This window comes from Fundulus heteroclitus, chromosome 22, assembly GCF_011125445.2.
Source record: "Fundulus heteroclitus isolate FHET01 chromosome 22, MU-UCD_Fhet_4.1, whole genome shotgun sequence".
In the NCBI taxonomy this organism is placed as follows: Eukaryota; Metazoa; Chordata; class Actinopteri; order Cyprinodontiformes; family Fundulidae; genus Fundulus; species Fundulus heteroclitus.
Genome location: NC_046382.1, coordinates 15,542,655 through 15,614,464, shown reverse-complemented (window position 1 = coordinate 15,614,464; position 71,810 = coordinate 15,542,655). Strand labels below are relative to the sequence as shown.

General features: G+C 43.0%; 3 protein-coding genes across 3 annotated transcripts; 1 reads left to right on the top strand and 2 right to left on the bottom strand.

Annotated features, from left to right (window-relative positions):
• Positions 1-51,422: 51,422 nt before the first annotated feature.
• Positions 51,423-54,033, bottom strand: irf2bp2a (interferon regulatory factor 2 binding protein 2a). The gene is made up of 2 exons (XM_012853557.3): positions 52,754-54,033; positions 51,423-52,630 (listed from the first exon to the last, which is right to left on the bottom strand). Exons 1-2 carry the CDS (start codon positions 53,601-53,603, stop codon positions 51,915-51,917), a joined length of 1,566 nt encoding a protein of 521 aa, XP_012709011.2. The 5' UTR covers positions 53,604-54,033; the 3' UTR covers positions 51,423-51,914.
• Positions 54,034-63,775: 9,742 nt separating this feature from the next.
• On the top strand, positions 63,776-66,419 carry LOC118557059. The gene is made up of 2 exons (XM_036126040.1): positions 63,776-64,590; positions 65,849-66,419. The coding sequence occupies exons 1-2, from the start codon at positions 63,997-63,999 to the stop codon at positions 66,173-66,175; spliced, it is 921 nt and encodes a 306-aa protein (XP_035981933.1). The 5' UTR covers positions 63,776-63,996; the 3' UTR covers positions 66,176-66,419.
• Positions 66,420-67,334: 915 nt separating this feature from the next.
• On the bottom strand, positions 67,335-69,831 carry LOC118557058. Its single transcript, XM_036126035.1, has 3 exons — positions 69,263-69,831; positions 68,898-69,011; positions 67,335-68,512 (listed from the first exon to the last, which is right to left on the bottom strand). The coding sequence occupies exons 1-3, from the start codon at positions 69,803-69,805 to the stop codon at positions 67,427-67,429; spliced, it is 1,743 nt and encodes a 580-aa protein (XP_035981928.1). The 5' UTR covers positions 69,806-69,831; the 3' UTR covers positions 67,335-67,426.
• Between the last annotated feature and the right edge of the window lie 1,979 nt (positions 69,832-71,810).

Genomic DNA, 71,810 nt, shown 5'->3' with positions numbered 1-71,810 from the left:
GGCTGCTTGGCTCGATGAGCGGCTGGCAGTGTGTATGTGGGGAGGATCGTGTTGTGTGGACCGGGCCTGAGTGCCAAGGGACTGTCAAGGAGACTGGGACAGAGGGGGTTGTTGGGTTATTACATGGCCTCCGGGGTGCTTATTTAAACCAAAGTCCTGTCTGGAATATTGCACTCAAACACTGTTATTGTACTTCAGCTGCATGAGAAACAAAGGCAGGGAGACAAAATAAGGAGGGAGAGGAGACGGGGAGAAAAGCAGGTGAAGGAGCGAAGCAGAAAAACAGAGAAAATGAGAACGAGACGAAAGCAAAGAGGCCTGCGCGTTGTCATAAGTCCTTTGAAGGACATTGGACAGAGTGCAGAAGAAAGAGGAACTGTGCAGGGATAATCCATTTTTAGGCAACAGATGACAAAGAATCACATGCTATACAGAGTTCAAACTGAAACCAGCATCTTAAATAGATTTTCAACCCAAAGACGCTGCCTTTTATCTAAGTTTGTACTTTGCTGCATGACAGGGGGAAAAAAAGAAAAAAGAAAGGTCGTTATTCTGACACAGCACAAAGAGCAAATATGGGCTCGTTTAAAAGCCGAAGATAAATCGGTTTCAGAAATATGTGTTAAGGGCAAGTTATGCAGAGCCGGGGATTTGTGTGGAGAGAGAAGAAAACTCAAAAGAGACTCTGTGGCATCTCGCTCTGCTTGGGTAGCACTGTTTGCTTGTGTTGAGACAGCTCCTAGGAAAGGAATGTGTGGCCTACATTCCCACTTCAGCCCCTGCCTCCTCCAACATCAACACTCGCTGTCAGCAGGAACACGTTTAGGAGGCCGCACACTGAAAATAATCAGGGAAGGAAATGCTGGAAGCGCGCCGTTTGGATTTACTGCCCACTTTCAGCTGGAGACAGCGGTTGTGCTGCGCCGTGACGCTGAGTTAAGTTGTCAAGTCTCAAACCTCCCGGCTACATTTTTAAAGAAACTGGGTAGGGGTATAGGGACGTGAGGAACTTCATTGAGACAGACAGAGCTTCTGCATGGTGTAGCATGAGTTTAGTAATGTTACATGCATACGTATGTACATTTATTGAAATATCCATGGTGAATCAGATGGCGATCAAAATGGGTTGCAACAAATCCTTAAGGCTGCATATCTTCCTACGCCACTGAAACCCAAAGAAGACACACAGTACTGTGGTAGGGGCATAGCACAAGAAATGGACCAAAGATGGTGCACCACTGAGGATCCTACCTCCAAAACCAGCATACTTTTCTTTCTTTTTCTTTTCTTCTGCTTTATTTTTTTAATGAATTTTATGTACTGCTCTACGTATGTGTTTCGCACAGGAAGCTCATTGGTGGTGGCTTAATAACGTTTCAATCTGGTCTTATTGATTGGAGCTGTTTTAAAATGGTAGAAACCGACTTTGGGCTCGATCCCTCTCAGATTAGCTGTTAGCACCAGATTCTGGGAGTAATTAATCTGGACTAGCCTGTTGGTAAACATATCAAAAGTATTACAGCATCTAAAGTGAACTCCATATTGTCGCTTATGACAATGCCTTCATTTTCTAATAGCAGTTTCTTCCCGATGCTTTACATTTTCGATTATTAGTCAGCGTTTCACACAGGAAGATTGGTGGTGGCGCACAGCCTCCGACCTCAATTTCAGTGTAAATAATCATTGGCTTCTTTATAACCGCCTGTTGCAACTGTGACGACGGTTTAAATGTTAATAAAGTTGCATCTGTATAAAGCACGAGGACGTTTTTGAGATCACAGCTGTTGTTAAGACCAAAGCAGTAGAAGCCAGCTTTGCTCTTGCACCCTGAAAGACTAGCTGTTAGTAACCTGAGCAGCTAATCTGGATTTGCACTAAATGAAGACGTCACGAGAGCCGTCTCCTGCAGGTAAGATATTAACTCCTTAAACGGGCTTTTACCAGAACCTCACTGCAAAAATTCACACTTATCCCTTTCGGGGAAAAGACGAGGCGGGGGGAGGAGGGGTCAGCGCTGCATTCAGATGAAATTAAATGGAGTCTAAAAGTGCTGACTCATTGTGTTCAGCCCGTTTATTACCTGCTCTGTCACCCAGGCTTTATGGGATGGGCTGCCAGGGGGAGGCTGGGGTTGTGTGGGGGCTGGGGATGCAGGCAGCCCTCATTTACAGGAACACTTCTGGAGGCAATAACGCTGCAGTCAACCAGCCAGCATGCCAGACAGCCAGCTCCATGGCTCACCTGCGCTCTGCTAAAGTACCCTTCAGGAAACCCCACCTCCACCCTAGCAAAGCCTTCACACACACACACACATACACATGCACACCCCCGGCCCCTCTCATTTTTTCTGGCTTAACAGGAGGAAGCCTGATTTTGCTGCTAATGAGACATCAAGGGAAGCTGGGAATCCGGAGCCCTAAGTCCGCTGGAGAAGACTCTTTGTCTGCGTGAAAGGAACCGTGTGCACCGTCTTATGTTGGAGTAACCAACGCATTCATCTTGCATAGAAGCAGAAACGCGATTAATGTGAGCCAGAACAGTGACTGCAGCCAAACCTGCATTCACCGCCGCCCTCAGTCACATTCTCTCACCGTCAGACGTGTAAGATATTAATCACCGGCATCACTGCTGACGCTCACTAAAGGTGTCAAAGCTGTTCGCAGGGTGGAAACAAAGGCGGTGCATCTCTGTCCTGGGAAGCGCAGGAGTCATGTATCAGGATCACAGACCTTTTTTTTTTTTTGCACATTTTGACTTAACGTCACGCCAGAATAGTGGATTTGAGATTACACCAGCCCTTAGCATTTGACATTTAGATGCTAGACAAACGGACATAATTTGAGTGGTTACACCATGTGCATAATGTATGGCTGTGGGCAGCCCCGGACCACTCGTTGGCTGTGGGAAGCGCTTATTGCTGCTGATCAGACGAAATGGACTCCAGCACTGTGTCAGGCTCCAGTTTGTCTCAAATGGTCTGAGCAATCAGAGCATCCAGCCAACAAATGGATGCATTCTCTCTGTCTTGGCGCTCCTTCTCCATCTCCCTCATTACTCCCATTACTCTGCAGCTTGCGGGTTATCTAATGCTCTCCCCACGGCTCACGGTTTGGCTGGGGATTAGACTCATTTTTCCAAGGGCATTTTATAAACAACCCTGTGTGCCTCCCTTCTCCCCGGGCCGAGCTGATTTAGAAGCCGAATTTATGACCTCGGTGGCCTCACTCCCGTCGCAATACATTATTCAAATTCATTCTCTCACGCAGCACAGAGGGCAATTATTTGAATATCCGCGAGGAGTACAGCTGGAACGTCACAGCTTGTCTGCAACGGCAAAGACGGAGAAATTGCCTCACTCCGGCGGATCAAGGTTGCAGGTAACAAAACACTTTAATTTATGACACAGCTTGATACGTCGGTGAAGTCATTGATTCCCTTTGTGTCAGATGTTGGCAGGATTCAGGAAATTTAATTTCAATTCTGCCTCAACGAGATTTTATTTTATTTTTTTTCCCCCTCCCTTTTTTTTTTTACAGCATTAATTGAGCACTTGGCTGGCTGCGCCTCTTGTAAAATGGATTTTTCCCTGAATCAACAGAAACGGCCCTCGAAATTTCTGCACGGTGCCACGGTTCTGCAAATTATTTTCAAGGGTCTCTTTAGAACGTGCGGCAGCAAAAGAGAAGTTGGTCGAAACACAACTCTTGTGCAATGCTTGAGGAGTGGAGAGAGAGAGAGAGAGAGAGAGAGAGAGAGAGAGAGAGAGAGAGAGAGAGAGAGAAAACAAGGGCCTGCTTTACTTCTGTGGTAAGTTTTTTGAAGCTGCCCCACTTTCAGTAGTGAACAGATGCAGTGTCCTCATTTCTTGTAGAGCGAAGCGCTTCTCTGTCACACACCTACCTCATGATGTAAGTGTTAATCACACCACAACAACACATGCACTCGCACCATTCACAGACTCCACTGCAACGTCACATCGAGACCAACCATAAGTCACGCTGCATTACACACTCCCTTTCCTGCAAGAAGACTCACAAAAACACTCTGAGCTCTAAATGTGAGTTGAGAGCAAGATAAAGTGCTGCAGGCCTGTTCTTTCAGGACTTGGCCTCAACGTCTCCAACTTTATTCCAGTTGCCTCAGAGATGTTGAGTCGCATTCAAAAATGCAGAAAGTTTTAGTTGCATCTGCAAAGAAGCTAATTTAGATCGGGCTTACGCTGCGTGTTTGCAGCAGCGGTTTTTGACATCTGACTCACCACCCAGGGCACGATTCAACCACGAGGCGGCACGAGGACCCCTGGGAAAAAGATGGCCATCAAATGTGCAGATGAGATTGAAGTTGGAATGTGATTCGCTGATTCCCATTCGATGGTAAATTAAGGGACGCTTTCACAGATTTTATGGAGGCTCCGTTTCATTTGATCAGCTGTAGTTCAACGTCTAAAATATTCAGTGATCAAGACACATTTATGTTTGGGTGTGAAAACATTAGAAAAGAGCATTTTCAATGTGTTTTTTTTGTGTGTTTTTTTACCAGAATCCCTTATGTACATGTTTATATGTGTGTAAATGTGTGTGTATATATGCATATGTACATGTATGGTTATATAAATATGTTTGGGTGTGAAAACATTAGAAAAGAGCATTTTCAATGTTTTTTTTTTTTTTTTACCAGAACCCCTTATGCACATGGTTATATGTGTGTAAATGTGTGTGTATATATATGCATATGTACATGTATGGTTATATAAATATGTATATACACATTTATGAAGAGTATTTCATCTTCCGTGGCAATACGCTCTGCACAACCCAAACCTGAAATAATGCACGTGTAAATATTTGTCACATTGTTCTTCCGCAAAAAGTTGTATAGTTCTTATCTATTATTTGATTTTTTTTAAAAACTTTCATTTGTTTTGTTCATTCCATACATTTACTTATATCAACTCTATGTTTATCTATGTGTAAGCACGTTATCACCAGAGCAAATTCCTTGTGCATGTAAAATATTATTTGGCAATGAAGCTCATTCTGATTCTGGTTGTGATGTAAAAATTGGTACATAAAGATGCTGAAACCTACACTACACTGTTTACACAAGTTACACAATTTGGATGAATCGTGTAGTTTGGAGGCCGAGGAGGCGCCACTTATACAGAGGCTATTAGTCTGAGGTTTGTTTATCAGTTTATCATGAAGCCAATGTAGACAAAAAAACCACAATGCATGTCGTAGAACACAGACTCTGGGCTAAGAGGCCACATCTCAGATTTAAACTGGCAGCCTCCTGGCTGTCTTTTGTGCTGAAAAGTAAAACCTCACTGAGATTTCTAAAGCATGGCAAGAATAGATTATGTTCAAAACCTTTCTTCCAAAGCAAAACCTGTTTCTTATCTAACTCTCTGCATTGACTTTATCTATAAAATGTTTTTCATACAGGTCCAAATAGGAAGCATCAGGTCCTGTTGCTCAGATTAAGTATATATGTGATTTTGTTACATGTACTTGGAGCATTTTGGAATGTAGAGTTTAAAATTTGAAGCAAGCTAATGTGAAAGGATGTAGAAAGTGTCCCTTTTGTAAATAGTCTATAGTTACTTGACCAGCTTGGTCAAATAATTATTAGCTCAGTTCATGAGAAGGTAGGTTTGAACCCCCTGCATGCCCCTCACTCCAAATATTTGGTATGTTGAGGTGACTGGATCTTCATCAGCGCAGACAGAGCTTCTGCATAGCATAGCCTGACATTCAGGGATGTTTTTATCAGGTTGCTGCAACATGTATTTATCATTTACATACAAATTGCAGCACCAGTGCCAATGTGTGGCATATATAAGTTGCCACAGTCAGACAACAATAATTTACATGAACAAAACATCGGTGTCAGCCTGGCTAGGTTGAAAATCGTATTCTATATGTTAATGCATCATATTTGAGGGAGGATGATGCTGAAACACAATTTACTTCACATGTCTCAGTATGCAAGATTTGTAGATGTGCAATAGTGTGACTTAGGTATTATACAAGGAGGCAGCTTTTAATTGGATCCCTTAACTGAACTCTTGTCTCATCTTATGTGTAGTTCCTTTAATTTCTGTAATGCCTCGTTCACTGCACATCAATAAGGAAACGGGTAAGTTTGAATCCAGAATCACAGCCATTTATGACCAGTACATAATTTCTGTACTTCAGTAAAAAGAATTGTAAATATATATCTATATAAAGGGAACCAACAGTTTTGAATCCAAACCAACGTTTTGGTTTGTTTCAGATATATTCGACAATCTTCTAAAAGCGAGCTGGATTCAACCCATAAATCAGATGTTGCACCATAGTCTTCACTGAGGTTTTTACTGCCGCTGTTTCACTGCTTTGCTTGACGTCACTATGCATACAAAGGGCTCAAAGGTCAAGTTTAATAACAAGAAGTGATAAACTGTCACTGCTCAGTGGTTCTTCATTGAACTCAGACATTTCTTTTTTCATGTTAATTGTTTGAGTGTCTGTATTTGTTCAAGCGTCGGATAATGTTTCCAGCAAATGCGCCTCGGAAAATCTCATGAGGCTGTATCCAGTTCCTGTCACTGATAGCATGGAAGCAGCTGCAGAGATTACAAAACCCCACTGAAATACTTATAGCAGGATGAGGACAGGTAAGAACCTGTTTGCCGCCTTTCCCACACGTAGTTTTTTTTTATTTTTTTCTGTTCCTTCTGGGTGTGTCTTTGGAGGGAACTGAAAACCACTATGACGCAACAGCATTTCTATTCATGACAGCACACGGTGGGAGGGTACGGCTTCGAATGCTTCCACCATCATAAATAAATCAAGCGATGGCAAAAAAAAAAAAAAAAGGGAAGACTTTTCTTTCTCTATTTAAAAGAACGAGGCCTATGTTCATCGCTGCGGAGCATTCAGGCATAATTTCCACTAGTGTGAAAATGATGCCTGACTGACAATGGAGCTAATTGATGAGGATTATCCAGCAGAAAAAGGAGGAAGCCTCGTGACGTGACTCATCACGGCCATCTGTGCAACTGCACTGTATTCGTACGGCTACGCCTCTGAGAGCAGAAAAAAAAACAAAAACTTCCTCTTTGGCAGAAAGCCCCAGAGAAGAAGAAGAAGAAAAAAAAATAAAAACCACCTCATCCTACTCAGACTGGTTCTGCCGCCGCTGGTGTTGCTGCTGCTGCTGCATGGATGGATAATACTTTCACTTGCACCTGTGCTTCAAAAACGCCCTCGGTGTCTGACAAGCATTTGCTGAGTGCAGGCAAATACACCCACGGAGCGCAATATACTGAGGGAAATGTGAGTCATACCGAGCAGCAAAACATTTCCCTCAAAATGCTCGGAGCTGAGGTCAAACATTCACACACGCACACACACACACACACTGGGTGAAATTTCCAGAGAATTATACGTGTGAGGACATTTCTGCATGGCATACCAATCCAAGAAGAAAGGCATGAGAAATTACAATATTGGTGTCAGTGTCGACTTTGAAATGTCACAATTATTCCGGCGTCGAGGAGCTAAATCTATGAAGTGCAGCAATGCCATGAAAAAGTTCTCACACCCTTCCACATTTCGTCACATTAAAGCCACAAATGTCATCGTATTCCACAGACATGAGAAAGAGCAACACAATGTAGTGAAGTGGATGGAAGATTGTATCGTGCACTTCTGTTCAGTCTTCTTTACTTACTAATAAAATCAAGTGCATTGCCTTCAGGTGTCACGTAAACAGTAAATAGAGCCTGTTTGTGTCTAATTTAGTTTTAGATGTCCTGTGCAAGCCTCACGAGACGCATAATGAAGACCTAGGAACACAGCAGAGACATAGCTGTGGAGAACTTTAAAGCAGTTTTGGGTTTTGAAACAATACTCTCACCGTTGACCCAATGACTGCTGGGGAAGAGGTAACCTGACGCCGCCAGATAGATTTGCTTCGCATATCCATCTGGAAACCTTCCGTTGAAGTAATTTTGGGAAGGGGCAAAAATACTGGTTAGCTGATTGGCCTATGTTGGTGATAGACGGGCCAAATAAACCAATCAGATCAACGAAGCATATGACGTACTCGTCAACACAACCACAAGCCAAGCTACTCTTGCTGCTGCAGGTAAAGGCTCGTTAGCTCAGCAAAGAAATACTCTGTAATTCCGATAAAACTTGCTCGATAGCCACGCTAACGCTAGTTTCATCGGCTGAAGCCGTCATGTTCTTTAGACTGAACTGTCGCTCTTCTCGTTGCGTCACACCTCAACCCGCCTCAAAGCCAACGCTGATTGGACGTTCGTTTGGTGAACGGCTCCAAATTTTCTTTAACGGAGAGTAGCCAGACTGATCTGCGAGTGAAACCTTGAAAGTTCGCGAGATCAGGATGGTCTCACGAGGCTAGGGAAGAGCGGCCAGCCTCCCAAAAAACGCAACCCTGTCGTAGTGATTCACAGCGAGTCGTAATGACGGCAAACGTGGAAGAAGGTGCTCTGGTCAGATGGAAATTAGATCTGGCCCACATTCACAGCTGTAAGTGTGGTGGATGGATGGATGGAGCTGCATGAAAAGCAACCCTGGATACAGATGCACGGCACACTTTCAAATTTTGATTTGCAAAAATCTTTTGAAACTATACAAAACAATTTTTTTTTCTTTATAATAACGCAGCACTTTATGTACAGCAGAATGCATGTTTGTGGTTGAAACGTGAGAAAATATGGAAAAATAAACAGAAAAACACACAGAGGTTCGTACCTGAAGCACATGTTTTGTCTCTCTTTTGTTTTTTTGTATTTTTGCTTTCTTTTTTTTTTTTTATTTCTTTTTTTATCTCCTTCCCCAGTCCCGGGACTCCACATGATGACACATTACCACAAACCAGTAACGTCTGTGTCACGGCGGTTTGATCACTTTGCTTGTGAGAGTGATCCAGTTACAGTTTCAGAAACATAAGGCCATCCAGCAATTAGTAATGTGTCTGAGGCAAGTGTGTGTGGCTGCTAAATATGCAACAGCTGGCTCTCCTCGCTTAGGGGAAATCACGGTGCTCAGTGGGTAATTTTCTGATTCAGTCAAAGCAAAACATACCCTTTAACTTCAAAGTTACCTTACAGGAAGACGAAATTGAAACACTGGAGGAGGATTTTTTTTGTCTGGCTCGACGCTCACAAAGACAATCAGTAGATCTTACACGTTCAAGCCGTTATTATGCACTCAAAAAAAAAAAAAAAAAAAAAGAGTGAGAAATGTGATGTGTATAATTGCTCCGGCCTTCCCCGTACGTGTATGCAGGGAAGTATCTCCTCACCCCCACCAGCTGGTTCTCTTCTGACTCACAGGGGATTACTCGTCTGATCACTTTGATCTGCTTGCCACTGCCAGAGCTATTTTCTCCAACCGGCAAATCTGTGTGCAGGCTGCTGCATTAGCCCACAGACAGGAGACACACTGCGGGGTTAAAGCCGCTCACTAACTTCCAGACTGCACCCACGAAACCCGAAAAAAAAAAAAAAAAAAAAGAAAAGGCACGGTTTTACTGCTAACAGGAGGTGCGGAGTTCGAGCCAATGTCAGTTAGGACTGCCAAGAAGAGTATCTGGTTATACAAGGACGTTGCACAACAATGACAAATAACAGCCACTTGCAACCGCAGAGCTGTTTGCCGCTTGGGCAACAGGATCTGAGAGATTATAGGTGTGCTGAAATAAAAAAAAGGAGTGCAGAGAGGCTGCAGGGAGTTACAGAGAAAAAAAACATATTGCTTCGATAAATCCTGGAGAAAATTGCTCAAATGCAGCTGAAAACAGGGATCAATAATAGTCAGATGCTACCGCGGATGATGAAGTTGTTTTTCATAGAAGGTTCTGCGGGAGATGGAGGTGCATGGACAGTTTTTTTTTCTGTTGAAGGGAAGGTCACAGTGTTTTTTCTTTTTTTGTTTTTTAATGACACATGAATCGACATGAAGTGTGTGAGTCTTTGCCAGCAGCGGTGTGGCTCAGAGCTGGGGCAGCGGCGCCCCATCAGGTCCGACTGCTCCTGTTACAGCTGGCTCTGGTGCTAGGAAACGCACCGACGTTGTTACTTTAGCTGCTTCACCGCTTCGTTTCCCATCCGTCCATCTCTCCATCCATTGATCCATCCATCCCTCCCTCCATTCATCCATCCATCCATCCATCCATCCATCCTTCCAACACGTTCCCATCACTACCAGCCATGCATTGTTTCTGTCTCCATTTATCCATCCATCCATCCATCCATTGATCCATCCATCCATCCATTGATCCATCCATCCATCCATCCATTGATCCATCCACCCCTCCCTCCATTCATCCATCCATCCATCCATCCCTCTATCCCTCCATTCCTCCATCCATCCATCCATCACGTTCCCATCACTACCAGCCATGCATTGTTTCTGTCAATCCATCCATCCCTCAATCCATCCATCTCTCCATCCATCCATCCATCCATCCATCCATTGATCCATCCATCCCTCCCTCCATTCCTCCATCCCTCCATTCCTCCATCCTTCCAACACGTTCCCATCACTACCAGCCATGCATTGTTTCTGTCTCCATTTATCCATCCATCCATCCATTGATCCATCCCTCCATCCATCCATCCGTCCGTCCATCTCTCCATCCATTGATCCATCCATCCCTCCCTCAATTCCTCCATCCATCCATCCATCCATCCATCACGTTCCCATCACTACCAGCCATGCATTGTTTCTGTCAATCCATCCATCCCTCAATCCATCCATCTCTCCATCCATCCATCCATCCATCCATCCATCCATCTCTCATCCATTGATCCATCCATCCCTCCCTCCCTTCCTCCATCCATCCATCCATCCATCCATCACGTTCTCATCACTACCAGCCATGCATTGTTTCTGTCGATCCATCCCTCAATCCATCCATCTCTCCATCCATCTCTCCATCCATCCATCCATCCATCCATCCCTCCCTCCATTCATCCATCCATCCATTCCTCCCTCCCTCCATTCCTCCATCCCTCCATTCCTCCATCCCTCCAACACGTTCCCATCACTACCAGCCATGCATTGTTTCTGTCTCCATCTATCCCTCTATCCTTCCATCCATCCATCCCTCCATCTCGCCTCCCTCTCTCTGAGGAGCCAGCAGACCAGCGGGTGTCATTTCAGGATTGCTGTCATCTGAAGCAGCTGCCCGGTCTCCATGGAAACAGCCCACTTCGAAAGGAGGAGGCGCGGTTACCATGGAGACTGGAGCGACGGCTTACATAAGTATTCACCGTGTGCGCCGCGTCTGCTGCACCGCGGCACATTCCAGCATATAATTAATGCTCGGAGTGTTTGCTCGCTGCTGTTCGAAAATTACAACAATGTCATCTGAAGTGGCGGAGAGCGGCGGCTGGTCGGCCACGCCGCTCCCAGTCAAGGTCAGGCTAATTTCCCCGCCAATTAAACGCGGCGTGTGCAGGGAACAGCTGTCAGCTGCCGTCTCCAAGGTGACACATCAACTTATTGTTTTTTTTTTTTTTTTTTTATCCTCCAAAAGAAACGCAGCGTTCCTGCTACAGCCCCAAATGCTGATAATGATGTTTTCAAAGGTTCCCCCGAAGCTCCAGAGAAGACGCTGCCTGCGAGAAAGTATGATCTGAAATGTAATAAGCGAATATAAACCATGAAAGGGGTCTGAACAGGAAACACGATATAAAGGTGAACATCAGTGCGTTTTATTGGTTCTGAGCTTTTCTGCCAATAAGTAATGGATCTGCTTTGAAGAGAAACACAGCGCTTAAATTGCCCTGAGTGCTAGGACTTAAAATGAACACAGACAAATGATGTCCATCTTGTCCAAACTATGCATAATGCATTTTTTTTTCCTAGCTTTGATTTACGCACGCATCGCATCGTGTATTCAGCAGTTGCCTCCGAGCTTCTGCCTTTCAAGTCCTGATTGCAAAAAGGCCCTGTGTATGTGCCTCGCTCTCATCTCTGCTGTTTATAGTTGGCAAGAGAGAAGAAAGTGGTTTTAGTTAAACAGCGCAGGAGAGAAACCGAGCTCCTTGTCCTTAGATGAGCTCATGAAACTGGCCTCATTTTAACAAAGGCGCCAAACGGGTTCTTAAAAAGTATTTACAGCCCTTGAATATTTCCAGATTTTGTGTTTCATATAGAATTTACTTGATAGACCAACACTTAGCAGATGCATAGTTGTGAAATGGAGAGAAAAATGTTTGTTTCCACGTTAAAAAAAAAAAGCTGTAAAGTGTCGCCTGCCCCTAAATATATTAAATTTTTACTTAAAAAAAAAAGCTCAATCAGCAAACAGCAACATGCAAATATTAGATGGCTCATAGGCAAGAGGCTCATAGTCACTCTGGAGGAGCTGCAGAGACCCAAAGCTCAGGTGAGACAATCTATCTATCAACAGGATTATTAATGCTGCATTTCACAAATCTGAAATTTTATGTAGGAGTGGCATGAGGAAAGTCAATGCAATTTATCACAAGTTGTGTAGGGGGGGGGGGGGGGCTGTGTTCATACAAGACCAAAACTGAACCAGCGAAAAACGCAGAGCCAAAATCCAATTGGAAAAAATGCAGCAAAACATACAAAGGAGGTGAAGGCAAACCACAACAGACTTCTGGCTGGTATGCAGTGAAACATGGCCCCTCAAGCATTAACTTAGGGGTGAACAAATGTTTTTTCAAGAGAACGACGCGTTCTCTTGAACACGCACTACTTTGTGGTGATGTTTCACATAAAATCTTGATTAAAAATACTGATTAAATGTTGTTGCATCGTAAAAAAAAAAAAATGTGAGCAAGTCCTTGGTGTTTTGAGAAATAGCCCATCATACTATAAATCCAACCATGCTACGTACTGAAAACATGCTGTAGCATGAAATGATCACACGTGTCCATTAGTTTTGTTTTCGGTTCGTTGTTTTTTTCTGTGAACACACAATGCACAGATATAAAAGCATGTGGTAATGCAGCCGGTGGTACAGGATCTCACCTTTTACCCACTTCCTGTGACTCACACAACCACGGACACATATGCATGAACGACACCTGGAATCACACAGAATCAGCACATGTGTGACGGCGCGCAGCATGGCTGTGCAAAACGACAACGTTTCTGCATGCTCCCCCCCCCCCCCCCCAAATCATGCTGATGATTTGGCCCGGAAGAAGCCGTGGGCTCGGGTTAGCTGAAAAACGGTGGCGCTATCCGGCTGTAACCGAAACCATGTGCTGTGTGCGGCGCACACACACACACACACACACCACGCGGTGCTTTCTTGACAGCTTCAGAAACCGTTAGAAGATAGCGAGACAGGAGGGGCGGTGAGAGTTAGGAAACCACGCCGTGACGAATGCTGAACTAATAATACTGCCACGGCATCCAGGGCAGCGATGGGATTACTAAGTTAATGTGAGGCATGGGAAAAACTTAGTGCACCGCAAGGTTTGCTAGTTTGCATAACTAACTTTACCTCAGAAGTGAATTTCTGTTGGACTGTACCAGCCTCTCACGATGTTGTGAAAGGCGTTTGAACCCGTTGTCGTCACAACAATGCTTCAGATTATTGAGGCTTTCAGACATTAGCTTCTGCTCAGCTCTTTTAAGGCTCCACAGTAAGGTTGAGGCGTGTTCCTTCCTATTACAGCTAGTCTGTTGTACATTTGCTTGTCATATTTCTTAATGACTTTATAAGGCTGTCCAGTATCCTTTTTTAGCCTATATGTCTATATAGACACCGACCACCTTTTAACCAAATTTACGCATCAATTTAGGCATTTTTTAAGTTTCATCCATTTCACCAAGGTTAAATCTTGAGGTGACTTTACAGGGAAATCCACTTCTGGAAGGGTTGGCAGTGGTCTTGAACATTCATTGCCTTTTGAATCTTTGAATAGTTTTTTTTCCTCACACCTCTAAATCCAATGGAAGCATGAAGCATGTATTTTTCCCCCCGGCTAGTATTGTTGGGCATTAAAACTTACCTTTCCCATCCCTGTAGCACCATTATCACTCCACTAGTTCAGTTGTATGTTGGTATATATTGTATATTGGTGAGATCCAGTCCTGTGGATTGGATCTCACAGGACTGGATCTTGTTTTAATCAAGATTAAAAACACATTTGTTTAAGATTGCCTTCAACTGTTCTAGTTAACTGAATCACCACTTTTTTGTTATTTTTTCTATCTACATTTTATTCCTACTTGCTTTTATTCTGTTTTAATTTGCTATATTTTAATCATGCAAAGCACTTTGCATTGTCTTTGTACTGAATTGTGCTATACAAATAAATTTGCCTTGCCTTGCCTTGCCTTGCCTTGCCTGTGATGAACCGGCGACCGGTCCAGGGTGTACCCCTCTGCCCAGTGACTGTTTCAGGTAGGCACCAGGCCCCTGCGACCTTACATGGATAAGAGGATATAGACAATGAATGGATAAATGGATGGTCGGGTTCATTGTGTATTGTTGGACTAACATGCAGAAAAAAAGCAAAAATGTGTTCAAACATGCCTAATAAAGCCTGGTCCTGTGGATCTGAATAACTATCACGTAACTGCAGCACCATAGCTGCACGGTGGGAAAAAAGAAACGCCGTCTGACCGCAGCAACCTGGAGTGTGACAGGGACATGCTCCACTGGGAGAGGCGAACGCATTGTGACACCCCTCTAGGGCGTCCTTTCAAACAGTACGACGGCGGCGGCGTGAAGGCGTCAACATGCCAGTTTTCACGGCGTGCTCCTCCCTGGGTCAGATCACCCAGATCGCTGACACCGCGGCTCAACTTCGACGCCGCGGGAAGGACCTCTGCGGCGCTTCGCGATCTGGATATGGATCCGTTTCGCAGCGTGTGCCCAAAAAGTAGAAAAGAGATAAACTCATCATTTGATCCAGGTTGCTGCAGTCTAAAACGACTTTCATTATTCACTGACAAACAGCTGTAGCGCCAGACAGGCTACAGCGGCGCTACATCAAAACACTGGTATTTAGGCTATGCACAAACGAAACAAAGGAGGACTTGAGTTGGGTTGGCCTGAAATTTACCCCACTGGCATTGCAACAGAGTCCCTGAGCTTTCAAAGTCTTGCCCTTGGGAGTTTCAGGTTGTTTATTTTGGCAGCTGTGATCAAATCAAAAACGCCAACACCCTCTATTCAGGTTTCCGAGCATGACTCTTTGACTGTTGCCTACTTCAAATGTTCCCTAATAATGGGTACGGACTGCCTATTTTAAGAGGACATCTCGATTGATGTCATTTAAGAGAACCTGGTAATTTGCCTGTGTGTGTTTTTTTTTTCGCCCTTGCATGGGAGTGGCTGAGGATATAGAGTACATTTTCTCCAGATGAGTTATTCCCATTCGTTGGGATGCCCTGCGGGGATCTTACGCGTCCCGCTGGCCTGTATTTCTTGGCAGCAAACATATTAGACTTTAAAAACCCTGTCATGCCTACTCTGCAGCCCTACCGGCTCCCTGTAAACACCTCCAGTCATGATCAGCGTGTCAGACAAGCGCAGAGGAGGGTGAATAATTAATGCTGAGTTTTTGGGCTTCAGGAAAAAAAAAAAAAAAGTTTCTTGCCTCCATTGCCTGCAGCTAAACCCTTAATTCACCAGAAAATGCGTTCCTTTTCTGAAACGATGGCGCACTGCTCAAATGTCTTTTTTTTTTTTTTTGCGTCGGTCCGGCGTTACCATTTGATTAAGCAGAAGAAACACTAATTCGTCCAGGTTTAAAATCTCTGCACAGAGCAACTAGAAGACCGAAAACGGGGAGAGGCACGAAAGCACATCGATGTCTGCAAGCCCGAATGATGTCAGCGGTCTGAGAGATTACATTTTGTTGTCAGGGAACAGAAATTAGTGGGTGGACGTGGCTGTGTGAATCCAAAGGGTGTTGGCAGAGCACTTGGAGACCGTCGCCTGTGGATAACAGCTAGGAGCTGAGAAAAGCGGGGGGGGGGACCATGTTTGTTTCCGTGCCGCCAGAGAACCTTGGAGAGTCCTGTGGTCTGTCCCTGTCTGTGTCCTGCAGTCTATCCCCTCCCACTGTGGAAAAAAAAAAAAAAAAAGCTCTGTTCACAGACACCATCTTACTGCAGCAAGACATTACCCATCACCACATCCTGTTTGCTAATGGAAAAAATTATTCCGCCGAGCTCTGCCACGCTTTAAAATCTATTTAAACTCCTTATCGAACTGCGAGGAAAACCATTATCACGATCACGACGAAACGTACAGAGCTGTTAAAAAGGATTTACCCCCTTACAGATTTCTCAGATTTTTAAAAAAATGCTTATTTTCTTTTGCCACACAGAAACGATAACTATGTTTGCCAATCCAAAACATTGTTTTGTTGTCCTGAAGCCACCTTGTAACTAATTTGGCAGGAAGATTAGGGTCATTGTCCATCTGAGGTGCCATTTGGGCCAAAGTGTTTAACTTAATTAATATCTTGAGATGTTATTTTATGATGTCCTTCAGCAGCAAAACACCCACTCAACGTGCAATCTTCCCTTAACGATGGTCAACATGGCCGAACACTTCACTTTAAGCTCACTAGACATTGGCAACTGCACAGTCACCGTCAACATTACAGCGAAATTTCATTGTAAGTCTCCGAGTAAAAAACAGAAGACAAAAGACAAACATTATAAATATAAGTATTTGTCATTTATCAGAAATGTAGCATTAAAAGAAAAAACAAATATGAACAGAAAAGTTGTGCGCAAGACCAAATGAATAGTCTAAGGATATCAGACCACGGCAGACGTCTCCATAAAAGAGGCTGACGGTAGCACAGAGGGAACGCTGGTCACGTTCTACATGTGACGACAAAGTTTTTCAAAGTTGAGGATAAGGAGAACGATTTGGTCACCAAAACAAAATCCTTCCACAGCGAGCGTATTGAGATCTGGGGAAGTTCTCCTAAACCCTTGTGGAAATACGCGTCATGGTTTGATGAAAGGTTTGGCACAGAAACCCCACAGCACAGCACCAGAAATGCCTCCCAGCCAGCAGGAATTGTGGTGGTTGCAGTGTTATGCCCTTGGATTTGCTTTTCCTTAAATCGCATTGCCAAGGTGGAGGAAATTATTCATCGTTCCACATACCAGTCAGTTTTGACCCAAAATCTTCAGGTCTCTGCTAAAAAAATATGAAAATGAGGATAAATAAATTGTTTCAGTAACATTGTGAGAATAAACACGCATCCGAATCTGCACAGTTATGATTTTGATGAGAGGAAGATCTTTGAAGTCCAGAACTAAACCTGAAACAGAAACAGAGGTGTCAGGAAATATGAGACCTTCTGAAAACGCTACCAAGATGTCTGATGGTGATTGACTTCTACCAAAAGACCGTATGACGAAATCTAATCAGGAAGTGCTTAAAAAAGTATTAGTTTAAGTATTCCCACACTTATGCAATCAGGTCACTGCACGTTTTATATATCTTTAAGGTGCGTTATGTTTGAAAAACATTGTGAAATAATGAATCAAGGTCTTATTTTTTTTTTTTTAATCTGACATTGGACAGGGTTGCGTCCCTGTATATGGAGTAAAACCAGATATTTACTTACACGCAGCGTTTTATCAGTTTCTTACACGTTTGGATGTTACAGCAAATTAAGAAATCCACATCCTGACGGGCTTTACAGGCCAGCAGCTGTTGAGCCGATAAGCTGTGACAAACGACGTTTTAAAAGCAGATCTCCAGAAAGTAGCCTGATGTTTGTCTGCTTTATTTCATGTCCAAATCCACGGATCCAGCCGGGATGGACGGCGGGAATCGCTTCCATCTCTGCAGACAGCGTGGCAGATGCTATAGTTATCCTGTTTAGCCTTATCTGCAAACAGCACCACACCTGGCTGACTTCAGCCAGCGCTATCTCCCCTTATGCGTGATATACAGCGTCCACTGCCTGTCACAGATAGACAAAGCCCTGACTAAATCTGACCAGGATGTCCGCGCCGGAGCCAGCGTCGTCGCAAAAGTTCAGCTGCGGTTTTTTTTTCTGGCAGGGAAATCGATAATAAATCTTACTTTTCATAATGAAAAATGCTCATGGAAGTGGCTTAATGCAGAGCAATAACACTGGGGATGTGTTATTGTATTTTCTCTATCGATCCTCCAGATTTATGCACCCCCTGCTTTGATTTGTTGTCTGATGCTTAAACAAATGAAAGGTTTCCTGGCACGGCGAGCGGTGAAAGGCGTCCAAGGAGAGCAACGGCGAAACTTTCCTCCAAATTCACACACCTGTCACCGTCCTGCAGACGGGCAGGTACGGGCGTTTATCTGCGCCCACACTGTAGCCTCTAATCAACAAGGAAAAAACGCAAGCTCGGCACCACAATGTGAGGCTCTCTGGGTGGGTGAGTTTTAAAGTGGTGTCATTATCACAGCAGGGACACATCCTCTCTTATTCAGGGGCCTGCCGGTGACTTTCAAAGCTATAAAGTCATCAGAAAAGCGCTGCGGCCAGACATCGCTCAGAGGAGCGCGCGCTGAGCTGTGGACTCCGCCGAGTCCACAGCACAGTGAATCTGTCACTGTTTTTTTTTTTATATCTTGATATTAATGTATTTGCCCTTGATTTGAGCAGGTAAATAAGATTATTTGCCAATGGAATGAGTATTGTTACCCCTAAAATAAGATAATTAGATATACTGCATTTGAAATAAGATAATGGAGATGAATTGTTCCTATTTAAAGTGCAAAAATCTTAATCCATTGGCAAATAGTCCTATTTATCTGCTCAAATCAAGGAAAAATACTTTAATTTCAAGAAAAAAATTCTTATTTTTAGGTCTATTTTTGCAGTGTGCGGTAAAAATCGGCTGTTTTGCCGTCACTGCGTTCGGAAAATGCAGTGTTAATCAGAAAACATCAGTAAGGACTCAGCTCAGACTCGCGAAATTAGCCCGGCCTGCGACGGCGGAGTCAGCTTGGAGTCGACTGCAGCATGATCAAATCAGATAGGGAGTGTTGCAGGCAAATTCTCCAACTTGCCTTATCTGCAAGTCCTGATTTCTGTCCTCACTGTTTCTGGCTACAGTTTGGTATCAACCACTGTGCCTCGCAAATGTATTCATACTTTTAAACGTTTTGTCACGTTACAAACCACAAATTTAAATGTGTTTCATTGAGATTTCTTGTGACGGACCAACAAAAATAATAAAAAAGGCTTTTCAATCTGGTTTTAAAGTTCTCAAACCTGTGGCTTACATATGTATATATCAGGCTTCCTGTGTCAATACTTTGCAGACTCACCTTTTGCTGCAACTATAGCTGCAAACCTTTTTTTTGTTTTTTGGACATGTAGAGTGTGTGTAAACAGCGATTTCCAAGAGATGCCCCAAAATCTCGACTGGATTTAGGTCTTGACTGCCAGACGTTTAAACATCACGATCAGAATAATCTTTATTTGGTCTTGATTGTGAGCACAATCAAGAACTTTTATCAAAAAAAAAATCAATGCTCACAACATCCAGGCATTCGGTATACCGATGTTAACAGTTTGTTTTGTTTGTTTTTATGTTGTCACTTTACGACATATGAATTTGCTTTGGTCTGTAGCTCTGGCTGTGTGTTTAGGGTTGTTGTCCGGCTGGAAGGTGAACCTTCACCCCGGTCTTAGGTCTTGTGCAGCCGCCAACAGGCCTTCTTCCAGCATTGCCATCCTCGTCCCATCCTCGTTGAACTCCTTTGCTGTCCCTGCTAAAGAAAATCACTCCCTACAGCATGATGCCGCCATCACCACGGGTCAACATGGCGATGGTGTGTTCAAGGCGATGGGCAATGTCAGTTTTCTTTCCCACAGAACCGTCGTTCTATTTTTTTTCTTGCATAAAGACCGAACTTGTGGAGCGTGTGACCGATAACTGTTCTGCTCTTTATTTGTATTAATTTTTCTTCCACCCCATAAGCAAGCACTGCTTTATGTTGATCTATCACATTTGATCCACAGCTGAATGTCTTTCTTTATCCTTGGAAGTCGCAGCGATGAGGCGTTTTCATTAAGTTTCAAATTAAAAAAATTTGCCCTCACGAATCTCTGCTTTCAGATTATTCGCCTAAAATCCTGAGCCATGATACACGCCTCATTATGTTTATTTTCGACACATATTAACAGACCACTAATGGATTTCTGAAAGGCACGGGAGGAGTTCATCCCAAGGTTACAGGGAGTGCAGGTTTGGTCGGTGCGAAGTCTTTGTGTCTGAATGAAACGGCGTGCGAGAAGAGGTGGGGAGAAATGAATAACGTGGAGGGCTTTTTAGCTGAGAGACTTGTGTTGATGAATAATTGAGCTGTAGCCAGGCAGAGAGCTGTTTCATGAGCCTCTCTGTCTCCGAGTTAAAATTAGCCGCCTCTCTCTATGCAGACAGTCTCTTTGAACTGCTACTGTCTTAGAGAATCACTCGCCTCTCTCTCTCTCTCTCTCTGTGCCTCGCTCCTGCCTTTCAGTAGATACGGGAAGAGGAGCAAACGTGCTTGATGGACAAGGCGGAAATAACAACAACAAAAAAAGAAAATATCAAGGTGCTCCTTTGTATTATTTCTCCGTAACAGCGGACGCATGTAGAGCAAAACATATTAGAGCTCAGATGTTGTCTGATGTGCCGGCTGGAGGTGCTAATTTTAGCTTTGGAGCGTGTTCCTGCTGCAGCTGGAATGAAGTTTTGTCTCTCCTCTGTCTACCTGTCATAAGATCCCCCGAGGCTTTCCTGTCTTCGTCCGGCCTCTCAGCACCCGCGGCTCATCTCTATCCGTCACTCCTGCAAGGCCCACAGTGACACCGCCGCGCCCGGAAAGTAGGACACACTCACACCGCTCATAAAGCGGCGGCTCCAGAAGTACACGTTTTGCGACAGAGGCCGCAGTGTGCAACCCACATGTTGTTTCTGATGCCATCTCCGGAGGGTCGGCTGTAAACGGGGCGTTCATGGGCTTCTAAGGCAGACACCCTGTCTACTTCTAACACTAATCTTAAAACGTTCCTTTTTGACAAAGCTTATAGTTAGAGTGGCTCATGTTACCCTGAGCTACCTCTATAGTTATGCTGCTATAGGCTTAGGCTACTGGAGGACATCAGGGTCTATTTTTCTATTTTTCTCACTCTGCTGAGTTCTCCTACTGTTCTCCAATTTTGCATTGCTTGTCGTCATTTCAGCTTTTAACTTTTTGCTCTCTCTCTTTTTCTTCATAGTATTTACACCTGGTCTGGCGTTCTGTTAGCTGTGACATCATCCAGAGAAGACAGCTCACCCGCTATTACCATCTAATGTAGAACAGATTACTAGATCAATGTGTGCTTCTGTGCTTTTTTGTCTCTCTTGTTGTGTCTCTGCTCTGTCTTCTGTAACCCCCAGACGGTCGAGGCAGATGACCGTTCATACTGAGCCTGGTTCTGGTTCTGCTGGAGGTTTTTCCTTCCCGTTAAAGGGGAGTTTTTCTTTCCACTGTCGCTTCATGCTTGCTCAGTATGAGGGATTGCTGCAAAGCCATGGACAATGCAGACGACTCTTCCTGTGGCTCTACGCTTCTCCAGGAGTGAATGCTGCTTGTCGGGACTTTGATGCAATCAACTGGTTTCCTTATATAGGACATTTTTGACCAATCTGTATAATCTGATTGAATTTGACTTTGTAAAGTGCCTCGAGATGACATGTTTCATGAATTGGCGCTATATAAATAAAATTGAATTGAATTCTTTGGGGCTCCTGTTTTCTGTGGGGCAACCTGAGCCGAACTGTTGCTGTTTTAATTAAAGCCGCTGCTTGCCGGCTCCCTGAGATCCACCCAGCTTCAACATCAAAGTGGTGCTCTGAATAATGATGTTCCCCTTCATGCCTCAGGTGCAGCCAGATTTCCCCCCTTTCTCCTCCCGCACATTTACACACACACACAGCTTTTCAGCTCTCTATTTCCCACTTTACTGCTATTTTCTCCCAGCGCTGACATAACAGTATTTTGTCATGCTCATTGTAGAAAGATGGTGTGTCTGGGTCCCCCTGTAGCTCCATCCCCTGGTTGTTATGACACTTTCCAAGGACGACATCCTTCACAGCGTCCTGGACGTGTACGCTGCGCTTTGGGATCCTAAAAACTCAGTATTACTAGCTGATTCAACCTATTTTAAAGCCAAGTGACGCATAGTTTCTGTGGTTTCCTGATTCAAGATTAAATCAGGAGGTAGAAAATAGGTCAAACAGCTCCATACATGTTTTCAACACATATACTGTGTATACTCTCATTTAATTAACCTAAATTTGCTTCTGATGTTAGTTGTAGTCATATTTTAGTTTATTTTTAATTTTGTTCTATTTGTATATTTTCTCTCACACTTTTAGACGTGACGCTTTCATGAGGATGAATAAGAAAGTCATTTTTGATTCTGAACTGTTGTTAAAATTCAGTAAAAAACAAAAACAAAAAACATTACAGTAATTTATTTAAAAAGCTTCTCCATCTCTTATTTGGCATAGGTTCCATACAATCCAACTGAAAAACTATTTTATTGGGGAGCAAATACTGAAAACAAAAAAGCTGCGATAGCTTGTTCGCATAAGTGTGCACACCCTTAAACTACAATGTAAATTTATGCACATTTTGATCATATTTACGCATTTAGCCCACTTAAGTGCACACCTAACATCAATTATAGTGATAACATTTACCCAGAAATAAATTTGAGCTGTCTTAATGGGATTTTCTGACATTTAGTTATTTGCATCCTTTGGCTGAAGCTTTCACAAATCTTACGAATGATCAAAACATGTCTCGTTATAAACAGGAATCAATCAAGAGAAGGGTACAAATAAAATCCACTGATTTTTATTTACAAAAGAGGATTTTTCTTCTGAAACTGATGAAAAGACAAGGTGGAAACCTGTGAGGCAGGCTGCCAAAAGGGCGACATTAGCATTGAAGGAGCCCAAGACGGGCCAAGGCATAAGCAAAGCTAACCTGCTACTTAGTTCTCAGTAAATGTGTTTCAATTTGAGCCAAAGATCTAAAATTTGTATATTTGTTGTTTTTGAGAATGAGAATACCATTGAATTTGAGTTGATAGTTTCAGCAGAAATAAATTAAAAGATATTTGTTTGTTTAGTATTAAACATTAATATTTTAAAGGAACTGGCACGTTTGCTTTGTAAAAGTGTAATCCTTGTTGTTTGATGGTTGTCTTACCGTGGCTACAATCTGATGCTACGAATCAAATCTTTTCTTTGTGACACAGCTCAGCTTGCTCTCAAATTCACCTCAGCAAAAATGAACTTGAAAAAATGAATTGCTTTTAAGCTCGGCCAGTTAAACGGGGGCCCCTTCCCCTGGATCCTATCAAATCTGTGTTGAAATGCCGTTTGAGCCGCAAATCTAATTCTGCTTAAAAAAGTATATACCCACATTATAGACCTACATCAAAAAGATCAAAATCCAGTTGATTATGATAAAATAAGGCTATATAATCCAAGCATCAGTCCAGATAGTTTTTTGATATACCTTTTTGAGCCTAAATAGAACTCCAGCAACAGGCGCGGTAAGCAGATATAAACAGACGTGGCGCCATCTACTGGCAGTACTGCAGAACTATCAGAAAGCCAGATGGTCGGCATTGACGCAGCTATTAAATAGGTCCCGACCAAGCCGACCATAGTGCAATGCCTCGCAGAAAACTAACAGCTTGGTGTGGTCAAAGAACAACCCAACCTACTCCTATTTCAAGTTCCAGTGAGTCCGTCCCCTCAGCCTCCTTCCACAAAATGCAGGAAAATTACAACAACTCCTACCAAACGCAGGCAAGGACACAGCATCACGGTAAGATTTTTTTTAAATTCCACAAATAAAAGTCAAAGGCTAAAACCTTTTCATTGGAATGAACTGAAATTAAATGCATTAGAAAGCCCTCTCTCATGACGTAATCCCGGTCACATGATGTTGTGATGGTAAACGTACACAGAAAAGGCTATATTCACCAACAAATGGAGCAAAAACAAAGCTTAAAAGACAAAAATAACAAATAAAACACCAGCAGGACATGATAATCTTTCAGAAATACATTGTGTGCAACCAGTGTGAGTTACTGGCGTATACATTTAAAAATGTCAAATAACGTGTATATGTACCTTTAAGGCGACATACAAGATGGGGCCGGCCCTGAAAGGAGCTACTGTGTTTGGCACTGGTTGTGTTCTTGATGTACCCGCCTTATCCCACCGATACAAACCAAATCTACACTGCATAGTTACAAGACTTCATGAGGAACAGCTACGATTTTAGTTACAGGAAATCAGCCATAGGATTTCTGGTGATGACATCAAAAAGTCCTTTTGAAAGTTTTCATTACAAGCCTCAGTTTCCTGTCTGCTAACAGTTCATCAACAGCAGCCATGGTCAAACGTCGCACATCAGCTGCATCCCTCGTGACGGTAGATCAAAGCTGCTGTCAGCAGAGCCAATTAAAAGTTTCAGTCATGATAAAGCTTACTGGAACTCGTTCAGTAAGGAGTTATCAGGCTGCAGACAGGAGATGAGTAAGTCCTCGGTTTTGCGCAATCTGACCTCTGCCTCCGGCTAATTCTTTCTGCCGTTTGCTGATTCAGTGCTGCGCATCATGCTTATGCAAACACAGACGAGAATGAGGTAAGAGCAAAGAGGTCTCATTAAACACAGAGCTCATGCAACTCTGCACCGCACTGATTGTTCTCGAGAGACTGCATGCATTGCAGCAAATCCCGTTTCGACGCGGTCAAATGGTAAGAGCCTCGAAAACAACGCTGGTTTATGTAATCCTTTACCTCTGCTCCACTGCACTCTTATTCACAGAGGGTTACAGGGTCATGGGTGGCCTCCAGTCAGACGGCTACTCATCCTGAGACCTGATTCGGTTCATATAAATCTCCAACTCACAGTGCCTACTTTGATTTTTGTCATGCTTCGTCTGACACAACACAACTCGGGTTTTGGTACTTCACCACACCAGGAGAAGGAAAAGTCCTCAATGCACCACTTTTTTTTATTTTATTTTTTTACCATATTCGTGCTTTTTCAGAAAGAAATTAAGTGTCCCCATTAATGCACTACAACTGATAGTTAAAGTACAACCATCGTGTGTGTGTGTATCACTTCATACTGGAGGATAAGAGTCGCATAATGAGAATATAATAACACCATAAATAATGGGGTAATAGCACAAATTAAGTAATGGGGATCCAAACCTTGTATGGTTTTGCTTCTTTATCACATTCAAAACTCCCTCAAATCTGACCTCAAGACCACCAAAACACAGATTCTGCACTTTTACTGAAGCCAAAACAGTGTGGAAAAAGTAAGTACACCCCACGATTTAGCAACTTGTGAAACCACCTTTGGTGGCGATGACTTGAAGCAGTCGTTTTCCCTGAGACCTTATCAGTCTCTCACATCAGTGAGGACAGACTTTCACCTTCGGACCTTCGCTTTATTGCCGTTTGGCCTCGTTCCTTTCTGCGCGACTCTTTCAAAGTCCCGCCACAGCGTCATAATCAGACTGAGGTCCGAACTTTGCCTGGGCCACCATTCAGCCTTTCCTGTTAAAAGATGAGCTGCTGCATTCTGGACAGTCTGCAGACGCCTCAGTGACGCCTCCCTCTTGTGTTTATGATCACTTTTCTGTTGATGACCCAGTTTTAGTTAATTTTTACCAGCCTGACGTATCAGTCTAGGGTGATTAGGCATACAGAGGACCACATGGTCAGCTCAGCATACCCCTACATGGTGCAGCAGTAATGTGACTCTAACACAAGCCCCAATCTTCACCCCTCCACCACCATCCATGAAAGCAGGAATAAGGTGTTTGTGCTAAAATGCTTTGTTTCTTTGCCTCCAAAATGTTTGCAACTTTGTTTAGTACATTGGTCTTTGGTGGTTTGTTTTGTTGCGACGTTGCAAACCCAAGTCATGCTCCTTTATTTTGTCTCCTTCAGCTGTTTTCAATAACCCATGCTGCACCTGTCTTCCCAAGACTGCGATGCGATGAACTTTGGCATTTCAGTTTGCTAATCAAGTCTTAGATCAAGCTCCTGTATGACCTTTTATGATTTCTCATTTGATGATGTGGCCTTGGTGGGAAAGTCTGCTGCTGGGTCAAATGTTTTCCACTTGTGAATCTGAAGGAGGATGAACTTCAAATTGGAGATGGTTAAATAACCTTTCCCATGCTTGTGGGCAGCAACAGTCGCTTCTCTAAAGGTATTGCTGATTACTTTCCAACCTGCCGTTGTGCTAACACACACCTATACGCTTCAAAAGCGACAGAGTGCCAAATCTTCTGCTATTATATAGGCAATCCCACTGCTGTTGATCAATTAGTCAAGAGCGTTGATTTGCTGAACCCCGATCAATCAACCACACATTACTTACAAAGCACATTTCCCATAATCAGCCTTACCACAATTTGCAGAATTAAAACAAGAAATAAACACGCACACACTCATCAACGATCCAAAATGTTAAGCTTAATGAATACAATCGTAATTGTTAGACAGCTAGAATGAAATGTCACAGGATATGCAGTCCTGGATGAGGAAACTCCAGAGATAAACAGCATAAAAACACTAAAAGCATTCAACTAAATGACAAATAAAAATAGACAATACATACAAAGACATTTATCGAGAAATAATAACAGTGCTTACAAAGATGAAAATAAATCATGTTGAATACATTCAGGCGATAAAACAATTTTGAACTCCTCCAAACCAGTAGGTGGCGCACTCGTCCACTCTCAGTTGCCAGCCAGTTACCGGGACCTTTGGTTAGCGTTAGCAAGCATTTAACTTACCTGTCTTGAAGGAAAGCGGCAATCTCACCGTGGCTTCTGAGCCCCTTTGCTTCCTTAAGTCGGCACCAACGCTCAAAAACGTTTTTGGTCCGCTTGAATCAGAGAAATGTTATGCCGAGAAGAAGCCATTTCATCACAGAGCAACAGCGCGAGCTCCGTTTGACGTGACTTAAACAAACGATTCCTATTGGTTGGCATCATAACCAGAGGTAAATATTTATATGATTTGGACCAGTCAAAATGTACAACACATTTATATCCTATAGATTTATTTAGCAGTAAAATTAATACTTTTATCCTGCACCTATCTAGATGTTCCGTGGATGTACTGTTTTCAAAAAATTAATCGTTTTGATGAAAAAGTAATTCAGAAAATTACATAGATTAAACCAGAACAAAATTTATTATGTAGCTCATTAACAAAAATTTGATTGCATTAAAATAAACTGTCACTACAGTTTAGTTGTAAGCTAGGATAAAAATAAAACGTATTATTAGCATCTCTGGCTGCTACTCATCCTTGTATGTGAAGCTTTCCAAATTAAAGTCTGCATGTAGCTTGACTTTTTACTATGATTCAAATAATATTTTAGATTGTGAGTTTATTTATTTATCCAAAATTGTAATTCCTTAGGAAACTTTTTGACCAATCTGTGTGGGCGATTTTATTGAATTTGACTTTGTAAAGTTCCTTGAGATCACGTGTTGTGAATTGGCGCTATATAAAGAAAATTTAATTGAATTGACATGCATTCCAGCTGATTTCATGAAGTGAAAACGCTATAAAGAGTTCAAATTAAAGTACAACGAGTGGTTTGAAAACAAACTAAAAACAATTACAAAGAGGTTAATAGTCAATTCTTGAAAGTACACAACAAAAGACAGGTGAAGGTTTTCAAATGTACCTGAAAACAGTAATTTTAAGACTGACAACTACAAGTGCAATAGCACCTTGTCAGGATAACCATCCATTTCTCGACACAACAAAGGCACAGGAGCACCTCAATCTTCTCATCCATCTCCTTTTGAAGGAAGTAATCGTGTTTCCCGAAACAATTTCCCTAATCCTGTTGCAGGGAGACGTTGAGCGTGTGATGTTGCCACCATCTTGCGCCATAAATGTGATACAAATTAAAAGTGACTTGCATGGTAACAAGGTCACCAAAACAACATGTTTTTCTGCGTAAATCACGTTAACAAGCGTTGCAGAGGGAGGGGGGGGGGGGGTGAAAGATAGATAATTTCTCCACTTTTCATCTCCCACCTGTTCTTTTTGTTACAGGCGGCTTAGCACGGTAATTCCACTTTGATCCCGACGCGTTTGAATTTTAAATCTTAGGTGAAGACGGTGAAAGGCGCAGCCAAATAACCATCTGCACCCCCACCCCACCCCACGACCGTCACTGTTTGTTGTTTGGATAAAGGCATGTCGCCTGCTCACGAGACTGAGATTAATTACTGCAGTTGAGGTGATCCGCAGCTCTGTTCGTTGTAGTATTGATGGGGCCGCTTTGGACCGTTTGGCCTGCGAGGCCTTCAGGGACCGGAGCATTCAGAGCAGCCTGAGGCCAAAGCCTGACGCATTTATCATGAGTATTACATCATTTACACCATCAAAGATCTGTCGCATTAGGTGTTCACGGGTTCTGGTGGGAATGAGTCATTGCAGCTTTCAAGGCTGCACTGATATCCAGACCCGACTGTAAGTCGTTTGTGTGCTTTGTTGCCGTTTGTGTGTCTCTCGGGCTCTCTGTCGCCTTAAAACACGCAGCTGCTCTGATAGCGCGACACTTAGGGTACAGATCTAAGAGAGCCTCCCTTAGGGGAAACCGGTCCGCCCAGCAGAAACCTGGGCTTTCTTTATTAAATCTGTGCTTTAATTGCTGCACACCTTCTGTTGGGAAACTATTTTGGAGTTGTTGCCCCCCGGGGTCGACAAGAGGACGAAGCATGATGATGACATCATGGTTCAGGCGACAACAAACGCTGGGTTGTTGAAAAGAAAACAAAGCATGCTTGTTTTGGGCCCTATTTTTTTTTTTTTCTCCCCCTCTGTTAAGATTCGTCCTGTGTGAGCTGGGAAATCTGACCTTTGTTTCTCTGCTAACAGACCGTCTGTGTCAGTTTGCAGAGGACCGGGTGGGGGGGGGGGGGGGGGGGGGGGGGGGGGCGGGGACGGTCAGCGGACCTTTGGTGTGCAGCACTGATCACATGAGCGGCTAAAATAACAAAGAGGTCTGATTTGGCTCTTTGTTTACACACAGTCATGCGATTCGGATCTCCAAAATTGAGCCAATTTTTAAGCCTTGTTACAATGATTGATCTTGTAAAAAGACGTGTAGCGTCTGACGTGCTATTCCCTTCTAGCCAAAAGCTTTAAAAACATTTTAAGTATATATTTCCGTTCTCCGACTGAAAAAGTCAACAATGACAAAAAGGAAATAATATAATTTGGATGTGCTGCTGGGTTTGCTGCTCTGTTCTTTTTGTTGCCTAGTTTGGCCCAAAATGCCTCAGCTATGATCTTTATAGGAGATGAGGAATAATTGTGATAATTAAAACATGTTGAGGAAAACTTTTGTTTTTATAAGTATCTCAATGTTTTACTTTAAAGGCATAAAGACTTGCCTTATTCACTTGTTAACGTGGGATTAATATTTGCAATAATCTAAACTAATGAGATTTTTATTTTGAAAAATGATAGTTTTTTATATTGAAAATCTAAAAATCCCATTTTAAGATTTGGCTTATTCCGTTTAGCAGTGAATAACTTTCATTTTCAATTATCTAAAGTAGAATAGGCTGAGACTTTTATTTTGAAGAGAATGAATGGGATCTAGTATTAAAAAATACTTTTGAAAGGCAAACATGCCATTTTCATTCCAGTTTTAGTCCCAGTAACCTAACGGACCCTACTGTTACAACAATCTGCTCCATGAAATACTGAGGCTTTTATTCTGAAGCCTGTCTTTAATATTTACCCCATCATGTTTGAAACTTAAAATATTCCAACTGATATGATGAAGAGGGTTTTTTTTTCTTAAATACTGTAAACGGTCAGAGACTCAGTATCTGATTTTTCAATCAGGACACAAATTAACCTGTTTCATTGCTGGTTTAAGCCTTGTTTAGTTACACTGTCATTTTTGAAATGGGACTCTTATTTTGAAGAGCATCCTCAATCTCTGTTGTATTTCAGTGGATGCCGTCTCCCTGGCTGGTTGCCATGGTGATTCCTACCTTTTGTGGACAGCAGGTGTGTCGGCGAGACCTTCGCATCTTGTTTTCTCTCACATTAAGAGGCAAAATCATCCACGATGCAAATGGCTGCTGCTCGAAAACCTTAGGTGGTATCAGAACCGCCAACAATGCACAGCTCTCTATTCACTGCTACAGCAGGCGCTGATTTGAATGGAAAAGACAAACCTTTGTCTGTCTGCTTTGTTGTTTCTGCCACTCTGGACCAGTTTAGAACAGCGAATACATTTCTTTCGGCCAATAATTTTGTTTTTTGCTTTTGCTTATTGTCCTCTCAAAAGATTAAAGATACTTTGTCATTGGAAAAAATCAAACTACATTGATTTAGAAAATGCCCTGAGAACTGGGTTCCTCCTTTGGCCATTTCAATTAAAGTCCCACGATCAATGTGAGGCTAATTATGGTTGAAAACCTACTACAGATTAACCTAAAACCCTTAAGTATAGCCTGTAGAGACGTTCACTAGTAGTTTTTTCAAGTCAAGTTTGAAGTCCCTATTGGTCTCCTATAAAGTAACATCCTAACAAAATTTGCATCATATATAGTCTGCCTATAACACTGCATCACTATATATGATATATATATATATACAAATCCTTCACATATGGCACAATTCAACATATTTAAACTCTTTTCCACTTTTTTTCAAACATTAAATTCAATAGTTATCAATGTCAAATTTCCAAAAAGTCAAACAGGAAAGGTTTTTGCTTGAAGAAAAGGATGTGCGTTTGTAATTATGCTAGCTTAGCAGGAAGAGCGTAAGATTTTGAGGGTTAGCAAAGTTTATTTTGTTCTTAAGAAACCTGAAGTCATTTATTACAGAGTTTCTGACAGAATCATCCATAAAGTCTGAATTAAAACAATTCTGGAAAGAAGAGTGGGTCAAGATTCCTCCACAGTCAAATGCTATGTGATGTAAACCACTCAGTATGTCACAGACGCTTGATTTAAGTTGTTGTCACTAACGGAAGCACAACCCATTATTAGGTTTAGGGGGTACTGATTTTTCCGACACATGGCCAGGTTGCTTTGGAGAGTTTTTCCACTTAAAGGGGACATATCTTGCTTTTCAATCCTTCCTTTCACATATAAATCATTCAGTTGTGGTCTATTTAAAGAGGAACTGCAATAATTTGGACTGAATTTCTCATTAATTTACACGTTCCCCCTTTTAACCCGTTCTGAGGTGCGCCTGAGAACAACTCATGTTGGTGCTGTCACTTTAAATCTGAAGGAGGCCCTTTAAATGCTGTGACGTAATTGTTGAAAAAAAACATAGTAGAGAACAGAGAAAGCTGAACATCTTGAAAAATATTGATATCTGCGCGGCTCCTGGACAGACTACATCCAAAGTTTCTGCATTCCTCGAGACTTCCAAGCAGGGTCCGAAATTAACACTCGCCAGTCGCCAAATGTGAGTAAATTTCCCGTTTGGCAAGTGAATTTCAGAGGGCTAGCTGCCACATGGCGAGTAAATGTTTGTACCAAATAAAATAAAAGTAACATAAAAATAACAAAACCCATACGATCCGTTCACAGCTCTGTCCATCCAGAGCTCAGTCTAGACCCGCCTTCTGCGGTGCTGGTTCAGCTTCTTTCACATTCAGAACCAGTCATGGCTGCACGCTGGATCAGAAAACAGATCTGCTAACCAGATACAGTCTAAAACGCCAATTAGTCTGTTTATAAGTTTCGTTCTTATTTATTCTGTTTTTTTTTTAACTACCTGCGCTGCGGCTCTGTGTTTCACCGCTCTTACTGCGCCTCCCCCGCCCCCCTCTCGGAGCCAGGTGCTTTTATCAGCGGCCAGCCTTCAAAACGTGAATCGCTACGTTTAATGTCCTTCCACTCGTACCAAAATGTCCCAATTAAAGTCAGTAGGAGAGTCGGTAACTGTTTTTCATGCTGTTTTGTTTTTAACGACACAGAACCAGTGGTGCTTCGGTGGGCGTGGTGCGTTGCGCTTGAATTCAGGTGCGCAAAATTACGTTACATGTAACCTGTAACATCGGGGGCGCAGCGCACGAGGGTAAAATCCAGCAGCGAGATCAGCATAAAGACGCAGCGTGAACCCTGAGTGCTTTAAGTGTTGCAGCTGAGGGGAAAATTTTGAACCGTACACAGGGGCGGTTCTGGACAGGGGCCAACAGGGGCCTGTGCCCCTGTAGAACTGTTCCTGGCCCCTGTTATGGCCCCTGTACTAAAAACATGACGTTAAATTTCTTAGGATGATAAAATGCTGACAAAGATAACGTGACTGACTGGTCATTTGGATCAGTTGTATTTTTTTTGTTTATGTTTTTACCCAATAATAAAATAACAAAATAATTAAAAAAATATAAAAAAATAACAATTAAAATTAAGCTGTTTCACGTTAAGCTCCCGCTGTATTGAGAAAAGATCAGGGGTCTGCACCCTGCAGTTCCAGAGCCACAATTGGCTCATTGGCTTACTTAATATTTTAAACAATGAAATGTTGACCTGTTAAGTCCCCCCCCCCCCCCCCCCCCCCAAATCTTTTGTTCTGTGCCCCTGTGAAAAAACACTGGCCCCACCCTGACCCACCCTGCTAAATTTGGTCTAGAACCCCCACTGACCGTACAGGCTTGATGAAACTCTGCCTCATTCACAAATAAGACCAACATGGATAGAATAATGATAATCTGTAGTGTTTTTTAATCGCCTGGATGTGAATCTGATAATTCATATTGTGTCTTTTATAATCAACTACAATATTTTCTTTTTTTTAAGTCAGGAAACAAAGGTTTCTCTTCCAGGGTCCAGTCAGCCACGCCCCCAACCACACCCCCCATAATTAACATAATCTCACTCTTAATTTTTATAAAAGTTGAGGTCTGGTCAGGATTAATATTTTGGCCGGTAAAAAATATGCCTGGCCGGTTGATTTTTACATCTACCGGCCAACTTGGCCGGTGAATAACAAAGGTAATTTCGGACAATGCTTCCAAGTAGACAACAAAATATATTTAAGGGCTGAAAAAGTGGATTTTTCTTGAGCTAGGCCCCTTTAATAAATGAAATCATCCTTTTAAAGTTGCTATTTGTATTTAATCATCTTGAACTTAGTTTTACAATCTAATAAACAAAAACTAATCAAATTAATCAATAAACAAAAAATAATCTGTAAGGAGGCAAATCGTTTTTGACAGTAGCATAAAAATAGGATTTCTATAACGCCCTAGATATTTAGGTTAAAAACATGAGTCAGCAGAATTTAGATGATAATTTCTCTAAAAAGGAGTTGTTTTGTCTCTTAACTGCATCACACAATAATATAAGTGGAACAAGACAGAAATGTGAACATTATTATGCAGTAAATTACCTTATGAAGCGTCTCTAAGTATCACTCTTAGTTAATAAAATGTGATTTGTACATGAGCAAGCAGAACAAGAGAACGTCGGGGAATCCTGAACAGTTTTTATTAAGCAGCAACGAAATAAATCAGGCAGCTTCCGACTTATTTGCTGCAGGGGACGTGTAATTAAGAAAATGACTTAGCACCTTACGCTGATACACCTTGCAAAACAGGCTGTAACATTACAGCCACTGGTGAGTTGAATGGGAATGAAAGCGTTGCATCTGTGCAAAGATCCACGATAACATCCGCAGCCAGCGGAGAGCTAATGGTAATGTGATTGCTGACATTACCGTTACAAGCAGCAAACAGCTGCTGATATGCAGCAGGGCCGCTCTGACACATTGCACAGCGCTGAAAGTTACTGCTATACTGTGAGGCAAACTCAGTCAAAATTAGATTTTTTTTTTTACCACCCCTTCGTTTTTCTTCATATTGGCCGATGAAAGCTGAGATGTGAATATTTTTAGTCAGAATGAAAGTGAAAGGAGGTGGAGGTCACTTTAAGAAGAAAGAAAGAAAAACATCTACGCGTTAAATAACAGAGATGCCATGTTTGAGTAATAGAAAAGAAAAAAATACAAAAAAATAAAATAAACATGGCCGTGGTTCATTCAAGAAGTTGCTTTGAAGCAGATTTTCCCTGCAAGAAGCGTTCCTGGAGGGCACGACTGTTCCCTCTCCATTTCCATCTGCGTCTGTCAGAGAGTAAAATCAGAAAAAAAAAGCCAACATAGGAAGGTGTTTCTGTCGATATTAGCTAAAAAACTTTGAGGCGGAGCTTTTGTAGAGTGGGCGACGTTAAACATTTCTGATCGACTGAATTTTTCTTTTCAGCATCATGGTCCTTTAATCCTGCTTTTTAAAGTCTGGTTCAGTTCCCTGAGACTTCTGCTTTCAGACAGTAAATTCCTGCATCCAAGTAAAGTTTTAAACCTTTCAGTTAAAAGAACATTTTAAGTGGGCATAAGTAAAAACAGTTACTAGATATTTAAAATCTAGATAAACAAGATGATTAATATAAGCATACACGGTTATAGCAGGGTGCTTGCGCAAGTCTTGAAAGTCTTAATAAGTATGGAATTTTGAAACACTGTTTTCCAGACCTTGAAAAGTCTTGAATTTTGTGTGAAAGTCTTAATAAAGTATGGGAAAAAAATGTATGGTAGAATTTTACAGTATGCTCAAAGGCATTGTGAAATGAGAAATAGGAAGGTAGGCTATAAAACTATAATTTTACTAACTGGTCACGTACTGTATTAGCCTAATGGAATCAAACACTTGTTTGATGTGAAATTTATGTACTTGTGATTTTCATGTTTTGAAACGTTTTCATCAGTAAAAGCATAATTTACTGTGAATAATGCATTTGTTCATTGAATGCTAGCCTATAAAAATTAACATTTCTAATAAACAGTTTGTACAATCTCAACCAATGAAGTAGGCAGTAGGCACACAAGTATACAAGTACATAAAGTTAAGGTCTTGGGGAAAAAAATATCAGTTTTAAAAAAGTCTGGAAAAAGTCTGGAATTTTAATTTGGAAAAAGAGCAAGCACCCTGTATAAATAAATTATTAACTTAATGAAGTTGCTATTCTAAGTAAAGATATTTGCTGTACTTTAGAAGCTCATTACAATGCTTTTTTTTTTTACTAGCAAACCACAAAAATAGGGAGGACTTTGTAATGTGAGGCGGTGATTTCTGAGATGATTTTGCACTGAAGTATCCAGAAGGTGCAGGAAAGCGTTCGACAGTCTCAGAGAAGACAGCACCAGCTCTACTTTTCCTGGTTTACAGACGGTTAGAACTTCAGAACGGATGAAAATAAATGTCTTAAGAGCCTAAAAGCATAATCACTCAGAAAGGGCCTCAGATTTTAATATTCCTTGTGATTTAAAAGGAGCCGTCGTGGATTTCCAAAGGCTGCACGGCTTCCAGAAAACATCCACTTCAAAGTTCAAACCCTATCTATTGACGAAGACAACGTGCTAAATGTACAAAAAAAGATACAGGCCGGTCGGATTTGGCTTCAGTATCAGGAATGAGCTTTGAAACTCAAGATAAAGTGAAGGGTGCATCGTTGAACAGCACTTGGAGGATGACAGGCCATCAGCAGCCCCCCCCCCCCCCACACCCAAAAATACTGCCAACCATCAGAGACCGTCTCATCTCGTGTCTGTGCCCGTCGCTCAGCGTGGTCCTGTCAGCAACGCCGCCCCTCCCTCCCTCGTCCTTCAGGATTCCCACCGCACCATGTGGCAACGAGCGGCGCGTTGCATTCTGGGAGAAGCTCTCTGCTAACATCCCCACCCCGTAGGCACACAGGCACACACACACACACACACACACACACACACTCATCCCACCCTCAAAAGCAATCTTGCCCAGTCTCCTGCAAAAAAAAAAAAAAAAAAAAAAAAATCCTCTGCCCTCCCCCCCCCCGGGGGCACCATGCAACCTAAAATAACAGGACACATCAGCACTTTCATCTGCATCCCCGAGCAAGCTCAGACACTGCAGCAGCAGCTGTTAGAGCTCTCACAGGCGCAGATAGACTTCTGAAAAGTACCGAGGCGCTATAGTTGGCACAGCCCCCTCCCCCCCCCCCCCCCCCCTCCAGCGAGACGAGCACACAGAACGGAGCCAAACTTGGATAAGAGTGCCAGCTAGGTGTGGCTGACGGACTGAGCTGTCCTTTAACTGTCCTTCAGCGTGAAGAAGAGCACCTGAATGAAGCCAGATAATTCACATGTTTTTTAAAGGGTTTTAACAAAATACGGAGGACATGTTGTATTTTATTGTTTGTTTGTAAATAATGAAGAGATTAAATATCAAGTCATGCTCACTTTACAGCATCTTCCAGAAGTGTTATCACCCCTTAGACCTTTTCCTTGTTTAGCTACAGCCACAATTTCCTGTGTTTTATTAGGATTTTTGGTGACAGACCAACATTTAGGAATCACTTTTTGCTCCAATTACAACTGCTGGCCATTTGGAGGATATCTAAACCACTGAGCTATATATTACACTGGAGTGCTGATTTTGCTGAAAAACTGAAGTCACTGGCCTCCATCTTGCTACTCCCTACTCTCACAGAATCCCATGGGATTTGGTTGCAACAACAAGCAGTTTTCTGGCTGTGTGAAAACGTTTCACAGGTAATTCTACAGTCAGTGGATGTACTAACAGTATCAACTACTAGGAAATTAGGTGCTGAAATATTTTACATGTTATTCATATTAAATATATATATATATGTATATATAAGTATGTGTATATGTATATATGTATACACATATGTAAATATATGTTTTTGTATATTGTTATTTATATATTTATAAATGTTAAACATATATATTTAAATGAATAAAATGCAAAATATTTCAGCACATGACTTTCTCAGTACTTGATATTTTTAGAACATAACATAAAAGTATATGGTATTTGACATTTTAAAAGTCTTAAGCCCCCCCTGAATATGAGAAAATCCTCGTTATTCGATGCTGTAGCGCACATATTCCCTAGTTACTGGGGGAAAATAGGGAGTACCAATATGGCGGCTGGTGGCTTCAAAGCGACTCGTTCTAACAGCTGGCGATTAGCACTCCAGTGTATAATAGAGCTCAGTGATCTAAACCAGTTTTCCACCTCTAAAGATGGAAACATTTTCCCATTTTCTCCGCATAGTATCTCAAGCTCAGTCATTTTGGACAGCGAGTATCTGCGTATTCCGGTTTTCAAGTCTTGCCAGAAGTTTTCACTCGAATTTAGCTCTGGACTCCATTGTAACTCCTGAAAATGTGCTAATCTGCATCCTTCCATTGTATCCCCAGCTTTATGTTCAGGGTCGTTCTTCTGCTGGAAGGTGAACCTCCATCACAATCTCTAGTCTTTTTGCAGACTTTTCTCCAGGATTTCCCCCGTATTTAGCTCCAGACATCTTTTAATCGGTTTTGATCCTGCAAAAGAAAAGGATCCCCACAGCATGATGCTGCTACTACCATGTTTTACCGTTGTGATGGTTTGCTGAGGGGGATTTATATTGTAGTTTTTCACCACAGATGTTATTTTAAATGTATCCTAACAAAGTTCAACTTTGGTCTGGTCTGAACAGAGCAGCGCGTTCACATGTTTGCCACATCCCTTGTTGCAAACCTTCCACCAATAATTGGTTTCTTCTCGGCACACTTGAGTGACAAATAATTGTTTTGGTTTCCACAGATCGCCCCCACCTGCGAAGTGGACCTCTGCAGCTCCTCCAGAGTTACCAAGGGCCTCTTGGCTGCTTCCCTGCAGTCAGTATAGGTGGTTGGCCAGGTCTTGGTACATTTTCTGTTGTCCTTGGAATGATAGTTTAAAGCATAATCCTGCTTTAATCTACTGAACAAGGTGACTTCCAGGGCACCGGATTTTTATCCACCCCACCAGATAAAAGGTTGGGTGAATAAAGATGCACATTTGTAAAGGATTTAGAAAACTGTGTATCATTTTCATAACATTGTAACATTTTTTTTTTTTGTATCCATCACATGAAATAACAGCAAAGCACATTAAATCGCAATTGCAACAAAAGGGTGAAAAGTGTAAAACACAAGAGTTCGCAAAAGTTCATCCTTTGAGCAGAGCACAAAACGGTCTGTTCCAACGGGACCGTCTGAAAGTGCAACAGCACAAGGGAGAAAAACATTTTTTGTCCAGCGGAACGTGTCCAGTTACAGACTGATGAAGTAACATTTTGGCTGGTCGGTCGCCGTGACGGATCGCGGCTCACTTCAGTGAAACACTTCGCTTAGGTTTTGCAAGCTGCGACTCCTCTGTGTCCGAGGTCATTCTTCCCCAACGCCCGGCGGAGGAGCTCAGGCCGTTTTTGCCTCAGGGGGGGGGGGGGGGGGGGGGCGTTTCCAGCTCAATAAATGTTTGCAAAGAGCAAATTTACACCAAAGAGGACGCATTTAATCCAAACAAATTTAGATCTCGCAGAGATTATTTGGGCTTTTAAAGGATTAGCTTGATTTATTTGCAATAATGTGCAATGAACAATCGAGACTAAACGGTGCCGCCTGAGCCTTCTCAGTGTCGCTGCCAGAGGCTATGTTTTTCTCGTTTTGGGACGTCTGAGGATGCGGCGCGAAGGCTAACGGAGATAAATGTCATAAAATTCAGATTTCGGGTTTCTTGGTGAAGATCTCGGGGTTGATGCACAGAGCCCCCTGGACGGGACTGCACTACAGTTCCTACTTTCCTACTGAGCTCTTTTAAATGCGAAACACTGCGAGGGTGCGTAGTGGCGTTCACCGGCCTGCGTTGGTGTGTGCGCTCTTCCTGTTTCCCTGGCAACGGCCGTATTGACATGCTGCAGTGCCGCCGCCGCTACTCCTGCTGCTGGAGGAGGAACCTGGCAGGCGGCCAGGAAGATCTCAGTCTGCACACAATCTCACATTCTGCTGTTCGCCAGCTCCATCACCCCAGCTTCGTACAATCCCCATCTAGCTTTTTTTTATTTTTCTGTTCTCCATCTTGGTGCGACCAGCTGAAGGGTAAAGCTGAGGGCTAATGGTTTGGGCGTAGAGTGCGAGTGTGTTTGTTGCAGCGGTGGGGGTGGATTGCAGAGGAGGCAGGGAGGGAGGCAGGGGTAAAGTCTGTGCCATGCAGTGCTTGCATGTTTAGATGAATAGAGGGAAAGGCGAGCCTCGTGTTACGTTACAGGAACATAGTATTGGCTTAGGGGGCTGGGCTCTGCACCAACAGATGGATAAACCCAGGAGAAGAATGCACGCCAAGCGCCAAATGTATCAGAGGCTTGCTGGGGCATGAAAATGTCAGGTGTCAGCGACGAGCCACGCGGTCGCTGCTATTTATACAGTCCGCCATGTGCTGAATGCACACATAAGGCCTTGCGAGCGAGGATGACGGGGGCGTATGGGGGTGTATTGCCAGGCAGAGGAGGAGGAGGAGGAGGAGGAGGAGGAGGAGACGGGGATAAACAACCGGCTGACTCACCCCTTTATCGGTCATGGATACAGACAGCCAAAGAGCAGCCTCCATGGCACTGTGTGTTCACATGGGCCGGGCAGGGAAATGTCAACACCAGAGAGGCTTCTTTCTTTGTGGCTAGCAGCCTCACGGATGGATAAGGGCCCGCATTATCTCGTGTTCAGAGCAGGCGAAGCCACACTGCCGGTAAGGCTGTTGGATTGAGGGCAAGTGTCGACTGGTCATGTTAGAAACATTGCAACACACACCAGCTTGCACATGCCCTCCTCAGACGCCGGGTTTGCTCGGCACATGCTTCCTCCCCGAAGCTCTCCTTTGACACCCTCAAAGTAACGACATAATCTACTGAACGCAATAACGCTTCCCGTCGTCTCTCTGACTTTCAAGCGACGTATTTTAAGTGTTTCCAGTTTAGGTTTAATCAGTTTAAACCCATTGAACAGCGAAAATCCTTTTAATTTAGCAAAATCGGAAACTACTACCCAGTCACCACCTTTAGTCCCTCCTTCTGCCATTCGCCAACTAATCAGAACGTTAAAAAGTTCATTAAAGTCATGCACATATGCAAATAACTCCTTACTGACTGCACGTGCAGAAAAGCAATAAACAACTTGGCAACACATGTGATAAATAAGTTACAGTTTATTAAGGGGTCTTATGGTGCCCCTTCTCTAATGCCGCCCTGGGCAGATGCCCATAAGGCCCAGAAAAAGGCCATTAAGCCAACCACAGTTTGAAGAACCACCTTTGGCTGCAATTAAAGCTGCAACTCTTTGTGTCTCTATCACATGTGTTCATCTAGACACTGAAATTTATGTTATTCTTCTTTGTGAAGTAACTCAAGTTAAGTCAGATTGGTCGGAGAACATTGGTTCTGTAGTCTTGCAACAGATTGACAAATGGATCTAGGTCTGGATTGGACTGATTCTAACACATGGATATACTTTGATCTAAACCACTGCATTGCAGGTCCGGCTGCAGGTCTGGGGTTCTTGTCCTTCTGGAAGACGAGCCTTCGCTCCAGTCTCCTTTTGCTCCCTTTGACAACTTTTGTTACACAACTGTCCCGTATTTAGCTCCATCTACCCAACCCATCGTTTTCTGAGCCAGCTTTCTCTGTTGTTCCCGAACAGAAAACCACCCCCAGAGCATGATGTTGCCACTATCTAATGTTTCTCATTGCAAATGGCGAGCTCAGGGACTTTTGGATTTAGGCTACAAAGTTCAGTTTGTTAGCCTTTGCGACCCCAACAGGGATAAGCGTGTAGGAAAATGGATGGGTGGATGGATGGAGTTCATTTTTGGTCTTATCTGACCAGATACAATACTTTTTGACCAGTTTACAATTTGCACACACACAAAAAATGAAGATTATAGTTTCAATGGAACAAAATAAACTTTTTTTTTTAAGAAAATGATTTTGCGTCTCAGGATGAGGAGTCATTTTTTTATTCCTTCATGAAGATCTTGGGGTGATGCACAGTTCTGGATAGGAGAGCCCTGCAGTAAATGGTAAATAGGGGGACAGGGGGGGACGGGGGTGTGGGGGGGGGGGGGGTCTAGTGGCCTCCTACGCCTGCGTTGGTGTGCGCTCTTCCTGTTTCCCTGACAACGGCCATATTGACATGCTGCAGAGTATCTAGTCCAAACACATTTTACTATACTATCAGGTACTTGCGTCTTTCTTGCTTAGACTGTGTTTCTTCAGAGAAAACCTCTTTTTTTTTTAACTCTTGCGCTGAGGTTCTGACTTTTGCACATTTTCTCATCCATAAAAACTAAAAGTAGTTTCCTTTTCTTAAAGTTTCTTCAGCAATGGCGTGGTAAAATCTGCTTAACACAGGCTCCATGCAAGTCATGCTGATTATAAAGAAACATCCAAAGTTTTGGCCACTTTCAAATTGCAACTTTGTTGTTGTTGTTTTTATTGCTCTCTTCTTTATTAGTCCATCTGCAATAAACCACTACACAACTTTTATCAGTGACCGGGTTCTAATTAGGGGACATCTGAAGGCAATTGGCTGCACGGCACTTTATGAGGGGGTATCAAAGTAAAGCGGCTTTTCAAGTTTTTATTTCTTTTTTTTTTTATCTAAAAAGCATGCATAATTTTTCTTCCACTTCACAATTATGTACCCGATGTCGACTGAAAGCAATCTGGCGGGTTCCTACTCTCAAATTAGTGACTGGCTGGTGAACAAGTAACCCCCATCAAAACATATCAGCTGGCATTTTGCTGCGCGGCCTTTTGCAAAGCCCCTCAGGGTCAACCATGTCCTTGTCCGGACAAAGCCTCCTAAAGCCGGGATTTCGCCTCCGCATTGTGCCGCAGCGTCACCCATCGCTGTTGATTTTTCCACTGTGTGCGAGGCCGGGGCCATTTGTACCAGTCTGCTAGGTCCACGTCAAAAAAAAGCTAAGAAGCAGCCTGCACTGTTTGATGCCTGGGCCTGATGCTTGTTATTCATGTCATGCCTGGCGGTTTACTGGGGCAGGGTGCAGAATTTTCCAGAAGCAGCTGTGTGCTAGTGAGGCTGATGGTGCGCAAGTCCAAAAGACTTTCTGTCTCCCCCACTAAAAAAAAAAAAAAAAAAAAAAAGGAGACGAAGAAAAGTCCAGCCCCCTCTCTTTCCCCCTCCATCGGCATGCTTGGCTCGGTGCCCGGACTTACTCAAACTCACACTCAACCAGAAATATCCGCTCTCCCCCCCTCCTCCTCCTCCTCCTCTCCCCTCCTGCTCCCAGCCCTGAACATTTTCCTCTGGCTCAACGGAGAAGCTTCCATCACTCCGGATGACATCGGATCATTTTTCTCCCCCTGCACATTCCAGCCAAAGAGGAGGCAGAGGGAGGGGAGCAGCTGCCGTTTTCTCCTCTGTGATTATATCATTACAGAGCAGCAGACATGTATACAGTATATCAACTGCAAACCTGTCATTAGCATACTTTATGTCATGGTGGCTGAATACAAGTGTGCCCCCCCCCCCCGGCTGGATCCGAAGAGCCGGATTGTGTTTGTGCCAAGCGCCGGTGAGAATTAAAAAAAAAAATCAGGAATTCCAGCCTCCAGAGGCCTCCGATTTCAATCCATCAACCTTGAGCTATTAAAAAAAACCCTCTCTTATTTAGCGTACCATTATCCCTCCTTCCGACACCTGTCGGGACACGCTCTGCCCGAGTTATCAGATACTGCGAAGGTTCTGCCGGCAGTCTAAATAAACCTGCGCCGAGCGACGCAGTTGTGTAACACCCTGGAAGTCGCCCCGGCTCCAATAATAGTGCGCACCTGTCAAACAGAGGGCCTGCTTGTTCTCTATCCTCTCTGCTGCCGCTGCTGCTGCTGACCCGACCTCCTCTCGCTCCTGAACTCCGACTCAAATGTTCCGCGGCCGGGAGACAATGTAAACAATTCCCGAGAATATTGTTTCCAAGCAGGGCCGGGAAAACAAAGAGAAAGAGAGGTGGTGGAATGAGAGTTGGGGTGGTGGTACGGGGGGTTGCAGAGCGTTTTTGACTGGCACGGCAGGCTGAACAAAGGCGATAAAAGCTTTATTCTGCCTCTGAGTGGAGATTGAGCCGCGGCTGCCACTAAGCTTTGATTGACAACAACATTAGCACTGAAGGGGAGAAATGGCTCCCACTCACAGTTATGTAACGGACAGCTAGAGAGACATAAAACAACTACAGCTAGGTTTGTGGACGGGCTTTAGTCTGCGCGTACAGGTACGTACACACATGAAATGTCAAAATACCCACAGGTGCTGGGTCCCAGGTATTAAATGTTCACTTATATACAGTAAGCTTATAATTTATTTATTTATTTATGTTCTCTCACTTTCTTTTTTCAGGTATCACATTACACATGTCAGCTTACATAATAATATATATGATTTAGCAATGGCATCTAGGTGTTATTCGATTGTATCTGTTGCTTTATGTCTGTTGGTTGTGCTGTTCTTTTTGCATCTCTCTTTCCAGGTGATGGAGCAGACGGAGAACGTTTTATCATTCTCTCACTTTTATCTCTTCTTTCTTTCACCTCTACTCTTTTTTTTTGTTTTGTTTTGTTTTGTTTCTCTCTCACTTCTTGTTCTTCCTTTACTCTCCCATTGTAATGTCCATATCATTTGAAATTCTCCCTGCAGGAATCACAATAAAGCTATTTACGAGCATAAATCAAGTGGAGCACTATGGCGAAAGCTGTTTGCTCCACTTGTAAAAGCAAAATCTGTGGAGCTCTATCTGGCATTGAGACATCGATTCCTATTGCCACATTGCTAGACAGGACACTGGGGGGAAAAAAAATAAAATAAAAAATACCCGAGCTCGTTCCTTTTAAAAGCAACGTGCAGGACGTGTCCAGAACAGGCGCCGGGTCGGCTGAGGTCATCCAAGAGTTTACGTTACATCGCTCCAACGGTGTAAAGATGTCAGAGCGAGCGCAGGGAGTAACCCGAGTTTTCTTGGCTTTAATTAGCAACGATTAACGCGGTGCTGCCCCTCCCCCGCCTGTTACTGCGAGTCGGCTGGCCCAAGTTAGGCCGCTAAATACGTCTCCTACGCTGATAGGAAAGAAAACCTGGGCTACTTAGAGATATTTCTGGTCACCAAAGTCCTAGTTTGGAGGCACCAGGAGTGGCAGAACGTAGAATTATAAAAACGTGCTGAGTCACTATTCGATATCTATCCAAGTATAGCGACCTTTAAAAAGTAATCGAATATTTTCCATTAAACAGTTGCTTTGGTTTATTGTGCTTTTTAGGAAGGGCTAGAATAAGCGCCAGATTGACCCGGATTTTCCCCAGCTATACAGAACATAAAGTAGTGCAGAGATGCCCCTCCCACACCTGTTGCCATGTGCTGTGCTACGCCACATTTTCCACTCTACTGTTTCTACGGTTTGATTTCTTTTCCAGAAGAGGCCAGAAAAGTTGCTGGATTCGAAAAGTGGGCTGTTATTTTCCTCCGGCTGGAACATGGAGCAACGCAGCACTGCCCCTCCTCCACCTGTTGCTGCCGACTGCCTTTCTGCTAGGTGAAAGCCAGCTTTCCCCTAACTTTACTCGATATTTTTGCTTGCAAAACACAGTTATTGTGTGGAAACTAAAAGATCTAATAAGGAAGCGGCACCAATTAAAAACACTAAATTTAGTGGGCTTTTTAAAATATTTACCTACATCTGTTTCAAAATTAAGATATAAACTAATGTTGTGTAACGTTATGACTGTAACAATCAATACGTGACGTGATTTTAGCCGTGGTATGAATGATTATTGCTTTTGTGTTTTTAAATAAAGAAAATCAATTACAAATCTTGTTTAAGTTTGTCAGGCTCGCACTCGTGAGTAGCAAATTTGCATAGCACGAAAAAAAAAAAGTACTTTGGATATTTCTTGTGGCGATTTTTTTGTTTTTCAATTCAATGACTGTGAAAAACGTTGACGTCAGTATCTCATCTGGTGTTTAAGGGTGTGATCATGTATGGAAAAGCAAAAAAATAAAATCTCCAGAGACGCCCCCAGATGCAAAAGCTTGTATTCATATGTTCGTATGTTCAGCTGAAGGACGTCCCCCGCAAACAGTCCTACCTCGTTTTCACCTTGGTTTCTGTCCAAGTCTGTTTGAAATGATCTGCTTAATCTTGTTATTGTGTACACAAGCACACTCCGGCTCTGAGCTATTATTCGGCTCCAAAGGCGACGCACAGATGGCCCTCGCAGGACATCTCATCTCTTAGAATCCAGACTCTCAGCTGACTAAACAATCATCTCAGAGGGGAGCGGGGACAGGCGCCCATGCCTTTCCCAACATGACACATTAAAAGGAAAATAAGCAAAATAGCTGACAGTTCGGCCGATGGCTCATTCAGCATCTTCATGGGGGAGGACCGTGCGTGTCTGAGCCAAACGCTCAATCAGTGTGACTTTAACAGTGTTTTTCAGTGGGTCTGACCCTGTCTTAAGGAATATGCACCGCTTGCAGGATCAAATCCGTGCTGGCTGCTTGCGAGCTCGCCTTTTAGCACATCTCACTCTGACAGCCCCGTCTAACTTTAGCTGGAAGTGGTAACATAACTCTTACTACGCTGCAGCAGCAGCAGCAGCAGAGACATTTATTTAAAAACGAGTATGCGCACCACGTTTTTTTTCCTGCATTGCTGCTCGCTGTTGCTTTCTATTTCGTGTTTGGCACAGACGCAGCGATGCCATCTTATCAGCTGATCTTGAGCCAGAAGCAAGGAGTGGTTGCTCAGCAGAAACAAAAAAAAAAAAAAAGAAGTGGGGATTGTGCTGGGCTCGGCTATAACGCGAAGAAAAAAGGTCCAATAGCTTTGGATCAGTCCCATGCATTGTCCTCATCTAGCTCACTGCCTCTCTCTCCCTCGTTCATTTGTCATCCTCTTTCCTTTCATCTTTTTTTTTGTCCTACGCCTCCTCTACACTCTCTCTCTCTCTCTCTCTCTGCTCCACTTATAAGATTTGGCAGCACTCCAAGATCTGAGAAAAACATCGGAGGCAAAGGCTCGTTCTGATGTCTGGAAAGAGGGGGAGACTCAATCCTGATTTCCATTTCACAGACTTGATTCGCAGCAGAAAGAAGGGAATACAGGCAACACAGCGAGGCTGAGTGTAACCACCAGTCAAAGAGAGAGAGAGAGAGATGGAGATGGAGGGAGGGAGGGGGGCGGTGGCAGACACACAACTTAGATCATAAGGAATAAAAATGAAATATTAGGAATCTCAAAATGCCACGTCGGTGTGTACAAAAAGGCACAGGGGGGAAAAACAGGGCGCCGTTTTTGTTTGCGTCCACCGCTTTAAATGGAAAACGGTTTTAAAACGGCACAAAAGTTTCGGAGCTGAAAACACATTTGGCACTCGGCACTGTAATCATCTTAACTCTGCAGGCCTTGGTGGTAAACATCCAGCCGAATGTAAACGCCCTCCCTCCCCCACCACTCTCGTCTCCCTTCCTTTACGGACCGAGCCAAGAATCCGAGGGGAAATTTTACACATCCTGCGGATTTAAGGCCTGCTCCTCCTAATTGCCGGTTGGAGCTGCAGTCTCGGCGAAGTAGAGAAGCCGTCGTTACCCTCAGCTCCACAGTCGAGCTTTGATTGATGAAGAAAGAAAGAAAAAAAAAAAAGATCTGAGCATGCCCTCGACACAAACATTCGCTGTGACCTTGCCCCCGGACGGCTCTAAAATTAACCGGGCGGGATCAGTCAAACTGGGAGGGGAGAGATGTGGACCAGATACTCCTTTTGGCGCGTCCCCGTATCTGCTGGCTTTAAGGCGAGGGGGGGGGGGGATTACTGCAGCAGAGCGGGCCTTTTGATTTACGGTGCTAAACATAGATTCATTAGTGAAACAGCTGGCTGCACTGAGTGCTCCATGTTCCCCTCCGCCCACCTACAGACTATAGGCCACGTTCAAATGCAACGCAAGGATTAAAATGTTGTGGTATTCTTTGTTTCAGCGAAGGAGCTTGTCAGCATCACTGTCACGGTTGGCTGCTTTTTTTTTTTAACAATAAGCGTAAACACGGTTGCACTGCAAAAAGGGAACTAAAAGTAAGAATTTCTTGAGATTAGTATATTTTCCCTTGATTTGAGCAGGTAAATAAGATTATCTGCCAATGGAATGAGTATTTTTACCCCTAAAATAAGATAATTAGACATCCTGCACTTGAAACAAGATGATGGAGATGAATTGTTCCTATTTTAAGTGCAAAAATCTTATTTCATTGGCAAAGAGTCTTATTCACCTGCTCAAACCATGGAAAAATACACTGATTTCAAGAAAATTTCACTTACTTTTAGTTCCCTTTTTGCAGTGTGGTGTTTGCAGACACCATTTCCTGTCCTTTTCTCTGCACCTAGAGCCGTAGGAAAGACCGAGGCGCATGTTATCCAGAGCAACAACCGTACCCAGTGTTGTCCTGACAACAATTATGACCTCTGAGATGCGATCGCAGCACCAATATGTTTGTGAAAGAGCCCACGAGCACAGTTGACCGTTACTAGGAGAGGCTCTGTCGTCAGCTATCAGTTGTTCCCCCTTTAACTTAGCCTGATTAACCACATTATGTCAGGAGAATCTGTCAGTCCAAGAGGGATTTCTTTTGTTTTTTTGTTTTACGACCATTGATTTGTTGGGGTTTGTGTTGCAGCAGCTGGATAAAGAACGCCTGCGGTCTGCGGGGGCGTCAGAAAACCAGGGAGTCCAAATTAAAACTTTGGAAAACGTCTTCCGCTGCACATTAAAACGCTTCTCCGGGTTGTTCGGGGCAAAAGTTTAGTTTTCTCCTGTCGCAAGTTTCCGGTAATTCCAAGCGATTTTATCGAGGTACCTTGGAAAGTGCCGGAAGTGGGTAGGACCTCTCGCATATATAGGGTTACTGGGGGCCAAATTAGGCAAAGGATGTACATTTTTGGGGTTATAGACCAGATACAGGTGTCTGTCATACGGTGTGTACGGTTTTGAGTCCGTAAGATAAGAGAGAAAGGGCAGAAATGGTTGGAGATCCTGGGAAAAGGCCACGCAGAGCGATGTAAGTCACAAATAACCACTATCTGGTTAACAGGATCAAGACAGAGCAAGATTTTAAACACTTACTGTTATAAAACCTCTGAAATGCTCCATCATACGGCTTCCGCGTTTTGAAATCCTTTCAAATCAGACAGCGGAGGAAGTGCCGGAGAAAATGCAAGATGAAAGGCGAAGCACATCACGAGTGACCGCACAGGTTAGCGACGTCGATTTACACCAAAGGTTTTAAACAGTTTCAAAGTGGCTTGGAATCCTCTTTTTTTATTATTATTATTATTTGTGTCCTTTTTAACACGATACCAGACATGGTGGCAGAGCGTCCGGTCGCTCTGGAGTGAGGCAGGTGATGCACAGCACGCCGAGGAGCTCTCACAAGCAGGCGTCGGTCGTTTCGGCCGTACCGAGACGTCTAAACGGTTCCAGCGTCTTGTCTCTGTGGTTTAAAATCCTTTTAATGAGAGGCCGCAGAAAGAGCTGGAGCGAAGAAAAGCACCAGACGAACGACGAGCGTCGCCACGACATGTGTGCAGGGTTACCAACATCGAGGTATGCCAGGATGTTTCGACGGTTACAGCTTTAAAAGTCCGTAAAATTTCCAGATGCCATTCTTCCAGACGTTTAAAGTCCCTTTTAATCAGATCCCAGGGAAACACCCGGGGTTTTCTCCGGCTGTGATGTCGGTGTGGTAAACATCCCTCCCTGTTGCTGCATCCTGCAGGTCAGCTGGCTGAAAGACACACCATGCACCTTTTTTTTTTTGTCGCTCGCTAACGAAAAGATTCGGATATTTCGGAAATACGAGAAAAAACGAGGATACACTGTATATACTGTATATGATGCACCTCGTCCTACTTGACACCTTCTTCCTATGATTACTGACTACTGAGCCGATGTGACATGTGAATTTCTCCAATGTGAGATCAATAAAGCCTATCTTATCTTATCTTATCTTAAATATCTCTTGCCGCAAAAAGCAACAACACAGAGTCGCTGTGCGGAAACCAACGTCCTCAAAACATCAGAATGACTCCCTTTAGCTGGACTTTACTCCCACGCGTGTTTGCTTGAATCCATCTATCGAGCACAAGTTTGAGATTATTAAAACTGCAATGGCTAACAGGGCGAATTATTTCGCAGCGTTATGGATCATCGTTGCTAACTCTGTCGCACACGGAAGCGGTTAGATCACATCATATAGATTTTTTTTTGGTTTTGACTTGTTTGCGTAACTCTGCACACCAACATTTTGCCTGCTCACAAACACAAAGATTTATGCAACACATAAAAGCTCTTTGGATGTTTTTTTTGTTGTTGTTTTTAATAGTAAGTAGTTGTTTGGAAAAATCAAATAACCTGACTTAAAGGGGCAGAAGCATGTAAAAGTTTGCTTCTTTGAGCAGCAGCTCTGACAAAAAGTCAGTTTCCTTAATCTCTGGGTATTTACTGGAACATCTCCTGAATATCTCCTTCCTGCATAAAAGCACTGTGCAGGAGAAGCGTCTGTTGTGCACCGGTAGCTACGCAACCCAGGAGCTTTGTGTTACGACAGCACTCCTTCCAGGGACACGTTGTTACTGTATTAGATACAGCACGGGGCTATTTTAATCACCGCTGTGCAAACAGGTATTCGCCCCGCTGACGTCAGTCTTTTTTTTTTTTTTTACGGGCAGCAACGGCCTCCCGTATCTCGCTGTGTCACACTCTAAGCCAGGTTATAAACACACCTGCCGCGTCTCCTTTGTGTTCCTCTTTGGCCCGCCGGCGCAATGTAATGACAAAACAGGTAGGTCAGAGTTTGAGCTAGTTTAAAAAAAAAAAAATCAGTGACAACAGGGGGAGGGTGTCGCGTTGCAGATCGGCACGGTTTAAGTGTCACCCTTATCAAAAGTGGGTTGTGTTCCTGGTTTTAAAGTCCAGCCGATAAGATAGCTTTCCGCAGAAACGGAAAAGAGACGCGTAAATAAACAGCCGCCTTGAAAAAAAGCCAGCTAAGGGAAATAAGACAAGGAAGGGTTCCTGGTACGCCGTTACGAGTCGCTTCTGCGTCCGTGGCAGCCGGTTCACTCCTGCCTAGTTAAGGAGGACAATAGTTGCTAAGTTGGCTGAACGGTGGGAGGCGCAGAGGCCGTTTTCAGCCCGGGCCGTGAATTTAACGGGTCACCGTGACAGCGGAGCCTCCGGGGGCCGGCACGTCCGTCCGTACGTCTCCACGGATTTAAGGACACCCCCCCTCCCAAAAGAACAGAGGTCACTGCGGGTGCATGTTAGTCCTGCAGAATCAGGGGACTGCTTGGCTAAACAGAAGGAAGAAGCAGATTACATGTCGTGATAATTACTTCTTCTCAAAGTCCTGCAGGATATCAGGCTACGTGGTTTCAGCATTGGGCTGCACACACAATCGCATTGTCTAAGACTGCTTCTCTTCCCCGGACCAAAGGAGAAGGGGGGGGGGGCAGGGGGGGCTCCATTTTGTCACCCAGCATGTCCGCCGTCGCTTGTAGAGACGGTTCTGGATTCAGACCAGGAGTGACCCGGGAAGCCGCAGCGGTCCTGTTGGCCGTTTGGAGAGATTTGGAGCTGGGCTTGCCTACAAGGCGGTAGCAGCTCATTGTTTACGTGCAAAACAAAACAAAAAAAGAAAAAAAAAAGAAAAGGGGGAAGCCTTTCCTAGAGTGTGGCACCACGTTGCAACATTACCAGCGGTAGTGTAAGTCACAGCTGCACAACGCACCAAATAAATAATAAACCGTGTTGCAAATCTACACCACACCAGTTCCAATAAAGGGGCAGCTTTGTCCTTTTTGGTGGGTTAAACTATTTAAATGTGTTGCTCTGCATTAAAGTAAAAATAATAATCAAATAAATTAAAAAAATAAACACCACTCCCCAAAAAAAGGCAGAGGCTTTGTGTGTTTTCTTAAAACGTACAAAAGTCTCTCAGTCCAGAATTGGCGCTCAACAGAGTTGTGCTGCCATGTTGGCGGCGTTCTCATTACTGACTCGACACATCCCAGCTGGCTGAACATGACTCGGCACCAACCCCCCCCCACCCCCAGAGTTCTTTGCTCTGCAATCAGACAAAAACGTAAATAAAATAAAACAAAATAAAGAGCAATGGGGGGGGGGGGAGCAGCAGCGTGTGCAGAGGAGCCGTCATCCAGCCGACGACGCCTACTTATATAGTGCAGCGTAAGTCGAGCCTCCTGAGCCGCCACAACAAGCCTGCACGTCAGACCCCGAGAGTCCCAACACCCCCCCTCCCCCTCCCGCTCCCGCTCCCTCCACCCAACCTCCTCCTCCTCCTCCCTCCTCCGTCTCCTCTCTCTGTCCACAGCCCGGTGTGTATAACCGCAAATGAAGCAAGCTCAGACAATCAGTTCATACAAGATCAGAAATTGTATTTGGCAATTTTTTTCTTTTTTTTTTTTCTTCCTTTTTTAAAACAAGTGCATACAAGTACAGCTAAAAGCATTTTTTTTTTTTTTAGGTTTTTTTTTTTTTTAAGTTTTGCCAAGTGCTCGTAGAGTAGCATTAGTCACATTCTACGTTTAAACAGGAACTGCCACCAGACCTAGAAGTACATCGAGAAAATTTTTTTTTTTTTTGTTAAACATCAACAGAGAGGAACGTAGTTCATTATGATGAGTTACATACCTTTTATCTTCAAAAAATATAGAAACAACAATGTATTCAAAAAATCAAAAATTATACAACCATGTTTTTACGAAGTATACTCTTCCCTTGGGTCCAATATGTACAAGTCCGTTAGTTTGTTTTGAATGGTATGTATGTGATATTTATATATTTATACTCAGATTTTTTTTTCCAACCTCCCCCTCCCCCCCAGAAGAAGAAGTGTTCAGACAAAATCAAGGGTCCCTCTCCTTTTTTACTTTGACGTCCCCCGCCAGGATGGTGGCGATTTCCCCCTGCATGAAAGCCCACGGTACGTTGGAGCCCACCAGGGGACATTTCTCTCCGCTCGGACAGTACACTTCGCCCGTGGCCCCCTGCTGCTTGATGCTTTCCCTCGAGCACGGGAAGCAGAACTTGTGCGAGGGCACGGACGGGCACTGGACAAAGTGCGTGTCCTCCAGGCGCTCGCGGCACAGCGTGCAGCACAGCGGTATGCTGCCGGGCACCGAGGAGTCCGGAATGCTCTGGGGGTGACCCTGGTCCATGCTCTGCACCTGCGGGGCGCCCGCTCCGGACGCCGCCTCCCTCTGCGTCAGCCTCCTCTGGCTCATGGAGGACGGCGACAGGGGGCTGCTGCTGTTCCTCCGCGTGGTGGAGTGCACCTGGTTGCCGTCCTTGGGGGAGCTGTTGCCGCCGGCGTTGTCCGCCGCCATGATGAGCGCCGCCATGGGGGACTGGCCGTTCTGGGCCTCGGGCGGGGTGTTGCGAGGGTGGGGGGATATGGTGGAGGGGGGAGACGAGAACCCCGGCGGGGGCACCGGGGGCATCTTGAGCCCCTCGGCGGGCGGCGGGAGCCACTGTTGCCCCTCGCCGTTGAGCTTGGCGGCCGTGCCCTCGCCCTCTGGCTCCGGGGAGGCTTTTCTCTTCATGCGGGGGTGCTTCCCTCTGTCTGCAGGTGGGAGAGAGAACAGGTGAGATGCACAGTTCAGAAAAAGACACATCTGCTGCACCCTACCATTGCACCACAGGCAACCCCCAGACCCCCCCAACACCCAGCTTAGACAGGCTTTACCTGACTTGGACACGGACGGGCTGGCCTCGTAGCCCATCACCCTTTGTTGCATGGCCGCATGCTCCTTCTTGAAGCGGCTGTCGAAGGGGTGCTGCGCCATCAGGTCCCGCACCGTCTTCGCCTTGGTCCAGTCCGACTCGCGGTTCTTGTGGCCGTCGGAGATCTCCGGCGTCAGGCTGTCGGGCCGGTGCTTCTCCTTGCCGTCGCGGTCGTGCTGCTGCTGCTGCTGCTGCTGCTCGCTGCTGGACACCGACGCGGGTCTCTTGCCCAGGTCGGCGGGGCTGCCGCCCGCCAGCGCCGCGCCGAGCCCCATCTGCGCCGGCCTGCCGTTGACGACGTGCACGGGGGGCATGCCCCCGTTCACCAGCGGCACGAGGTTCGGCGGCACCGCGTTATTCCTGCGCGGGTTGGGGCTCTGGCGGTTCAGCTCCGGCGGCTCGTCGGGTTTGGGAAATCCATTGGGGACGGGGATGCCGTTCGCCTGCCGCCCCGGCTGGTACTCTGGCCCCAGCCTGGGCGGACGGTCGGAGGAGAGCGGGTAGCGGTCCAGGGGCTGCGGCGGCCGCGAGCCGGGGTCTCCGGCCGCGTGGTGGCTGATCGCCTGGATCTCCTTCCCGGAGAGCTGCGACTTCCCCGGCCCCGGGGACCGCCCCTCCTGGAAGCCGTGCGCCCGCTTCAGCTGGCGGGCCGTCTCGATGACGAACTCGATGCGGTCGGCTCCCTCGTAGTTGACGCATCCCCTGCACACGGGCTCGGTAAAATCCCAGATCATGGCCCAGGGCATGCGGGGCAGGTCGCATAAATAACACGACTGCCTCCTGGAAGAAGCAGCGACCGCCGCGGACGACATGGCTGCTGCTGCTGCTCGTCGTCGACGCACTCCCGACAGAGAAACAGGAATAATAAAAAAAAAAACCTCTGCTGCCCCCCGGAACACGCACACACACCACCAACAAAAAAAAAAAAAAAAAAAAAAAAAAACAATTTAGCGTGCCTCTCTCCTCTGAGCTCCCCGTTAAGAGAAAAAAAACAGCAACAAATAAGCCCAAAACAGAAGATATATAAGAAGAAAAAAAGAAGAAGAAGAAGCTGGTCCTCTTGCGGCTTTTAGAGCAACAAGGCTGAAGTTTTAGAGGGAGAAGTTCATGTCGGTGCGTACTTTACTCCGGCGCTCCTCTATCTACCTCCGCTGACTCTCTACTACTGGCTCAGTGCGCAGCAGCGACGTCACCACGGCTAAACGCCTGCTTCCAGTTTCTATTGACTTGATTTCTTCGACAGACCCCCAACCCCACCTCTCCCCCACTTCACTGCAGCCTCTGTCACTTTATATATATATATATATATTTATATATATATTTTTTCATTTAACCACTTAAGCGCCTGCCAAATAATAATAATAATAATAATAAAAATAGTTGAAACCTCACCGCCTTTGACTGATAAGTATTATTGCAATCATTGTTATATTAATTTAAAACAAATCTACCCTGATCTAGTTTTTTTGATGTTTAAAAAAATACCCCAACCCCCCCTCAAAAATAAAAAAAAGGAGATGTGGGGTTTGCTTTGTCCTAAATTGCTGTAAAGCGCTTTTTTCTCTCTCTCTTTCTCTCTCTCTCTCTCTCTCTCTCTCTCTCTCTCTCTCTGCGGCTTGTTTTTCTCAATGCACAGCGCCTCTACGCAATGAGCTGCTACTACAACTGCTGTGCAATGAATGAGGTGGGTCGACCCTAAGAAAAACAACCGAGCTACTGTAATCCCATGGCAAAGGGGGGGTGGATTTATTTTACTCCCCCCCTCCCTCTCCCTCTCCCTGCAAATTTAAAAGGGCATATTATTAGGATTACTAAAAAGGATTTTACAACTCAAATGTTTTACCTTTTGTTTTCCCAAGACCGACCCAGTCTTGTGTTGTTAATAATAAAAAAAAGGAAAGAGAAGCGCCTCCATTAGGCAGTAACCAGGAAGTTCTTGTCATGAGGTGGGGATTTCCAGCCGCTGTGTGTTGTAAACTTGAATGGACTGGGGTTTGCAGCATGCGTATACTCGCACTCTGCCCACACATTAAAGGGATAGGTCAGTGTTTTTTTAAGCGAGGTTCTGCTAAGAGGTTGTAAGCAGTTATTATCTTACTTAGAGTAGAAATCCTCCTTGGCGTATTCCTTTGGCAACTTAGTAAGAGTCTTTAAAAGACAGCTGCAAGCAGAGGTGGTCCTTGCATGAATGCTGCCCCGGGCCATGGCAAGCCCCCCTCCAACACACATATATAAAACATAAATATATATATATATATATATATATATATTTGTGTGTGTTTTATTTATTTTCAATTTTCAGTTCTCTTGTCTTAATAATTTCCCTAAATCATAGCTAGCTTTCAAATATTCGATTCAATTTTATATATTTATATACCACATGTCATCTCATCTTTTTTGCCAAAGTCAAATTCAATCAGATTACACAGATTGGTCAAATTCAATTCAATTCAATTCAATTTTATTTATATAGCGCCAAATCATGAAACATGTCATCTCAAGGCACTTTACAAAATCAAGTTCAATCATATTATACAGATTGGGTCAGATTATACAGATTGGTCAAAAATGTCCTATATAAGGAAACCATTTGTCTGAACAAATAAGTTTCCTATCTAAGGAAACCCAGCAGGTTGCATCAAGTCTTGACAAGCAGCATTCACTCCTCCTGAAAGAGCGTAGAGTCACAAAACTCTATAATAAACATAGAAGAACTACTCTATATTGTGGATTTCATGCTGGACTCAGTCTAACATGCCAAAAAAAACATAATAAAGGCTTCTGTTGATTTTTTTTTTCTCCAGAAGTAGCAAAAAGTTTTAATACATCTCTAACTTTTTTAAACGAATTGCTGTTTTGTGAAGAGCAAACCTTTACTGATATGTAACGTTTTATAGTTTGAACTAGAGATGAACAAATGCAGTCCAGAGTTCTTAAAAAACAATAAAATAGCTCTGAGGTTTTGCAGCAAATTGGAATTTTGTTCTAATTTTAGCGTTATTAGCCGACTGTGTTGCATGACTGTTTTGTCACAGTCCTCACTGACTTTGGGATGCAGCTGTTCTTTTTTTTTTTTGTACCCAAAATCCCTCCTGCCGCCCCCTGACACAATGGTGCCCTAGGCAGAGAGCCATGTCGCCTATATTAAAAGAGCCCCAGTTCATATAAAAAATGTGACTGAAGAGATAATAATTAATTATAGAAACTGGAAGGTATTCCACTTTTTTTTTTCTTGCCACAAAACTCTCAGCAAATGTTCCATAATAAATATTCTGTCTTTTTCCACTTGTGGACTAAATATTAATCCCTTAATTTACTTTAAATAGTTAAGGTTAAGTTTGTAAGCATATAATATTCTGTAGAAAAAGGGGCACTCTGTTCAAAATAAATAAAATATATTTTTACTAGTTAAAACTAGCAACAGTAAATATGTTGTCGGAAAACTAAAATACATTCTACTCGAATTATTTTTTGGATCCTTACATGATCTGAAATAAAGATAAATATATATATATATCATATTGTTGATAATAAAGGTCAAAAGGCACGTTTGACATGTTTTTTTTTTTTCGAGAAAAAAAGCATGAATTCAGTGAATTTTTTTAATTCTTGGTTCATTAAGTTCTTGGAAACATTAACCAACATACTATTAGGTCTAATGAACAGTTTCTACTCCTCTTCAGGCAAATCAACACCATTTTGTCATCCCAAAGGTTGCCCTGGCTGTGTCCCTCTCTGGGGAGTAAACCCCAGATAACAAGCTGAGATGTAGATGTCTTTAATTTATCGACAGGGATTCTGGAAACTTCTCCTCTAAAAAGCGGATAAGAAGCAATTTTGGAGAAGACAGCGTCGTTGAAAATCCATTGACTAGAACGGAATATGGCAGCCAGACTCACTAACAGTAACATACCTACATAAAGACCAAAGAAAAGACCAAGTTTGTTTCTTATTTTGCAATATCATCATAAAATCCCCCAAATACATAATCTCTTTGCAATTTCCACAAATAGGAAATTGCAAGTATTTAACATTCACAAATATTTAAATGTTCTTTTTCTTAAAAATGGCATATTTTTACTTGTTCAGAAACCCACAAGGAGCTATTTTAAAGTATATTCTTTTAAAAAAAAACACTGTACGAGTGAGGGCAAAAATAGGTCTTTGGATTGTTGAGTTTGGTGAGCACGTTATGATATTGCTGAGGTACGGGTTGTTTTAAATGTTGTTTTAACTTAACCAGTAGGACCAGATAATCTCGATTTATCCTGAATTAAGACGCCATTTATCAACAGCTGTTCAGATCCTAACTGTTTATAAGCCTTTCAACAGAACCTCGCTTCAAAATTCTGTATCCAAACAGAGTTTTGGATCAAAGTGCTGTATCCAAACTAATCCTTAAGCAACCAGTCCTCCAAATCCAAAAGTGCTAAATTCGTCCTCATATTTGGAAGGACGAATTTAGCACTCTCGCCTGTTTTTGAGAAAGCAGCAGCCAGTTTCTCCTGCGAAAGATAACGCGCCTTAAAGGTTTATTCAGATGAATTGCTTCACAATTGTTCTGTTTTACATAAAGGATGGAAAATGTCACATGAAACGAGTTAGACACCAAAACCCCAGCCAAAATCCCCTGAAGTAAAAGTGTAGGTTTTAACTGGAGGAGTGTCCCAGCAGTTAAGATTCCTCTCTCTCTCTCTCTCTTTTGCTCTCTCTCTCTCTCTCTCATCTGGGCTCATTCCAGCTTGTTGCAGCTTAGCCTCGGGCTTTGGGTGAGGCAATGCGTCTGAAACCTGCAGACACAAAGCAGGATATGTTTGTGCAAGTCCATGTGACGTTGGAAAGAGGAAGCAAGATGTTTAGTCACGTACCCTCATCCGCCTCGCCCATCCACACACAGAACATGAGGCCATTTGGCTCCCTGCCTGCGGCCATGATCATGCACTGTGTGGCATGGGGCCCTGCTTCAAAGGCTTTCCGCAAACAAAATAAGACACTTCTGCTCCTGCTCCGTCTCCGCCGAGCGCAGAGAAGTTATATCCCCCACTGTACACAACTGTCACAGAGTTCTAGTTTTAATTGTAAACTGCGATATTTCCATCTCCGCTTTCTCTCAACTCCCCCGTCCTCGCCGGGGCGAACAACAAAAAGGAATGTGGTGTCGGGCTTTTTACGGCGGAGTTGGGAAATAGCTGTTGCGAGGCGCAAAATAAACAAAAGTCTTTCCTTGAGACTGGTGGAAAAACAGTTGCCTAATGCTTTGATCCTTTTGCTTTTTTTTTTTTTTTTTCCACTCGGTCGACGTTTGTGTAAGCAAATAGCTGCAGGGCCAAGCAGCTATTATGCAAGAGGCATGCTGGGATTCATTTAAATCTAAGTGACCTGATTTTTATAAAGGGGAAGATTCACATGATTTTAAAAAACAAAAACAAAAACAAACAACAGAAGCAGATAAAGGAGAATGGTGCTGCAAAGCACAGACGCAGCGATGTAGACCCTGTATACAGTAAAGCCAGCCCGGTGTGACCCGACTGGTGACCATCTGACTTGAGACTCGCCACTAAACCAGACGGCGCGGCTGCATAATCCGTTTTTTTAGCTCGGTTTTCTGACTGCCGAGCGAGACATGTGGGAGCTAAATAAAGCCTGAGAGGTAGGTGACGGCCAGGGGAATACCCAGCATGTGACAGCACCGCGGGCAGGATAGGATGACGTTATTTTTGTTTTAAAACTTTCTAACCCCCTTAAATTTTTTTTTCTTCTTTTTTTCTGCCACACATGCTTTTATTCGTGAAGGGAACGCATTTGTAAATTCCTTGTGAAGTTTTCCACCCAAAACCACAGCACAGGTCTGGATTTCTCTTTTGTGTATGTTATTTAGCCCTTCCCCACCCCGCTTCTTTTTTTTTTCACAGCAAATGCTGAGGTATGCAGATTAAACTAGAACCTGTTTTTGTCAACCTAAAAGGAAGGTTATAACAGGACAGCAGTAAAAAAAAAAAAAAAAAAAAAAAAAAACTGCAGGGGCTGGACTTTCCAGTGATGACATTTCTGTGAGACTATGACCCCATGCTCTTTAAAGACATTCCCCGTGCCCTTAGAGGAGAAAAAGGCCCACAGCATCACAGATCTCAAAAGTAACTGGGAGAAATGTACCAGTATGTTGTGGCAAAGGCTAATAAATGAATAGCAGTGTAGCAGTAAGAGCACATTCGCGTAAGTCACACAGTTTCTGAATGTGACAACAAGTAATTTATTCAATTCAATTCAATTTATATAGCGCCAATTCATGAAACATGTCATCTCGAGGCACTTTACAAAGTCAAAATCATTCCGATTATACAGATTGGTCAAAAATTTCCCATATAAGGGAACCAGTTGATTGCATCAAAGTCCCGACAAGCAGCATTCACTCCCGGAGAAGCGTAGAGCCACAGGAAGAGTCGTCTGCATTGTTGATGGCTTTGCAACAATCCCTCATACTGAGCAAGCATGAAACGACAGTGGGAAGAAAAACTCCCCTTTAACGGGAAGGAAAAACCTCCGGCAGAACCGGGCTCAGTATGAACGGTCATCTGCCTCGACCGACTGGGGTTACAGAAGACAGAGCAGAGACACAACAAGAGAGACAAAAAAAGCACAGAAGCACACATTGATCCAGGAATCTGTTCTACATTAGATGGTAATAGCGGGTGAGCCGTCTTCCCTGGATGATGTCACAGCTAACAGAACGTCAGACCAGGTGTACCTACTATGAAGAGAAAAAAGACAGAATAAAAAGTTAAAAGCTGAAATGACGACAAGCAATGCAAAACTGGACAATAGTAGAACTCAATAGAGTGAGAAAAATAGAAAAATAGACCCGTTATTTTGTACCTTTGGAAGAGAAGCAGGCCCACAGTATCACAGATCATGCTTAAAAGTGGGGAATGGGGGTTGCTTATGTTGTGGCAAAGGCTAAAAGAAATGGATAAGGAGTAAGTTTAAGGCGCTATTTTCTGACCTGAAATGGGTCAACATGTTGTTAAGTATATCTGGAAGAAATAGAAACAACATATCTGAAGAAACAGAGCATCAGAGATCCTCCGCCGTGCTTTACAGTTTATGGAACGTGTGTACCTCGTGGCAAAGGCTAAAACATGTGAGGACTTATTGGGATATTTCACAGCTCCCTGTAGCTTTGGAAGAACAACCAACTCACAGCATCACAGCACCCTTTACCGTACTTAACAATCAATCGGCATGAAAAAAGTACAGTTTGGCGTAGGTTAAATAATGTGCTGGAAGTCAAATTTGAGGTCTAACTTGTTTACTTCGCACAGTTTCTTGCATGTGACTGCATGGTTTTCTGTAGCTTAGCGATAGAAACCGGCCCACAGCATTACAGACTGAAAAGTGGACGCGAAAAAAACAAACATACATTGGGTTTACATGTGAGGACTTATCAGCACACTTCACATTTTCTGTATGTGGCAACAAATGTCCCAGGGCCTTTGGAAAAGACACGGTCCCACAGCATCACAGATTCTCCACCATGCTTCAAAGTGGCTCTGAGGTAAAAAAAAAAAAACAAATGCAAAGAGTAAACGTGCATTTAATTTAGATAGTTTTGTACGTGAACTAGCCATGGAGATTATCTACCAGACTAGCTACCATATATACCCTGGTAATAGTGCTATTTTTAGCTGCTCTCTTGCCCTGGAAGGATTAAGGTACTGATTTTAATTCGAGGAGATAGGAAACCTAATGAGCTTTCTTCTGTCTTGCTGTCAGCGTGGTCTGGATGCTTCACATTGATTTTTCTGATTAATTTCACATGCTGACGACAGAAACCATGCGCAGCGTATTGGACCATATTACATTTAAAAAAAAAAAAAGGATAGCGATATAAGGAGTCAGTCTTAATAAAAGTGGATTTGAAATAAGACGGAGGGTGAACGGCAAGAGGGGAAACAATGTGCTGGGCGGCTGGAATCTGGGGGCTGGAGGCTGCAGAGGTGATGTCATTGGCCAGAGCAAGAGGCGAGTGAAAAACAAGTCTCTCTCTTTATTCTGATCCTCTTTGCAGTCCCGACAGGGAAGGAGGGGGGTGGTGGATGGCAGCCAGCCAATGCAAAGGCTGCTGGGAAATGGCAAAGGATGCCAAGCAGGCCCCACCGCCAACATTAGAAGCTCACATCTTTGTTCTCAGAAACCTGGTGTGCTGCCAAAGGCCTCATTTCAGCTCCATGGCATGATTGCACTGGATGTAGGCCAACTACTGAGAGCTCCCGCCCCCCCCCCCCCACTCCTCCCCCCCCCGCCTCCTTCTCCTCTCATCGCTCTGTTTTTTCCACTGCCTTCAAAAGCTTTCTGCCAAACATGCAGCAGTTGCCATGGCTGCAGAGAAGGGAGCATAAAAAAAGGAGAGTAATGAGTCAGGCCTGGACCCAGATGTGCCACATGTGTATCCATTTAGAGCAAAAAACAAGATGGTAACACATCCCTTTTCATCTGCCCGCCTCGGCGGGGACAGACAGCTTGGTCAGAGGTGCAGGACCGAGGGAGAGGAGGAGGACGAGGGAGGGAGGAGGAGGAGTAGAGAAAAAAAAAAACCCCGCAGGAAAAAAAAAATGTAAATGAACATCATTGTTTTCACTTCCATTTTTAAACAGAAGGTAGTTTCAGTGGCTTTTGCTGCCGCGCCAGCTCAGTTGGCCCACCAGGAACAGAAAGCACCGAGGATTCAAGCTTAAATATGTGTTCACGTATAGCTGGCTGTCGTCATGGCTTCCTGTCCAGCGGAAACTCCCCCCCCCCCCCCCCCCTACCCCCCACCCTCGGGTATTTTCAGCCACAACAAGGCGTTGATGTAAACAACCTCTGCATCTCCGAGTCCACATCATCGGCTGCAGTATAACTTCTGCCTCGACTTGTTGGCCTTATAAGGAGGTTTGAATCCTGAGTCACAGCTGTTGCGTTCAGAACGCTGTGCTGCCTGCGCGGCCGGCTCAGAGAAAGAAAAAAAAAAAAAACGCTTAAAATGGGATTCTGCTGCATAACGCTTCGTGCACCCAAACACATTTAGAGTTTCCAGCAAGCCGGCGGCGTCGCCCACACCCACTCCTGCAGTGAGACTGCAGAGCTCCCTCTGCACCTGGCTTGCTCTTGCAGGCTCCAAGGGGACCTCATGTGTGTTTGGGTGGTAAACAAATGCCTCAACGGTCATGTGTGTGTGGGGGGTGGAAAAAAAAAAGACGGAGGACACCTTACACTGCAAAAATGGGTCTAAAAATAAGTAAAATGTTCTTAAAGTTAGTGTATTTGTCCTTGATTTGAGCAGGTAAAAAAGATTATTTGCCAATGGAATGAGTATTTTGACCCCCAAAATAAGATAATTAGACATCCTGCACTTGAAATAAGGTGATGGAGATGAGTTGTTCCTATTTTAAGTGCAAAAGTCTTATTCCATTGGCAAATAATCTTATTTACCTGCTCAAATCAAGGACAAATACACTAATTTTAAGAACATTTGACTTATTTTAAGTTCCGTTTTTGCAGTGTACGCCGGCCTGTGTCTTTTTCTAACACATTTGGGCGTGTCCTGACATTTTAAGTACCACGAATGAGCAATATAAACCTAAGAAAATGTATTTTAAATTATCAAGTAAAATGGAATAAAAAACAAACATGCATGAATATCACATCTGGGGCACATGTTTAAAATATCATTGCTCGGCATTTAAAATGCTGAGCAATGAACTGCAGGTGTTTAATTTGGTGGTCTCCTGGCTACTCAAGGGAGAGCAAACACTACAGTAAGATCGAAAGAGGCCTTCAGGACTGTAAGGATAAGGTGCTATATTTGTCCTTATACATACAACAAAACTTTGTAGATCACATGGAGCGTTTCACTAATGGCCGACCTGACCAGGATGTCTTTTTGGTGCTAGGGGGAACCAGAGACGCGACAAGAACATGCAAACTCCACACAGAAAGGCCCCTGCTGAGCCCAGGATTAAAACCCGGGACCTGCATGCTGTGAGGCAAGGGTGCTAACACCGCTATGAGACTGGTAACATATTTAAATTCAGCTACAGTTATGGAAGCCAGCCCACAAGTGGAGGACATTAAAACGTCCGCTACCACGCCCAGATCCGCCCATTACAGACACCAGAACACGAGGACAGAGAACCAAATACAACATGCTAGAGAATAACCGTGAAGCAGGGAGGTGGAGGTGTCATGCTTTGGGGATGTTTTACCATGAATCCTACTCCATATCAGTGGGTGCTTTAGATAAACGAGAGACACATGTAAGCTGAGGCAGAACCCGACCCGAAAACACAGATGTGAAGGACTGGCCGAGCACTATGAAAAGGTCAGTCCAGGGCCTAGTCAAAGCCCGGATCTGGATTGAGATGACGGCTAAAGTTAAGGATTGGAGCACGTTTCCCGCAGACCGATATCAGAGACTGGCAGATGGCAGCGTTTTATTTCTGCTATAGTGGGTAATACTGCAATAACAGGGGGTAGGGTGCCCTTCTGTTTTCCTCAGTCAGAAAACCTGCTTTTTTTTGTTGTTGATATACTTTGTTTAGTAATGAAAATAAGATCCATTGTTATTGTTGACTTCACTTTCTTTCCCAGAGATAAGAAAGTGAAATTAGTACGGAGCCCCTAAGGGGACATGGAGAAAAAAATAAAAGGAAAGAAATCCCGACTTATTATCGCGAGATCCCGAGAAACTAAGTCGAGATCTCGAGATCCCGACTTATTATCGCGAGATCCCGACTTATTATCGCGAGATCCCGACTTATTATCTCGAGATCCCGACTTATTATCGCGAGATCCCGACTTATTATCGCGAGATCCCGACTTATTATCGCGAGATCCTGACATATTATCGCGAGATCCCGACATCAGTACATAACAACCTTTTTTTTTTTTTTTTTTTTTTTAGAACATAATGACCTAATCACAGTGATGGAGGACACCCACTCATGGGGTAGATATATAGATTTTTATTTCGAGCTTGGGCTTGAGTATAAACACATTAAATCAGTGCTTGACAGCAGACATGGATTTAGTATTAGTGAGAGACATCTGAAGAGAGTTTTCAGAGCGCGGGGACTCATTCGGCGCAAGTCCTTTTCCGACTTGGCAGTTTTGGTAGAATTCATTAATAACCAGCTACAGTCCTCTGGACAGCTTCACGGTTACCGATGGATGTACGCTAAATGCAGAGAGCATGGACTTCGTGTGAGAAAAGAAGATGTGCGCTTTGTGTTGAAGGAATTGGATCCCCAAGGGGTGGCACTGAGGCAGGCAAGACGTCTCAGACGGAGAAATTACTTTTCAAAGGGACCAAACTTCATCTGGCACATGGACTCCTACGACAAACTTAAACCATATGGAATATGCATCAACGCAAGTATTGATGGGTTTTCAAGAAAAATAATCTGGCTTAATGCTTACACAACAAGTAGTAATCCAAAGGTGATCGGGGGGTATTACATCGAAGCGGTGCAGCGTTTAAATGGCTGCCCTAGAGTTGTACGTGGTGATCTTGGAACCGAAAATGGCCATGTGAGAAGTTTCCAGCGTTTCCTTGTACCAACGGAACCAAACGAGACCCTTGACAGTTACCTGGAAGGAGCAAGTACAGCTAATCAAAGAATTGAATATTGGTGGCGTTTCCTTCGTAACCAGTGTGTGGAGTTCTGGTTGTCCCTTTTTGGAGACATCAGAGACAACGGTTACTTTGATGGTGGATTTTTAGACAAAAACCTTCTTCAGTTTTGCTGCATGGGGATCATACAGGTGAGTTAATCTTAATAATTTATTTATGTTTGGATAATAATAGCAAACTGAGATCCTAGAGGGATTACTTGTTTTTAAACACAGCGGATGCTGCGCAACTTAACTGCAGCAAGAGCCGGTGGCCGGTGCTCGCACACGCATCCGCTGTGTTTCCAAACAAATAGTCCCAACGTAGTTCATTTGACATTCAGATCAAATAATAAAGTCATACCAGAACTCTGGAGAACTCAACAGAATAGCGAGATCAGTCTACTTTGGACCGAGGACACATTATGGGTTCCAAAGTGTGGTTATATTCTACAAAAAAAGACTAGGACCCAAACAAAGCTTGAATCACAATAAAGGGAACAAATCCTTCCAACGTCCCAAATTAACACACATCATGAAAATGACTATTGAATGTAAAGTGTTTGACATGTTGCTTAGCCGTGATCCTCAGGGAGGTCTGAGGGTCCCTGGGGGAGGAATGGACTCTGGCTCTTCTGCCAGGCAAGTTTAGATGCTTCCATATCAAGGTTATTGTTTTAATATCAGCTCTGTACTGTATGAATAGTCTCAATCTCAGTTATATGTACAGTCATATTCAATAAATTAGAATTTGGGATGAGTACTGTCAAATTAAAAGCACTTTAAAATAACCTTAAAGCAGGAGTTTAGTGTTTTTATTGGTGTGATGTAATATTCTAATCTAAAATGTTATATTTTCCTTAGCTGTAAGCAAGACATCATTTTCATTAACACATAAATGCTATGTGTTAAGTCCACTAGTTTAAGCAGTGGACTAAATAAATCAGTATGACCATGATTTGATCTTGCATACTTGAATTTGCTTAGCTTTCTCAGATGTTTAAATAACAATACACATATAATAATGCGTTTAACCATAGCTGGAGACACTGTAAGTCTTGAAAGATTTTTCCTGAGATGTGAAACATGCAAAATTGTGTTCGCAAACATTGTTGATGTGCAAAAAGTTGAATTTCATGTTAAAATTGTAGTCTAACTGCAGGATTCTTCTTTTTTAAGCCACTTTCAGTTTTGTTTGAATTGAATACAACATGGTGCAAATTTTAAATTAAGGACTTTATTCTCTAACTCATTGAGAATTGATGAAAATAAAATCAATAATTAATAATCATAATGAAATTGGTATTGCAAAGTTTTTAGGAATTCCTATCCCTATTTATGACTCTTATAATTTACTAATTTTAAAACAGATGTGTGTATGATTCTCATATTCATGTGTTCTTTGTGACAGGATGAGCTGGATGATACTGCCCAGGTTTGGAATGCACACTCCATCAGGCCATCAAACAACAGAAATGTCCCCAGTGGTCGACCCAATGTGATGTATGCATTACCTGAGCTCTACAGGACAAGAGACTTTCTTTGCCTTGTTGAAGAGGAACATGTTGAAGTATGCAAAAATGAGTGCATTTCTCGACTGACCAAACCATGTGATCCAGATGTCTTTGACCTCTGCAACATCCTTATGGCAGAGTCCCATCTGACCTTACCCACAGACGCTTACCAGGCTTTGAACTTGTATATGCATCTAAGAGAGGCAATCATTGCATCACTTTAAAATGTGCTGACTGCAAGCAAGAACATTTTTCAGCACCTTTACAAGCCCACTTAGAATGGCATGCAGATGTAAACAAACTGTTTCTTTTCTTTCAAAAGTATTTCATTATGTTCTCTAGAAGGGACAATGAAGAAATGTATTGTTCATTTGAGTTTCATGAACTGCCAGTTTATTCAACTGCTTCTAACCATTTTGTAAATATGCAATATCTGTTTCAGATCAAAATAAACTCTGTGAAAGCAAATACTTACTTGTCAAACAAAGATAAACATAAAAGGAAAATAAGGGTATTTAGTATAAATAATATTTATCTGAAAATGTAATTCTGTGATCAAAACAAAATGCTTCTTTTAAGTGATAAACTCTGTCCTGCCATTCTATTTTTAAAATAAATGTTGCATTAATTAACTTTTTAAAATTTGAAATGCTATAAAGAAAGGAAAAGTATTTGAAACAATCAAGATGATACAAAGCAAAATGCATATTTCTTGCCTCTGAAGTTAAGGGTTGTAAACACAATTATGAACTTTTTAAAAAATCTGTAAAAACATCTAAAAGCTTAAACAGTAAACCTTACTGAAAGAACAAACTCTGCTTAAAGCAACATTGCACAGAGGCTACATCAACAGATCTGTCTTGTAGTACAGCATCTTGAAAGAAATGAGAACACATTTCTGTTTAATTACAAAAAAAGGGGTTAGAATATGATAAAATCAAAGGAGCACTTCTTCATACATTGAAAAACAAAATCTTAACAAGTAATTCTGGTCTAGTTTCTAGTGAAAATATCCTATTACACTTAAAATAACACAAATTAACTTAAAAGTAACTTTTCAGCAACACATAGCGTTTTAAGTAAGTAATTCTTTAATATTGATGAGAAAGTACTTGCTCTATTGGCAGATAAATTAACTTATAGGAAAAATATCTTGTTATAAGTTAAATAATCTTCCAATATAAACAGTACTTTTTAATCAATATTAAGGAATTATTTACTTAAAACAAGATCTTAAAATCTTGCGGAAAAGTAATTTTTACATTAATTTGTATTATTCACAAGGTATCTTTGAAAATAAATACAATTGAAATGTAAAGTAACAAAAACATACAGCCAAACCATGAAAACATAAAATCAATTGCTATATGACTGAATGCATTAAATATTTAAATATGAAATTTAGAAGAAAAAAAAAACTGCATTCAAAATTTCCAACCAAAACAAAAAGGTGCTGTAAATACCTCCCATCAACTTCAAATTATGTCCATTTCAAAGTAATTACTGGAGAGGATGTTGTCGAACTCTGTGCGAAAGTCTGGGTAAGAACTATAAGTGCAAGGAAGTTCTAGGGTAGCTCCACAGGTGTGAGCAACAGGCCTTCTATTAAGCCCAGTTTCAGTGTTGAAACAAATGAGAATTTTGTCAACACAGATTACAGAAGAGCCGGTGCAGAAACGCAGTATTTTTTCAGCCTTGTCTTCATCAGCATTTTTTACAAAACGTTGAAGGTGGTTAAAGGTTGTCTGTTCTCTCTGGGACAGCGTCACATTTGCTGATTCAAACAGCTGTAACAGTCTTTTACCTGAGGCCTTCTTTTTTTCATACAAAGACAACAGACTTTTCTTGTCAGCAAGTTCCACTTGTACACATGCCATGGATGTGGAGAAGCAATCCAATATATACTTTGGCTCTTGAAGAATTGCCTTGTGAGCCATGGTTTCAATGGCCTGCTGAATGTTCTCATTGGGAGGCAGGAAGTGGGACCCCATCCTTGTGAAGAGGTCTAGCAAGTCCTCTTCATCACCTTGATCCATGGTGCCCTGTAGAGCCTTCTCAACAGCTGATCTCTCTACTAGAGGGAGGTAGTTGAGAAATGATGGGATCAATACATCATCATCCACTGATTCAATTCCATGGACACAAGCTAAAATGAAAGCTTTCGATAGCCTCACTGGAATGACTCCATGGTCTAGAAATCCTTTGACCCAAATGTGTCCAATGGCTTGCCATTCAGACTCACAAAAGTCAGGCCTCAACCTGGGAACTCGCTCTGTTTCACCCTCACACTGTTCCAAAAACTGCTCCCAAAATGCAGTGTAAACCTCCCTTGATACCCCAGCATCATCGATTGCTCTTTCATTCACAAACTCCATTTTTAAAGTCTGATTCCAAAGGTTGTTTTCCATAAACACAGCCAAAAGATCTTCCACAACCTTGATCCTGCGAATTGACACATGTAGATGGTTTGCTAGATTTTCTGAGTTACCAGCTGAAACAGATTGGGGCAGTAGACCGCTTGAACTTGGGTGAGAATCTTCGGGTGGAATCAAGCCAGAGTCCTGGGTAAAAGATAAAGCAATAACCATTATTAACAACACAGATACAAATATGAGATTTCTACAAACAGATTGGACATTTGTTTGTTAATATTCTCTTCATTACTATGTTATGATTACCAAGCTAATTTGTAGAACTTTGGAAGATCTGGTGGAACACTAACCCTTCTGCTTAATCCATACTTTAATACTTTCATATGATTTTTTTTAATTAAATAGAAAATACCAATTCAATTAAATGAAAAATATATATTCAATTCAATAAAAAAATATGTATTCAATTCAAAAGATGTAATAATTGCATGACCTTTAAAAAAAAGGTGGTACTGAGTTGTTCATTACAGAGGAGAAAATGAGCTCTGGGTTGTATTGACTGTGTCCATTTCACCTGGCCAGTTTGTCCTGCCTCCATATTACTGGTTTGCATTTGTGATGAGAAGAGACTCCTGGCTGAAGGCAACAGTATCGGGGAACCGTGTCCAAAGGGACTGCTGAGATCGTCCTGAATGACAAAGTTGTACAGTATTGTAATATATAAAGTTATGTTTGATTACAGCACACAACACAAGTGTTAAACTATTCATACCTTTGCCTTAAGATAGATATTTATTTCACAGTTGATTAAAAATACATCACAAAAAAACTATGTAAATTCTACCAATTAATATGTTACTATTTTACCTCAATTCAAATGTCACATATCACTTCTATAAGTATCTAAATCGTATCACGCCAAAGTGTTTCTGATCTTACCTGTACAACTTCTTCAGTGTTGTCATAATTTAGTGTTACAACGACTATGTCACTGTCATCATCCAATCCAATTAGGTCCTCTTCAGGATTCCATACAACCGTGTCTCCCTCATCCATGTGTGGAACAGATCCAGAATTTTCAGAGCTGAAGGGCTGGGGCTGCCGAGGTGTGGATCCAGAATGAGGTGGATCTGTAAAATCAACAACTCCAGAATGGTTGTAGGAAGAGTCTAGGTGATTCAAAGTTTGATCATCACAATCCTCCATTTCACCAAAAGATCCTTTTCTAGCTGTTGGGGTTGAGTCCATGTCATTTGGTTGTTCAGGACTTTGACAATCTTCTTCAGATGAAAACTGAACTGTTTCTTCTTTCTTTGTGCACATGTAAAACCGTAGAAGCTTCAGCTTGGTTTTTTCATAAAGACTTCCGACTGTTTCATCTAAAGAAATCCGATTTTTTTGGAAGTCACAAACTTCAAAAAGAAAGTCTTCAATTACCCCTTTGGTGGAGGTCCCATCTGGAAAAAAAAGCTCCTTTCCCATTTCAAGAATTTGAGAAACAGTTGTAGTTTTATCCACTGTTACATGCCTCGTTCCTCCACCATTTCTTGTTCTCACTTGTTGGTATTCATCAATGTGAAAATGAAGCCACCCAATTTCAATTTTTCTCGAACTCCTCCCTGCTGCCTTACTTCTTCCTCTTGCCATCTCCACCCCTTGCATTTGGAACAAACCAGATGTGCTACAAACAGCTCTTTTGGTCCTAGATCTCATTTTCCGTGCTCCAATTTTATCTCTTAAGTTCTGGAGAAGAGTATCTTTTTCTGCAATAAGTGTACTTTGCTGACAAAAAGACAGAACTGCTATTCTGTCACCATATGAAGTGATGTAATTGGTCATCTGTTCATCTGTCATTATAGACAGCACAGCCTTGTCCACCTGGAGACATAAAAAATAAAAAAATAATTAGAATAAAGACATCCACATCTTTTTATATATATATATATATATATATATATATATATATATATATATATATATATATATATAGTAATAGTTGTATTTCAGAAAGCCATGCGAAGACTTCTTGTGTAGCACTATCGCTGCTAGTTATGGGTCGCATAATTTGTTGTGCCGTTGCCATAGTAACCCCCTTTTTTGAAGACAAATTGTAGAATGTGTGGTCAAACTTTAACAGATAAAACAAGTTTTTCTTGATAAAATACAAAGCGGTTCTTACCTAAGGCCAGACCTCTCAACTTTTATCAAAAGTTAGGAGTGAGATTATGCTAATTTGGGGGCGGGGCTTGTTTGGGGGCGGGGCTAACCGGACCCTGGAAGAGCCGGTGGAGTCAACTCCATCTCATTTTTATCCCACCAGACAATGAAGTAGACATGTATTACTTGTGTTAAAAAGAGAAAGAGACATATTAATACTTAATAATAATAATACTTAATTGTTCAGTTAATGGATTAAAACATAAATAATACACAATTGTTCAAATAATACTGAATAAAATTAAGTAGATTTTAATTATTAACCGATTTATTATACTGTTACACATTCATCTATGGGTTGTTTATCATTGTAAATCTATAACCTGATTGGTGAATCAGGCTGAGTTTCATCAAGCCTTTATGATCCCCTCAGCAGCAACACTGAAGCACACAGAGGTTCCCGCTGCGTCTTTACGCACGATCCAGCTGCTGATGTCTCCCTCTTTTCAGCTCAATGCACTTCTAGACTGTTACAGTTTATAACCATTATCACCTTTCACAGCGACAGGTTTCTCAGTCAGTCGCCGCGCTGACCAGACAAATCTCTATTGCTCTCGTCAGTGCTTTCTGGGCGCACTGACGCCCAGAAAGCACCTGCTCCGAGGGAAAGGAGGGGGGAGAGGAGCAAGCGCGGAGGCACAGAAATACGGTGCATGTAGTTACAAAATGCAGAATTAATAAAAACGAAACTTATAAACTGACCAAGTGGCGTTTTAAACTGCATCTGGTTAGCAGAACTGTTTTTATGATCAGCGTGCAGCCATGACTGGTTCTGAATGAACCGGTCATCTTGCAGCAGCTCCACCCCCCCCCCCTCCCCTCCTGTGTACGCGGTACAGGACCTTACCGGCTCACTTTCACCACTGTTAAGACTAAAATTATTCATAACTCTGATCACTCTTCCTGCTGCTCTGTTAACATGAACTGCAGCAGGAATTACTGATGGCCATAAGCTGTGAAAAAAGCTGAAACATCTCAGCAGAAGGCGGAGTTTTTATCGTCCGCTGCCCAGATGGGCTTTGTGATTTTTATGCGTGAGAAATGCCATGTTTGCGTGTGAAATGTCATGTGTTGCGTGTGAGCGTGTGAAGTTAGTGAAATGCGTGTGTCACACGGTCAATGCGTGAGAGCTGAGAGCTATGCTAAGGCTATCAAACGTAGTTTTTCACTGAGCGGATATTTATCAAACAATGTTTTATGCGATTATATTTACCTTGTCTCTTTGCATGTGCATGATATCCTCCTCTGGGACATCTCTGGACCGCAGAAA

Bases quoted from the DNA above. Each gene is read 5' to 3' on its own strand.
- irf2bp2a (XM_012853557.3), bottom strand. From the start codon at position 53,603: ATGTCGTCCGCGGCGGTCGCTGCTTCTTCCAGGAGGCAGTCGTGTTAT. The intron at 52,631-52,753 runs GTAAAGCCTGTC...TCCCACCTGCAG, and splicing joins CCCGTCCGTGTCCAAGTCAG to ACAGAGGGAAGCACCCCCGC.
- LOC118557059 (XM_036126040.1), top strand. From the start codon at position 63,997: ATGTACGCTAAATGCAGAGAGCATGGACTTCGTGTGAGAAAAGAAGAT. The intron at 64,591-65,848 runs GTGAGTTAATCT...TCTTTGTGACAG, and splicing joins GCTGCATGGGGATCATACAG to GATGAGCTGGATGATACTGC.
- LOC118557058 (XM_036126035.1), bottom strand. From the start codon at position 69,805: ATGGGAAAGGAGCTTTTTTTTCCAGATGGGACCTCCACCAAAGGGGTA. The intron at 69,012-69,262 runs GTAAGATCAGAA...TTTGTCATTCAG, and splicing joins ACACTGAAGAAGTTGTACAG to GACGATCTCAGCAGTCCCTT. The intron at 68,513-68,897 runs GTGAAATGGACA...TCTTTTACCCAG, and splicing joins AGGCAGGACAAACTGGCCAG to GACTCTGGCTTGATTCCACC.